Here is a 71,137-nt window from a genome sequence, read left to right as displayed (position 1 = left end):
TTAAGCCAACCCACCACTTTTGAAATGGACCAAACGAAGATTTTTGTTCTCATACAGCATGTGACACCCCTCATCCGTGTGAACCACTACTCTTAATATTTTTCTTCTCCCTCTCATTCTGTCTAGTTTTCTTTCCAAATTCATTAATTATTTGTGTCTCTGCCTAGCTGCTTGATGACAGCTGTGCAGTTGGCTTGCAGACTATTTTTTGGATCAGGTACTGTTAATAATGTATAAACCCTCCACAACAAAAGAACATGTCCTAACAGTGAGCGCTACTGCCTCTGACTGTCCTCCTCTGTCTACCATACCACAGACAGATGGATGTTAGTGTCTCTGTGTGTGTGTGTGTGTGCGTGTGTGTTTGCATGTGCCCCCCCCCCCTTTCAATCTCTCCTCACTCTCATGTTTGAATTCAACTAACTGTTTACCAGATGCTGTCAATTCTCTGCAAAGCTGTTGTGTATATGTATGTGCATGCGTGTTTAGGGGTGGTGTTGCTGTTTATATAGTAATAACAAACTAGTGATGGTTATTACATTACACAATCCTAATATTTAATGCACTTGTTTGTGTATGCTGGTAGCAGAGCGGTTGCATTGTGGAGTTAGGTGCCTTTTGTTCTACTCTTCTAATGGGAACTATCTGAGCTGGTGTCTGTCAGCACAGACCTGGATACGTTTGGCAACCTGCAAGTCTACGAGGTTACAGACTCTGTGACCTTTTTTCTTTCTCTTTGCTCTCTTTGAACTGCCTGTGAGGGAATAGATGGTCTAGAGTGAGAAGAGGATCTGCTTTGTTAAGTATAATCATGGACAACTTGGAAAAAACAAACAAACAAACAAACTAAAAGCTAATCCAAAGATGACTCTTTTATATGAAGGACAGGAACCTCATGTTCTTAGTTGAATAACTGTGTCACCATGATTCCATGACTGATTTCAGTCACCGTTCATTATGTGCACTGCTCTATTTGAATGTCTGATCAAAGGTGTGCTGTCAAGTCTGTGTGTAATGTGTGTGTATGTATTTTGTATCCAATGTGTGTGCGTGCGTGTTAGGGAGAGAAGTGGGGTGGGGGTGGGAGGGGGGGTTCTGCTGACGTAATTGTTCACATCGCGTATATATTTTGTTTTCACCGAACGTGTTTCTTTTGGAGAAAAAGAGAGAACATGAAAAAGAGAGAAAGAGAGAGACAATATGAGTGTGTGTGTGTGCGTGTGTGTGTGTGTGTGTGTGTGTGTATACATGTGTGTGAGTGTGTTTGTGTTTGTGTGTATCTTACCCCAGAATGCAGTGCTCTGATTACTGGCTCACTCAGATTGATCTGGACCTTCCACGACTTCTTCTATTCATATTTGATATGCCTGGGGGCAACGGTATAACAGCCTTAAAAAGCAGAGAGGGAAATCTGGTCAGTCTAATGGTTGAGTACCTGCATCTCTTCCTAACAGTGAACAGTACAGGACAGAGGAGATTGATACCACTGACCTCTTTACAGACAACAGGATCTACACTACCTGCCAGCACTCCCTCTATTTCCAAATAAGACCGCTCCTCATTTCAATTTAACATCAATTAGGAAGTACTTTTCAGGGGTATTTTCTTGGTCGGGTAAAAATCACAACACTTCATAAGCATGAATATATGTCATATTTTAAACCTCTGTTGTTTTGAACTTTTATTGAACTTGTGTTTTTATTTTTCCAAATATTTAATCATATATATTTAAAGCTTTGAGCATACAGTTTTTGTGATATTTTATGTGATAAAATAATACTTTGGTGTATTGCATATATCGAAGCCAAAATCATAGATGAATCTCTAAATGTTTATAACTCCGTTAAGTAAATGAAGATGTTATTTTTACATTCAGCAAGAAATGATTTGACTCTTTGAATTTTGGAAAAAAATGTATTCCTAAGTTTTACTATTTCAGTTATACCTGCGCCATTACCATTGTGTCCATGTTAGTGAACCTAATTACCATTTCAATGAGTCAAGTTCTTGGCCATCTCTGCTCGACAACTGTTGTGATATCTGATCTCGTTTGACATTTGAAACGTATCATGAGATTTGACTTGATTATCGTACAGACTGATTGTGTGAAACGCCTGCATATCAACGAACTCATCTGTGGCTTTCAATGCATTTGTTTTTCCAAGTGCTACTATAATACAACCACAGTTGTAGTCAGAGGTGCTGTACCTTTCCAATAATAATGAGTGATGTTTTCCTGTAGTCTGTCATAAATACTCGAGAAGTGTAAGCCTCAATAAGATTACGATTACTCACCCGTTGTGTAGCCTCCCAGTCAGGTCCGATCCTGATTTCGTTGCTGTGTTCTCGTGCAATTCGGTGTAAACTCCCATCCCTCCGTTCTTGAATAAGTATGCATTTTCCTGTTCTCTTTGCTTCGATCTTCTGGGGTTTAAAATATTCATTATTTTCTCAGGCCTAGATGCGGTAAGATTCTGGTGAATTCAGGCATTAAAAATCCTTGTGAGTCAGTGATTTCAATCAATGTAGAGGAACGACTTCCTGATTGCTCCTGAGCTCTCCTCACAGTCCAACAATTTTTCATAAAGGATCTGTACATAAAAAACGGCTTCAAAACTTAAAAAAAATGAATGAGAGCAATTTGGAGTTAGTTAAAAGCTGTATTAATTTGGATTGCAAACATGTTATTAACACAATTTATTCTTATACTTTTGATAATCGAAAGAAGAGGCACTTGTGAAACTAATGGTTCAGATGTAATTTCTCACAATTTGCAAATACAATGGTTCAAATACAGTTTATTAATTCTTTTGCAATGCTGTGAATTAGTGCTTTTGCCCCGGGGTGTCTAAGCCAATGTTCCTTGGGCGCAAAAGGAGCCTTAAATGCCTGATATATTAGGTTTTTATTTACACTTTGAAAGGGGAAAGACTCGACAGTGTTTAAGTGTAAACAAATGGGTGTGAGTATTTCTACAGAAAAACAGTAGCGCTTTCGTTTGACATATGCTGACTTAAGCCGTTTCAGTAACCATAACCTTAAAGTCTGATGCTGCTGAATAGATGTTTTGCATTTTGAAATGTTTAAACCAATCTGGAAGTGATTCATATTGCGTTCTCTATTTGTACCTGCCAGCGAAGTGCTGTGCTCATGTCTTTTTGAGTACACGTTCTTGTAGTTGCTCAAATATTGTTTATTTAAGCAGGATCAAATCATGTTTCATGTTTACACTTTGATTTAAATAGTGATAATTCAGTAATCTGTACATTGTTATCTGATTTGTTGTGGAAAAACATGGCGAAGGTTCTGTAACTGGAAGGAGTCGTGAGACTTTGAGAAATGGGCGAGCCTACTGGTTCGGTCAATAAATAATAGAGAAGTACATAACCTTGCTCTGATCTTCTTTGGGTTCTTCAAGGCACTTGAAGACAGTCTTTGTGACAACTGACTTATTTTGTGGTCACCTCTCAGATTTCCAGTAAAATTGCCGACGGCAAGAAAGCGCTTTATGGAACTATTACATTCAGTTAAGTCCACACATGACCGCTACTCCTACTCTTGAATGCCTTAGGAGACCTCAAGTCAATCTACGCTCATCTAACTTTTTCATGTTTAATGCTCACTAGTGATGAGGGAACAAGACTGTCACAAGCCAGAAACGACAGAGCTCACTGCAAATTAGGGCTACATCTTAACCTATGTGTGAGTCTGACCTATTCGGAAAGAAGAAGAAGAAGAAGAAGAAGATTACTGGTTTAGTAGAGCCAAAAAGTGCAATCTCTTTTTGTCTGTGTCATATCAAGCCTTACGTAATTAGCCTACGCATAAATTGGGCTGGTGACTGAGGGAGGGGAAAAGTTTGACCTTATTTCTCTATCCAAATTCTCCCCAGATGCTAAATTCTGTAATTTGAGGCTTGGATATTAGACATAATGGATTTGCGGGATTTATCGGTGTTTTCTTCATTTATATCTGATCAAATGGGCTGCATTTCTGTTTTCGTTATTGGAAACTACCACTTGTCTGTGATATATGTACCACGTAATTATAGATATATATATTGTTATGTAGTATTAAATGGTCACGTTTACGTCAAAGATTGCACTTTAATCAAATAGTTATCAAGAATTCGTATTGTAAATTTGAGGCATTGTTCTTTTTCTGTAGGGCGCGGCAGATTTCGTAAGCGTTCGTGATTCGCTTCTTTTGAATTGGCCTCTGTTTTTGACTTTCAACTTCCCAAGCTATATCTTTAGACGAATAAAAGCAGTTCTGTAAATGGCTTGCTTGAGGGATCATTAAATATTAACCGCTTCAAACAATAGTGTCCCATGCATATATGTCTACGTTTTGTCGCCACTAAATAACTCACGTTGTATTAATAAATGAATAATCCTTTATTAATTTAATAACTGGCCATTTTTAAACCATTTTTCAAATTCTATGATGAACTGTGATCTTTGTTTCCAAGGCGGTCCACTCCTGCTAATGATGCTGAATATGCTACTATAGAGAATCTTGAGATTGAGGCAGAATTTCAACATTTTTACAATCACTATTTTGTTCTCACAATTTCAAGAGGCCGTAAAAATTGTCAGATTTCCCAAGGTAACAGGCCCTGTTAACTATCTGATGAAGTGAATGTTGAAGAATAACCGAATCAGCAGTTCCATTTTTGTTGTTCGCTTTAAAGATGGAATTTTCACGTTCCTGCATCACAACAAAATGTTTAAGATGAAAAAGTTTTAAAAACATACACTCTTAACAGCTTATGTGAAAGAGTGGCCGAAAAAAGTAAAAAAGAACATCCCATACAAGGCTCTTTTTATTCAAACGGTATTCTGATCCATAAATAGCATTAAAGTTAAACGAATACTTTAGCTGTAATAGAACATTTAAATATACTGCCGTTAGGTTTCTTTGTAATAAAAACTACTCGTGTGCAAATTTGATATAATAATATATTAATAATAGTAATACAGAGAAAAAGCTCAGATGAAGAAAGCTTAAACCAGGTCGCCAAATCAGTTAAGCATTATATAATACACAAACATTCCTTATATTTATGAAATCACGCAGTCTATTGTAGTGCTTGTTTTGCCAGCATCCACTTGACGGGTTTGAGTTGAAAACAAAATGACATTCTTTTGAGATGCGGTGATTTTTTTGTTCCCCGCAGCTGATATTTAGGGTGATACAGTGTCCTTTTCTCGCGGCGGTTATATTACCTCCTGGACTATTTTGGTGATAATATTTTGGGTTCAGACAAGATCCCCAAGGCTCCCAATATTACTGGTTGGGATCAAGGCGTCCAGAATCATCAGATGAATGCGGTCAGACCTGCTGGGCTGCCTAGTGCCTACACACAAAGTACAAGTTCGTCAAAACGATTCTTGGCGTTGAAGAAAATGTTTTCTGGAAAGTCTGCAATAACAGGATTTTAGTTATCGTTAATTTGTCTGTTTATGGCGACCATTATTACATCGGGCTAGTGGTTTGTTCAAAATAGTGTTTGGTGTAGCACTTTGTCCAGTGTGGTCTTTAAACCAGAATAATTTGTATTGTTCGTCTTATTTCAGTCCATGTTGTGTTTCCTTGTGCCTTCTCAAGTCAACTTTTCGCTGGAATCCTTTTCCACACAGGTCGCATCCGAAAGGTTTGAAACCAGTGTGTTTTCGGCTGTGCGTTATCAGATTGGAGCTCTGACTGAAAGCTTTCCCACACACCTGACATTTATGTGGTTTTTCTCCTATGGGGAAAATACAAATCGTATATTAAGTCAAGTATTAGGACTAAATCTCAAAATTGTTCAGCTGATCAAAATTATTCTATTATTCAGACATCGTGTATGTAGCGATAAATATGCTAAATGTAGGCTCTATGGCCATGTTTTACATTTCATTCTGGGAGATAAAGGACTAACTCAAAATCAAATGAGTCAGTTCTCAGGACACTTCAGCATGGAAAAGTCTAACGCCGGTCATTTTCTAGATGTACCCTCTTCAGAGTTACACATTTTGAAACGAGTCTACTCCGACAACATGAACAAACAATTTAAACCTGATATTTACGTGTGTAGGACGTCACTACGATTAAAAGATTGGCCGAGAGATCACGAGATGTTTAAGCATGATGATTTTACGTGCCTGAATGATTTCTTTTCTTTTCTTTTCTTTTTTTTAATGACTGTCCCTTGGGAATCGGCTAATCACAAGCAATACCTGTGTGAATGAAGGTGTGTTTCTTCATGTCGGATTTCTGATGGAATCTCTTCCCACAATACTGACATGGATAGGGCCGTGTGTCGGAATGGATGAGGAGATGAGTCGAGAGGGTAGAAGATCTTTTAAAGCTTTTCCCACAGATTTTACAATCAAAACTCCTTTCCTGTGACATGAAGCACAAGAGGTTTGTTAAGATTAATGTCAGCCTCCTTTCTTACAACTTTAAAACATAACTGAGGACTATCTAAAAGACAGTGTATTTTGTTTGTTTCCCCCAAACATATTTATGATTTGCATTTGCGCGCGCACTATGCTTACCTGGGAATGAACGGCTTTGTGCTGTTCCAAGCTCACGGCGTGTCCAAATGTTTTACCACAAATATCACAAGCAAAAGGCCTTGTTCCACTGTGTGATCTTCGAACATGGACTTCCAATCCGTGTGGGGTAGAAAATACCTGTAGTACAATGGGAGATAGTTCAAATGAAGGTAAGAAGCAGATCTAATTTTGAGGTTTACGTCGATTTATGTATTTCTAGGTTTATTTAAAAAACAAAAATAAAAAAATGGCAGGTCAGCAGAGTTACGGTTAAGGACTGAAATGTAATATAGACTTTACCTTGCTGCATTTAATGCATTTGTAGGCGCCATTCAGCATGTGACGATTGCAGAGCATGTCAGATTTAATCTCAGAATTTTTCCCGTGCGCGTTACCATCCGTATACAGTCCCGAAGCGGATGCCCTCTCAAACAGATTAGCTGTTGATCCATAGCTGCCGTAAATGCTTGCCCCTGAGCCACGATCGGAGAATATGGGGGGTTCTAACACAGTGTCCGTATAATAGCTAAGCGAAGGGCTTCGCTCCAGATCTAGTGGGTGGTGATGATTATAGGTTTGCTGTGTGAGCTGCCTGATTTCCGAGCCGGAGTAGGTGCTCCATGCGTAAGGCCTGAAGGGTACAGAGAACGGCTGAGTTTCATCCAGAGAGGGAGAGAAGGATTTTTCGGAATCTGCTGAAATAATGGAAACATTTAATATATTTGTCAGTGTATCGATGTATTCTATTTGAACTTTTACGATATATCTCCTTCATGGTTTTAAAAGAGTTATATTTAAAAATTTCACAAGTTCCACACAGGGAATGATACGATTGGGGTTCACCGTCCCGAAAGTCTCTGTTGATATTCCTTCAAATACGATCAATCGCAGTAAGGCAATGTAAACGACAACACGACTTGTAGCTTACAATAGGCTATATAAAAGTTTCAGTTATTGTAGGCCCGCCTGTCAATATTTTGATTTACCAATGTGGGATTTCTGCGGTTGCCAACTCAATTTAACCACGAACCTGGTGACGCAGAGGGGGATGGAGGCCTCCAGTAGTCCTCATAGTCCGATGAGCGACCACACGCACTTCCTCCGCAGCTGAGTGGGGATTTGGAAGACAGATCTCCGGTATCTACAAGGTGAGACTCCGGAGAGAAACCTCCTGTAGTGTCGCCAGTCAAGGCGTCAGCACAGCAGTCAGAATCCTCAGTCTTGCTCTCTGTAATAATTGAATTTTGACACTCTTAGTGTAATTACCATGACTTCTTGGTAAAAGTAAGATAAATTCACGAATAAACATTGTTAAAATGGCAAGGGCTGTGAGTAAACGTATCCTGATTTTGTGCAATTATTTAGACAAAATTCATGATATTTGAAATCAGCACTTAAAATAATGTGTCGTTTGTAGCTTGCTTGGTTTATGCATGTTCGTTTATATGAATAAAACCAACGATTCTGATATTTTCGTTTTAGAAATGCTTTGAATGAGACAGCAGCTTCATCGATCAAAATGATAGTCTACGATTTCCGAAAATATCCTGTCAGTCTCTGAAAAAATGACTACACTGTACGATATCAGTTGAAACACAAGAAAGAGATACTTTCAAAAACGCTTCTTTTTTAGCCAAAATGCAAAACATTATTTCAATGGAATTAAAAATATCGAATGTCCAAGTGGTTATTGCAATTAACGTAAAAGAAATTATAATTGTTACAAACCTGCACATATATGCGCTAAAATAGTATCAAGTCGGCTGTAGTCATCCTCAATTGACCGCGGCTGATGGTAGCTGTGTGCTTTCTTGCTTTTCACCAAAAACGACCGAGGCATGTTCTGTCCACTTTAGTTCACTTTTCTTATATCCAAAATCACTCGTGATCCGGCAATCTGGAGGTTCCTCGGATGCGGGCGGCTCTGTTTTTATCTCTGAAAAGATTTAAAGACCATTGGTTGAGGTCGAACGCTCCAGTATAAGGGATTTTTGGCAGGGATCAGAGCATGCGCTAAGCCACAAGCTCGTCTGCCAGGTGTCATGAAGACAGGTGCTTTAAAGAAACAGTTCCCTAGCCTCCGGCCTGTGATTGGTCCGCCCCCAACTAGAACAAACGCCATGCGGCCCTCCCGGACCAGACATCTCCCGAGGGGATTGAGGACCATGGCAATCAGGATAAGTGATACACAGCTTTATCAATGTGTTACTCAATCCCTAACTCCTAGGGGAGGGAGGAAACGGGGCTCCGGGGTGCCAGCAAGTGGCTGTAGCATCACACTGTACAGAAGTGCCCCTGGTCACACGACTTATGCAGTGTAATGCAGTTGGCTACGAAACCTCATCTTACAGAGAAAGTTTATGGAAATTTTTTCCCTACATGGGCCGCAGGTGCCCATAAAATACACGTACTTTACAAAATAACATCGGTCTTACATTGTAATTTCCTGCTTGATAAAACGTACACGTAAGCTATATGAACAAACTGAAACATGGCAAATTGAACGTGGCAAAAACTAAACGTTTGAAGATTATTTATACTACAATATAAATGCAATCGGTTGTTATAAAACGCACATAAGAGTGCTTACTGAGATACAAAGCATACGAATATGACAATTTATGTTATTTATGCAGCTCGGGAGGCCTTAATCTGAAGAAGCGTCGTTGATATTATTTGAAATTAGTGGATGGGCAGAATAGCAATTGTGCAACGAGTGCAGGCGTAATGGAGGAGAGTGGATGTATGGACAACTCCGCAGCGTCTTACATGAACAGGCCAGTTTAACCAAATGTAAATCACATTCAGATGGTAAATTTTGGATGCTTGTCAATTTTGTGTATTTGAAAAAGGACTCGCAAACTCGTATATACCTTTTGCGTCATTATCATTCCGATTTGATTTTTGTTTAATCAAAATGTTGTCAAATTGTGATTTTTTCTTCTACAAACCAAACTATACATCTCTGGCCATAGGATCAGTGTCCATATCCATAGTCATGGTAGGCTCGAGTTTCTCCCCGTCATTACGTGTTCGCTGGGTAAACAGAGACGCCTTGTTCTCTGTGCGCAAAGACTGGACGCTGATTATCTATCCCGGCCCAATTACGCCCAGAACAACAGAGCCACATATTCAGTTCGCGCAGCAGACAGTCAGTGGAGAGATGAACTGCTAGAGCGTTGCCTTACCCCTTTTTACCTACCGATGGCTCGTGTCATACACCCCATGCAACGGGTCGGCCGCGCGTGTCTTAACTGGAAACTGCAGGGCAATGCAGATCAAATTTGTGGAGTCTACTGCCTTTGGCTTAATTATTTAATTACAATCGATGATTTCCACGCTGCTGAAAATCGCTTGCCCCAGATAAACCAAAATTAGCCGACAGTTTTTATTTGCAAGGCATTATGTACAGTATCAGTATCACTAAAGTACAGCAAATGATTTAAAACGTTTACGTGAGCCATTTATTTTTTAACAGTGCATTATTCCTTTCTGTAATGGTACAATTATCAAAGAATTTTGTTAACAGTCTTTTAAATAACCACATGACAACTGCGTTCGTGAAAGCTGAAGAAATCCACAATTTGATTTGATTACGCCCTGTTTACGCTATATATGACAACAGCGATTCAATAGGATACGTGTTAGATTTTAGAGTGATGACGAGACCTCCTGCAAACTGTCGATACTGCGATAATCAGAAAACTGGCCACTGTAATCTCGAATTCCGGCAGTTTGTGAAAGGCAGATCCGAGACCTTGAGAAAGACTGCATTAACCAACAGCGCGACGTGCAGGAAATCAAAGAGCAGTGTGCCTTTAGTCGATTACACACAGCACCTCTGGGCATCCGGGCCTCGGTTGATAGGGTGCCGATAAAACAGCAGCCACTAACTGTCAAACCCCCTATTTCTCACGTTAACAGAGAAGCAAAACAGGTGATTTGGCATTTTAAAGGAAAGTTAGAGACGAAAATCAAATTCGTTCAACTCGGTCTGGTTTTGTATTGCATTGGAGACATGACGTGTTATGAGCCTATGTACAGCATTTCAAACATCCTTGAAATCAGGTGGAAGGTAGGCGTATGTTGTTACAAGCAACGGCGAAGACATAAGAAAAATAGAATGGTGATTTCGAATAAATAGAAGACTGTTTGCGACAGACTTCTTGTGGGCTCTTCTGAGGAGAGGGCGAAGAAATGTGTTTATTTTACAGCAGACGCAGTCATAGTGATTCCCGAAAGTCGCTTTAGCTTACCAATAACCAGAGGTCACCTTGTGAAGTAGGCTAGTTAGATGTCATAAACTGTTAACTTTATGCAAATTCCCTCCCCCAAACAGAAATAATGGTCTATTCCAATAATAACTTTGTCTTTGTCACACAATTCCTTGCAGTCGTTTGAGAAGCAAGATGAGCTTTGTAGTTTATATTAAACAGAAAGAATTCCCCACATCTGTGGAAAAGTAATGATCTCATTTTTTATTTTATTTTTATTTTTTTTATTAAAACAATTTGTAGTGTCACCACCAAGCGTGTCGGAAGTGCTCTTTTTATGCAAATATCTAAGTACTACTGCTATTTGATCAGTGTTTCAAATCCCACCGAAATCTGTGTTTCCACATACTGTGACAGTTTCAAATCTGCCTTGGATATGCTTATCACAGCGTGTCCGTGTCTGTTCAGCTGTTAATATTTGAACCGATCTGTCCAATTAGTGCAATGAATGCCCTGATTGAGTGTGAATCACGACGAACGATCACTGGAAACATGAGAAGATGCTGTTGCAGCCGACATGTGCTTAATTGACTGCCATACATGCACGGCGGCTTGTTGCATCGCATTTAAAACGGCCTGCGCACATTTTAATGCACACCAGACCGACACTTAACGCTTCAATTTACTCATCAGAGGTCAGCTCCGCATATAGCCTCATTAAAGCAGTAAGTAGGGTGCGTGCGTCGCTTATCGGAACAAATATGGGTTACACTAAAATAACATATCAGTTCCTGAACAAGATTAACATTTTTACTAACATTTTCAACTTTAACTTACAGCACGTTTTCATGTCTACTTGATTCGAAACTGCACGCTGGGGGGAGACGTGATTTACTGATATTCATACTTTGATTGAAGGGGCAGATGCTACGCTCACTAAAATACAAAAACAAACTATTAACTTAAGGGAAAAGCTTACCTGATATGTTGGTAGTTAGAGTCGAGTCAGCTTCCTCCTTAAAAGAAAGATCGAAGGAGAATACTATTATTCTCTGATCCCCCTTTACGAGGCTTCTACGAGTTTGAGTAGACGTAGAAAAAATAACTTCCTGGACGTTATTTTTGCAATACGGTTCCTAAGCAAATCTGGAGGAGGGTGGGTTGAGCTGTCAGCAGGGCTGTCGCTGTTAGGACCGTTTTTCAGCGTAAAGTATCCTATACTACATTTATGTAACGGCTGAGAGTGTTTGCCTCCTCAAATAATAAAGGTTTCATGAACTAAGATGTGAAACAAGCCCTGTTTAAAATTCTGGACTGAATGGTTCTCGAAAACACATAAAAATGTTTATCAAAATAATCAACATATAAATGATGGAGGCGTGTCAAATGGTAGCATTGATTTTTTTTTAAAGGATGTCAAGTCTACAGTGAATGAAAGAAATATATCTCCTTAAAGCACAAGTGACGATGGTTTAATTCTGAGTGATTTTGACAATGAGTTTTGAAAACGGTCTTCAGCTATTTTCATATACCAACGCTGAGCACCAGTGTGACCGTTGAAATTTGTGGTGTAAACGACAATTTCAACTGTGTTATCCTCCTGGAAATTAAAAAAACTGACAACAATCAAGGTAACAAACGAATATAATTTTCGTGTTCACTCAATCCGTAATATAGAATTCACACAGGAGAACAGAAGAAACAGTTTATCAAATAGTTTTTTTTATTTCGAATTAACCCCACATGTTCGTTTCTTGTACATGGTTTAATAATGACAATCCATTTTTAGTGTTAACTGGTAGGGCATAGTATTGTCCTTTTTGTTTTAAATTTGCACTGACAATGACTAGTCAGCAACAACAAACACAAAAATCTTCTAACAAGTCACAATATGACAATTCTCCTTTTTAACATTTTAAAACAGAGTCGGGCTTGAGGCTTGCAGTGCAGGCCTTTCTCCTGTCCACGGGAGATTGGTTTTATTCACAGATGGTTGGAGAATGTACAACAATAGTTCTTAGTGTCTTCATGCTTTGTAAAACTATGACACAAATTGATATTTTTCACACATAAAGGAAGAGCTGACTAATGCTTGACACTATGAGAATACATTGTAACAACCTCTTCCTCAAATCAATAGCCAAACATGGTTGGGAGACCCAGGTACTGGTGTACTGTCTATTACCTTTAACTGTTTAAAGCTCCAATGAGATTGCTTCTCAAAGAAATTCTCCACATACATGTCCATGATTTTTACAAATGCAAGCTTAAACCCCAAATTTGTTGGTCTCTGCTGCTCCATGTCTATACTTAAAAAATTCATTAAAACATTCACTATCTACAAAGCAGAATTTCTGAGCTGCCAGCCCTTGCATCCAGAGATCTGGCTATGCACTAGTGCAGCCCCATGTCAAAGCATGTTTGCCTTGTTTAAATCGTGTACTGCACCACCGATGTGCCAAGCATGGTGCGATTTAGGCAGAGTAAGCACTTTGCTCTGAGGCTGAGGTTTCAGCCGAGGATGCTGGTCTTTAAAAAAAAGTCACGAGTATTACAGGAGTGTACTGTCATAGAGGGAGGTGTGGACTGTCTTTCTTAACACAAGTGCTCCCGAGGTGATGACCTCTAGACCTGAGCGCCATTCTCTGCAAAAAAAAAAAAAAATTCCCTAGACAGTATATGAGCTTTTCTCCCATCCAGCTATAGAAAACTCCCTTGACTGTTACATATTCTGTGCAAATGAAGCACAAAAGGGATCTGTTCATTTGTGGCTTCCAAAAAAAAAACAAAAACAAAAACAAAAAAACAACCAAAAATGAAAATAGAAAAGGTAAACCTCACAATCTGTGATGTTTCACTTACATTTGTAACATGCACTTCTTAATGGATATGTGGAAAAATAACGCTGAGATAAAGCGAGACTGTGTTACTTAAGTCTCAAGAGCAGAATTATTTGCAATCTCTAGACACTGGAGAGCATCTACAGTACATAGAACAAATCTCTGTGAAAACTGTGACTACAAAGATATCCTGTGGGCGATCAGAAAGTATCCCAACTTAAAGTGATAGATCCCTTTTTCATTTCAATTGTACAATACATTATGCACATCTGCAATTCATTACATACATATTTTTTCAAGTCATAATGGAGATGCAAAAAAAAAAAATGTCTGAGAACATGTACATATATACACAGATATAAGGTCCTTTGGGACCGTCTTTACTGTGACGTAAACCCATCAGCATACTGCATGGTGCGGTGAAAGGGACTCTGATGAAGTTGATGTGTGTTTGTATGACACTGAAAAATGTTGATCAAAGGCTCTTTCTGTAAGGTCCATTTAGAAAGGAGAATAGTGTGTCTCAATTGTTAATACACCTCACCTTCTCAGCAGTGAGCTATCGCAAAGGTTCATGAGTTTCCACAGTACATTAAAAAAAAAAAAAAAAGATGATTAAAAAATAAAAAACTGATTGGATGAAGTTCTGTTGTTAAGCATAAAACACAATACTATACAAAGCCTCACCCTCTATGGGTGAATAGCAACTGGGCAGATAGGTGAGTTTTTACTCCAAATTGTAGTCTTTTGCCATGATATGGTGGTCTTTAGTGTTAAACACAGTCAAACAGAGCCTAAAATGGTCTGTATAGGCACATAGACCACTCTTAACCTCTCTCAGGAACCCAAGAAAGTAAGTTCTGAATTTAACATCTGACTAATTTTGGCAAAACTAAACTAATAAGGCAGATGTTTCCCAAAACCTTGTCTGTAAGTGTGATATGACTCCAATGAGCTTCTCTGTGGTATGAGGAGACGACACGGAGCGTTCCGAGTTCTCTCACGGAAACTTTCATCCGTTCTTCGAGCAAATGCTGATGAATGAACATTCTACACATTGAAGGTTCCGGCGATGATCTCACGGGTGTGGTTCCACTCCTGAACTCAGTCAGTTTAGTCTGCCGTAGCAGCAGGGATGGTGGTGGTCAGACAGTGGTGGTCTTATGGCTGGGGTTTGGAGGCACAGAGAGTTGCAGGCCCATGCTGTCACTGTCACCATCGCTGTCTGAGTCTTCCAGGTTGGGGTGGAGAGTGATGCGGTTGCCTCGTGGATGACTCTCCAGGAGGTGAGGGATCTTCACTGCGTCTTCGTCTGAGGACTGGTAAGGTTCGTCATCAGGAACGTAGTGATTGACGATATGGATTCCGTCAAAATTGGGTGGGTCTGGCAAGCCCCTCTGGCCTTTCAAACAGCGAATCTGTGAAGAGATCAGATGCATGGCATTTCAGCTTCAAATTCTTGATACATTTAAGGTCTAACAGGAATAAAGGGTAAATTCATTTGAGAGAGACAAAAAAAACACATGAACTTCAGATGTACACAATGAGCCAACCATGAATTTCTTATTGAATTTGTTTTTCCATAAATTCTAGGGCATCATTTCTTCCAGAATACAAATGTAAGGGTGAGGTGAAGGGTTTAATTGATCACAACTCTTCACAACGACGAGTTAAGACAAACACACCAGACTTCTATAAGGAAAGGATGAGCTTTCAGTGACCACCTTGAGATCAAACAAGCATCTCATGTCAGACCAGTCCAATCACACATTCATGCACAAACAAATATCTACTAAATAAAAGCAGGCTGTTACGCTAAAGGGGTTGGGAGACATGAGTTTAATGAGACAAGGCCTGAGGGGGGGAAGTCACATGGTCAGATGAGACCTCACAGCACATACTTACCTGAAACAGACTGCCTCAACCAGACAGACATGTGGGGAAAGAGGTATTAATGGGTAATATGAAGAAACCACAACACACCAACACATCCCCATAAGCAAATCATCTTCATGTTTTACTGGTACGAGTAGAGTAATTCCTGCCATTTACAACTATGCAAATCTCTTACGATTTACGACAACTAACAATGACATATGTACGTGCACATGCATAGAAATAGAGAAAGAAAGAAAAAGAAAAAGAGACAGGGCCGGAAGCTACAGACGAAACGTTAGAAAAGCCACGAACATGACTTGTTGATCTCTAAAGAGATAAGCTTTGTTTGGTTTTTCTCATCGCAAGTGCGGCCGATTGGAAGCCTTGTGCTCTTTAGCGGCTACGTGATTTAAATAGCAACCTGTCGCAATAGCAGCAGCTCCACCACAGTTTGCTTTTTCACAGCTTTTGAAGTTGACATATCCGTCTTCATGCCTTAAGAGTCACGGAGCAACCACCTGCACGAGAGTTAACTCTTCAGAGGGAGAGCCTGCTCAAATGAAAGGACTCTGGTATATTTAAAACCGGGAACTTGACTCTGGAGGAATCAGCAGTCGAGGGTGAGATTCAAATCTATAGAGCTGTGTGCATCTTACCACTTTACAGCTGGGGTTTTGTATGGACAGCATGAGTTATAAAGAGAGCAAACTTAGAAAAAATAGACTCTTATGCTCATTGACAAAATAAATCAATTACTTGAGGAAATGCAGACATCTTGACTACAGAACCTCAGCTGTCGTAAACAGCATGAACTCCTCGACTGATGTCCATGCAGTGGTTCAAAATGTGAGAGAGAGCAGGTCTGCAACTCAATCAACTGACTACACATGAGAATCTTGGGGATGAGCAGGCTGGTTCAGTGAGAGGGATAGACTGCAGTACAGAAACCCCTTATCTAAAAAAAATACAACTTTACTGGAAGTACACATTTGTGAGTGGTACACAGAACTCAAGCAGGGGGTCTAGTAAAAGGTGGAAAAAGTCACATGGTCAGGTGAGTTACCTACTGTCAATAATCAGGTAGGCAGGGCATGCAGGGGCAGACCATGTCAACATGTGGGGCACGCCAACTACTTGTTACCCATAGTGAAGGATTGTGGAAGCTCTTTATATGATTTATGATATGCACTTTCTAGGCACGGCTACCGTTCAAAGAGCACAGGCGAGGTAAACACCAGTAAATTTAAAGTCAGTCTCACTGTCACCTTCATCCTGTGGTACAACATTTCTTTCCCTCTATACTTTTTTTTCTTCTAGCACCTCACACACACGGCCACCTCAGCTGAAGTGAATAATGCTAGCACACCCTTCCTCTAATACATAAGAAGTTCAGGACAGTGTCATTTTACAGTTAAAGCTACCTAACTTTGTGGGGTGATGCGACGCGCCTGGTTGAAACCACTAATTATGTGACCTTTAACTGTTCAGGCTAACGTGCAAACAGGGACCAATGACAAAAAGTGAGAGGGCAAGGTAACCTGGCTCAAAAACCTGCCCAAGTCACTCCAACCAGCTATTCTGCCCTGCATCCATGATGACAGCTGGCAAATGCTCTAAAGGATTTCTCTGGTGTCTTCCAGAAATACAGGGCCCCCACTGCCAGCCACTGCATGAGTGGTCCCTTGAATATACTGGATTAGCACGAAAACTACGAAAGCCATGTCTCATCAAATAAGCTACACTGACTCAGGAGTGTAACTTATTTGAAGGGGTGGTAAATGGGGTGATATTGGTGGCACAGAAGGCCTCTCTGGGCCTTCTGTTTATAGGGATACAGCCAGAGGGAGTTCCATCTATGATACAGCGTGGCTCTCAGTTTAATCACAAGCCACTGGCCCCTTTCTTCTTTTCAGGAAAAGAAGTTTTTTTCTTTTCTTTCTTTTTTTTTTTTTTTTTAAAAAGAGAAGACCTTCACTCAGTTTCTTTCAGTTTCTTTTCTAAGGGGCTCTTGTGCATGCAAAATTTGACTTCTTTCTTTCTTCTTATGTCAACTGACATTTCACTTGGTTAATTAGATAAGCGACTGTAATACATATGTATAACACTATTACATACTGAGCACTCTAAATGATCTCCCATAACTGATACAGGGTATGTTTGTCCATTTCATATAATAACAACACTTTTAAATTTAAAAAGTTTAAGTAATTGAGGAGTGAGTGAACGATAAAATACTACTGAAGATGCATTATCTGTTTGCATCAATTAATAAAAGGCTAGGCTAATGCAATGATGATTGCTCAAACCTTACCAGAACATTTTCTTCAGAAAAATTGTGTCAAAACACTGGCTTGCACAAGAATGATTAAGGAGAAAAACATCAGATCACCATTTCAGTGTCATGCACTTCCACTTGACATTATTTGTAGCTTGTGTTATGAGTGGCATATAACAAACAATATTTTTCAACAGGCAATTACAAAACTCCACGTAGATATTTATTTTCAACCCTGATTTAACACCTACAGTCACATGAATAACTTGCAGAAATACCCACTGTGCGGCCATATATGTAAATGCAAGCGCTGCAAAATGAAAGTGCGTATCCTAGACCACATCTGAAACGTGTAGTTGGCAGAATCTATTTCCGTTTCTCAGCGAATTAATTAAATTGACCTAAAGCAAAACTAAAAAATAAAGACTGAGATTATTAAAGCTATCCTGCAGGCTTAATTTCCGCTATTCACTCAAATAAAAATACAAAACAAAAACAAACCAAAAAAAAAACCCCTATAAAACCCTAAGGTAATTATCATTGAGTATGTTTGTTGTCTCTTTCTTGTGTGGGTGTAATTGGCTCTACTATTTACTTTACGTATGTTTCATAGACAGAGGCCTATTCAATTGACCAAACATGATTTCAGCACTGCCTTCTCACTGTGCCTTACAATACAGCACTTAGATTATTACAACCAGCTCCAAAGCCAGATGTCTCTCCACAATACCTTATATCCACACACACAAACAAAAGACTCCAAAAATAAAAGCAGACAATTAGTTACATGCACAGTAGGGCTTCAGCTCATAATCCTATGATTCAAACACCAAGCTTAAAGACCTTTGTATGGTTGGAGCACCAATATAATCACAGATGGCTTACTCTCAGCTGAAGTGATTGGGACCAATCCAGCCAATCAATTCAAAGACAAATCTACTTTCTAGGATCAGATATACCATAGAGAAAAATCGCTCTGCTCTCCATTGGGTATGTCAAAGAAGTATAAGTACATTGGGAAGTGGTTATACACTTCCCTATGTACTTATACTTACTGTACTGTACTGTACTTACACAGTCCTTTTTCATAAAGCAATAAACCAGGAGAGTTTCTCACAATTGGCTAATTAGAGGTCGTCCTTACACTTTGATGCACTTGGTAAGTCATACTACAGACCTGTGGTTCAATGGACAGATTTTTGGGATGCACTTACTGACATTAAAGACAGTAAAGAAGTATAGACCTTTTGAGTCATCAACACCTCTAGCACCCAAGGTTTTGGCCAAACTTCCTTCTCTTTAGAGTGTTAGACGGAAGTCTGGTTGTCATAACAAACAGAGCGCTTAGCAGTTTAAAGGTATTGGACACAACAACAAACTCTCCTGTCACAAAAAGCACCAAAGCCCTGAGTCTACAGTGTCTTTTTTTCACATTTCAAACCGTTAAATAACTTCAGTTACATGTTCCTAACAGACTAAAGATGTTACGGTATTGAATCGTTTATGGTATTGAAAGGTCTATGTTACTGAGGTAAACCAGTTGAGATGTATGGGCGTCCAAAAGAATCTATAGTGTACGCACACAGCAAGAGGGGAGAGAGAGGGTGAACTTAGGTACTTCAGAGCAGGAAGTTTTATTCTACAGGGCGTAGCTAACACTTCTAAAGAGACATAAAAGACACATATGTTCAAAGATTGAGAGAGGGAGAAAAATAAAAGCCAAACAGACAACAGCATTGAAAAGATGAAGAAAAAATGTGGCACATATCGGATAGAAAAAACAACAAAAAAAAAACAAAAACAAAAACAAACAAAAAAAAAAAAGCCTGCAACTTCCAAAATGGCGAAAGGGTCACAAACAAACAGGGTATCGTCTCTGAGGAAGCACTGAATACCGTCTTACCCTCACTTTCTTTGATACACCCACACAGTGCCCCCCACTCCAAACAGACACACACACACACACACACACTCAACACACACACACACACACACACATATGTACATACACATTCAACACAGCGTTCACCCTCACCTCATGCTTCAGCTCTGCTATCTGGTCCTTCAGATCACGGATGTACTGGCTAGAGTCCGTGTTGTTTAGCTGGCCTTGGACTTTCCCTTCTTCTTTCTGCAGAGCACAAACGAAGAAACAAACACATTTTTAGATACTGACTTCCCCTCCACGTCTTCCACCAGTACACATAAAGGGGCTGAGAGCTCAATCTGACCAGGTCAGAAAACCTCAGTGGGTTTACATCTGCCTCTTGCTACCAATGACTCCTAAAGACAGAGGACAGACTGCCATCAGCTAAGGTACTGTTGTAAGGACCTTTTACCTATGGAAAGTTAAGACACTGAGACATGCAAACCTCCTGCCTGCTCTATCACAGCTTTCAACTCAAATAACCTTTGACGAAATGAAAGACCACTGCAAAGAATTAACATGAAAACTGACTTGCACTGGGTAAAGGTTTCTTGGGTCCTTTTTAAGTGCAGTTAGTGCTCTAGCAGCTAATAGTTTGCAGCCTCAAAAAAGATTTGGTAGCAGTGTACAGCAGTTTAGTAATGAATGGATCACTTGCACTGTTAAAAAAATCTACATTTAAATCTAATTGGGTTTTTTTGTAGTCAAAGAACACGGATATGTCTCATACACTTTTCTGGAAAGGACATAACCTGTTAAGTGAGTAAATAGTCTTTCCAGTTAAATTACAGGAAACTTATCATCGTGTAAGCCCGCTAAAACGAACAGGTCTCATGTTGTTTTCAACTGATTGATGCACTGATGTTACTGGTGTGTGTGCGTGTGTGTGTTTTTGCTCTCTGGTCCTGATGCCTTAGGGAGTCACCCTGCCACCGTGTTAAACAGACATTCACTGGCCATGTGGTGTTTACCTTCCGGGCTTAAACACATCTGCTGTAGTGGGAGCCACAAACATGCATGTGCGTGCACACACACACACGCGCACTCACACAAACACACACACACACACGCGCGCGCGCATGCGCGCACACACACACACACACACAAAACACAAAAACACACACAAACACACACATGCAGACGCACACACACAGGCCTCACATGACTCTAGAAGCACAAATGAGTTGAGGGGACAGAGTCAGTGGCTACGCAGTAGTAGGACCGTATGTGTCATATGGGAGAGAAGAAAAAGGAAAAAGGAGAAGAGGTACAGGGAAGGGCGGGGTGTTGAGGTGGTGAGGTGAGATCTGCCAAGTAGATAAACATACACACACAGTATATAGGGAAGGGTGTTTTCAATTCCTGTGGTTGACATTAGGGGTTGATTTTGAGGATGCCTGATTGGTTGAGGCAGTTGTCGGAGTCTAAAGTGGAGACGTTTTTACAGGAATCTGTGTTTTTCTTGAGGTTTCCCCCCCCTCCCCAGGGTTGCACTGATAAGGGAGAGGCAGTTAGCAGACTTCCTTACGCTCAGCTGTGAGAGCCAGCAGGTGCCATGTAGCAGTGAGGGACCCCCTAACATCTCTAACTAATGGCTTCCTCACGGCTCCACATCCCTTAATGCGCCCAGAGAGCGAAAATAACCGAAGAAGAGGACAACGTTCAAAGATTCGAAAAGAAGCGCCCCGCTGAACTGGATACCACGGCTTTTAGTCTCAGAGAGTAAAAACAAGAGTATGTGGGGCCAGTGAAATGATCTGAAACTTTGGTTCCTAGATGTACTTCCTCGAGAATCTCAGAATGTCCCCTTTGTAGCAGTCCTTGATCTCAGTAAAACTAAACACAGTGGTGGATCCAATGTAAGGTTTTCTAGTTTTCTAGGTGGCATCACTGTCTGGTCTTCCCTTTAGCTCTCAAAGAATGAAATCCAAGACACTGCTACCCTAAAAGCAAAACTGACATTGAGACTTGGGTTTGTTTTCCAGGAAGAAAATGAAAACAGAAATGCCAATGGTAGCCACATTTGAATGAATGAGTAATTATTTGGAATTGTCATAAAAAAAGGGTTTATTTGCCACCATCTTTAAGACCAAGACCCAGTGAAAATGGGAATTATAATCACTGAAGAGCGACCACTTCTAAAAAAATAACCAACACCACAAACATGCTCACACAAATGCACATGTCATAATATATGAAGACATAACGTATAAAACAGAATTGTTTGTCCGCGCACATAACCTTTCGGTGACCCCTAAAGTGGTGAAGCTTGACTGTTTTCCAGAGAAAGCAGAACAGCGATGCAACTCCAACCAATCTCTTATTGTGATGTAATCAAAGGCCTCCACAATCACTGGTTGTCTGCAGGCATGATTCTAAGGTAAACAGTATAAAGACATTTGAGAAAGATTCATCAGTTGAGGCACACCCCTGTGACGTTACACTCTGGGTCAGAGTTTCAAACGAATCAGTTTCACCTTAACATAAAGTACTCAACACACAAAACAGGAAAGAGGCCTCATTCGCGCCAATGTCAAAGTCCTTAACATAGATGAGATTGGACTAAAACAAAGTCTCAAATCTCAAAAGCAAGAAGAAAATCCAAATATGCTTAACCCATAATTCATTCTTAATTCTTAATTGCTTAATTCCAGGCCTACAGAATTGAGGCCACAAAAGTGTACAGCCTTTCTAGCAAAACTAAAGAGATAGAACATATCAATAAACTAAGACGTCACCTCAACAGACAGCAAAACCAACAAGGACTGACAGGTAATGAGTACGATTAATACCATTAGTTTATGTGGTGACACACCACAACCATGGCAATCGACACATCGCGAGTTATCTTTAAATCTAGAAACGGAAACACTGTGTCATTCCCCTCCATTAACCCCCTACCACTTTTCACGCTTTTTCACGACAGTCATACTGAAATCATTCAGTCATTGTTCAGAATATAGAGGAGGGGTCACTCAGAAACGGTGCATGGTGCAGCAACAGTAAAATGTTACGTTACAAAGCTCTTGCTGCAGATGAGACAAATTCGACTATTTCATATCTATCCTCTTTAGTCTTGCTTTTCTGTAGCCATAAGCAACATAATGTAAATGTTTTCAGCTTGTGTGAGCGCAGAGGAGAATATTGTTTAAGAGCTTGTCAGAAGATTTCTTGATGGATTTTAAAATGCCAGCAAATTTAGCATTTGATAATAGTATTTGCAAATCTGGCTGTGTACATTTTTACTGAACTGTTCTATGCAAATTCTAAATCTCTGTACCAAGATTAAGATTAGGCATGCGAGGCAGTGACACATACCCGTCAGCTCTGATTAGAGCTTCGTGTCTTAGCCCATAGCCTGATAGGAAGTGGTTTCTCATCTGGTAAAGAATATAGTTGAGCTGTGGTCTTAGCAAGTGTTGTGCATGCATCAACTATTCCCAGAGTTGTTTTAAATAGCTTGTTTAAAAAAAAAAAAAAAAAAAAAGAGGTCTCTGGCTAGAAGAGATAGGTACAGAATTGTTATCTTATACAGTCAAAGATGTGGCAGCACTAATTACTAATTATACAAAACCATCAGCATGCCGTGTGCCTCACCGTGCTGCTGCTACAGCTGTCTGATTCTGGGCTGATGGAGGAAAGAAAAAAACCCTTAAACGAGTCAGTGTGTTAAGCGCTTGACAGACGTGTGGGCACACGGACAGGTGTATCTTTCCATGGAGATTAACACCTCATTGGAGGTGACTCATAGTGAATCAGTTACTGAGTCTATCATGGGCAGGAGAGCAACCTCATTGCCTCTTATGAATTTCTTATGACGTCTTTTTTTTCTCTCTCAATGCAGTCACATATACACCAGCCACAAAAAAAAAAAAGTATGATAAAAGTGGTCGATAAATGGACCACAGAGGAGTTTCACAGACTTCACTGTCACTTATCTGGGATTAGAACGTCTGGTTGCGGTTCTGAAGGTGTCAGCTAGACAAAGCCGTCATAGATGGTCAGTGCATTTCTCGGAACCATGAGCCTCACTGAGGGGAGGTCTTAAGTCAAAGAGATGCATTTAGTTAAGACTTCATGAACAGTCTGAAGAACTAGAGAGGTATGGAAGTCAGGAGGTGCCACTGAGCCAAATGAGTTTCAGTGTAATGTTCACCTCTGCGCTATTTTAAACTTTGGCCCTATGGGATCTTCTGTCCATCTTTTGGGACACTAAAATGTCTCCTATTTTTCTGCACTGGTAAGACAAGCTATGTATCTAGTCAGTATTTTTTCTCTTTCTCTTTGACTCTTATGCCAAGGTTCTAAGGGAATTTCCCAGTTATGGTTAGCCAAGAGTCCCACCCACAGCCCTCAGAGAGCTAACCAGGTACCCAAACCACAGACCAGAAGCAGTCGCCACCGCTGATGGGTGGCACAACAAATGAAAAGCAATCGTTGCTGTGGAAACTTCAAAGAGATTGACGTGGTGATGATGAAAAACAGCGATACGATCAAATCTAAAAATGAAACCAATATCGCTTCTTGTGCTCGAGTTTAGATTCAGACAGGAATTGGCATTTCAGAGAAATCTGGTGACGAGAGTGCAATCTCTAACCTTGCTGAGAAATGACGGCTCTGATTTAACCCTCAGATTTTCTTTGTCGAAAAGAATCTGAATTTAAACGCATTTTCGAAGCTCTGTTTGAAGCTACTACTCTGAGAGTACAAATGTACATTTGTTGAAACAAAAACATATAGTAATTACGCAAATCTGTCATCTTGCCAGTTGGCATCACAACTTGGAAAGACAGATATCGTACCATTATTGTCCAGTTATCTGCACCTACGCACACAAAATATTTCCTTTTATGGTTTCAAATGACCAACTTCGATTATCTAAGTTCCTTGCATAAACTGAATCTGCAGTAGCTAATATCTGCAGATCCAGGGGCCTGACAGGAAGATTCATAGACAGAATACATTTATACTGAAATGCGATATGAACCTGCGCTCATTCAGTTCTTACCTGAGATTTTGCTTATCTATATTTACAACTGCAAACACCCTGATCATTATCGATATTACGAGAGCAACAGACCCAACTGAGAGTGACAGGAGATGGGTGTTGACAGGATACTGAGCTAATTTCAATAATGTCATTCTTCCTGCAAAAGAGAAGCCCCGTTTATTTTTGAATACAATAATAGATGCTCACTTCTTTCCACTGTACACAATTCTGTACACAGTGTGTACAATTCCCTTCAACCGAGTCCATCTGAATGACTGGTAAGACAGTCATATTGGGACAGTGTACTTTAAACGTCAAACTAAACATGACCTCTACACACGTCTATGAGTTGAAGAAGGAGAGAGCGAGAGCACCTTTTGGGTGCTGGTGTGAAAGTAGATTTGTATCTTGGTTTTGTCCCTGAAACTTTGATGCATTCGAAGCCCTTTATCACATTTCACACCTCACGTTGCACCTCTTTTTGTAAATGAACAAATGACCAGGTCATATGTACTTCATACTATGTCTCGTCTGCTATCTGCTAAAATGTACAAGCGTGCACGTAGTATGGCAGGGAAAAAGTATGTACAGCATCCAAATGACGGGAAACTTTTGCATATGTGTTTTCTAGACCAGCGCTTCTCAAACTGTGACGCATAGGCCCGCGAAAGGAAACTGCTGGTCTGCAAAACCCTCCGTTGTGCCAGTCGAATTATGCTTGGTGCTTCTGCCACTCGCCAGGTGCAAATAAGAACATTTTAAGCAAGCTGTCGTAGGCGGAAACGCTTGACATTCGAGAATCTTGAATAAACTGCTGCTGTTTTCACCTGCCGTGTGACAGAAGCACCGAGCATAATTTGACTGGCGCGGTGGCAGCGCTCTGCAGACCGGCAGTTAATATTCTTACTGTTTTTAAAGCAAGAAGTTCACCCGAGGGGCCGGGGACCTGGCAGTTTCCTTGCCCCGCCCTGGTCCAGAGTTTGAGAAATGCTGTTCTATGCCTTTGCATAGCTCAGCAATTTATACTGGTCAGGGTTGTTAAACAGCTGTCACTGGGTCATGTGACGCTGACGCTGTCCTATTGGAATGATCCTGTATGCATTAAGATGGACTATGAGTGCAGCAGCTCTTCTATCACACTGTCGCGCATTTTTAGGTCTGTACTATCCAGTACCTTAATCCAGTTACTACTTATTACTTCAGTGGCAGTGGATTTTATACATTAGTCATATAAACTATTTGCTAATACAGTATAAACGTCAAACTACCTGGATGTTGTCTGTCTCTTAGCTCTCTGATGAGGACCGAAACAGTCTTGCTTTCTGGGCTGTGCGCGGGAGGGACAGGACCTGTTTGGGTTGGGCTGGATGGTTTGTGTTGTGCTGTTTGGATATGACTGGGTTCATACCTGAATCTCCAGTTCTGAGATCTGCTGCTGTAGCTCCGCCATGGCGGCCATGTTATCAGCTTCCCTCAACCTCACAGCCATCACCTCTTCTTTATTCTGAGAGAGAGAGAGAGAGAGAGAGAGAGAGAGAGAGAGAATGAACTTTCGTCCATTTACATTTAAACTTTTCCAATGACATCCAAATGGTTTAAGTTTTCCAATGAGCATCCATGAAAATCATTTGCACCCTCTGCTACTTTGAGCCTTTGAATGCCAGATGACTTAATCATGCATAACGGTCAATTACAGATAAACGTCCATGCTCCTGTACCCACAGTGAACCCAGCTGATATCATGACAGTACTGAAGCTGCCTTCTCTCAAAAGCAGCCTCCTCCTCCTCCCTATCCCGAAGTATCTGTCTCCTCAGGGGCCACAGAGAGGACCATAAGGCTTTTACATCACATCCATACAGAGATGAGAAAATATCTCAGGAATTGATAACTTGAATCTGAGGATCCTGTCTCAACCGCTGCTTTACTGGAATGTAATACTCAATGACGGGGTTTAATCATGACGGGCTCGTGTTCTGTGTCGATGATCGTCACCTTGCATTCAATCTCGGCCTGTTTGCGTTTGCGCTCCTGCAGCTCAGCTTGCAGAGCTTTGTTTTGATTGGTCAGCACTTGCAGACACTCCTGCAGTCTCTTGGCCTCCTGCTCTGAGCGTCGCAGCTGATTGCTGTGAATCTGATTCTGGGTAAAGACAGACGACAGGACAAAATCTTAAGTGTCACGATACGGGTCATAAAACAACCATTCACTCTTACAGATACACCTGCCATGGACCCACACTCACCGGCCACCTTATACCTACTTTATATGTTCACTGTACAGACGTACAATTACACGGTGTGGCCCATTTGTTTCCATACACAGTTTGTCAGCCACTCTCTAGCCCATTCATCAGCGGTCAGTTTCTGACCACAGGAGCACTATTGGACAGTTATTATTTGGGTGCTAGACCATTGTCAACGCAGTGGTGACAATAACAAGGAAGTGATATAGTAGGAGGCACCACGCTGACAGGCATGTACCAGGCATGGCAGAATGGTTGACCAGAAACTGAGTAGTGATGAAGGGCTAGAGGCTGGTTGGAGATGGTTAACACAAATTGTGCATGGTGACATGTGAGATGGGCTATGGTGGCCAGCGAGTGCTTATGTAAACGTTAAGGTCTCTTACAGATTAAATTCATTATTTTCATTCACCTATAATCAAAATATTGATGATATCTATCTATTTATTATCAGTATTTTGTAATAGACCAAAAACATGCATGGTTAGCTATCGGTACAAAAGAAGAAGTTCAAAAGGTGAGAGTGAGACATTTAAGGGTTTACACGAGGGTACGACTTTAAGCTCCACCTCAGGCTGCGATTGGGATCTGTCTATCTGCGATTGGGATCTGTCTATCTGACAATCAGATTCTGAACCGTCCATCCCCACAACCCTGACCTCTCACACTCTACAGTTCCTTACGCTGGAATATCACCCGAGGTAGATCAGTCTTCAACGCCTCTCATTCCCCTCAAGTATCTTTATCGCCCCCTGGTGATGATGCATTTGAACAGCAACAACTCGCCAATTTTTAATCATTGTTTTTCATGAGTGAGTCACTGCTGGAAAAGACTTGAGAACCTTCATACGTGCATGCGGCCTGCTAAAGGTCTGTTGTGTGTTTATGAGTGAGACACACACCTGTGTCTCCAGCTCCAGCATCCTCTGTCTGGTCTCTCTGAGCTCTGCCTGTGCTTCAGCCTCCCGCAGACGAACGCTCATCAGCTCGTCCTGAAGTTCGCTCACCGTGTTTTTCCGCGGGCTGTCCTTCCAACGCCCCGCCGTACGCGCCAAGTGCCTCTGAGAAAACACACAAATCACACGGCTCAAAAAACAAACGGACCGGTTTCATTTCAGACCCCTGGACCTGCTCTGAACAACGTCACGGTGGGGTAGGTATGAGTCTGCTTATGGGCGAGCTTCTCTAGCGCGCAACTTCCTGTTTTCTTACCTGCCAGTGTTCTTCCAAGTCTCGGACCTGTTGTCTGAGTTCTTTAAGGCCTGTAAGAGCCTCTGCCTCCCTCAGCTTCACACCAATCAGCTCCTCCTGCAGCCGCACCACGTTGTTCTCATCCGGCAGTGATGTGTTCCTCTGCGTAGCGAACACACAAACATAAACCAGCTAGGCTAAGGCTTGAGGCAGTCATGTATGTGTTTGCATCATGAGCATGTTCCTGGCAGACGGGCAGGTGTGTGCGTGTAAGTATTTGTGCATAATAAACACACCTTCTCCATGTCCAGGATCTTGTCTTGCATCTCTTTAAGTGCACATTGAGATTCAGCCTCTTTGAGTCTAGCCTGTACGAGTTCTCTCTCCAACTGAAGGATAAACTCCTCCGTGTACCGTGGATTACTCTTCTACCAGAGATACAAGGAAAAGGCAAGAGAAGGAGAAGAGAGAGACAGATTGTCAATGATTTAAATAATGGAGAAAATGTTAAAGGGAGGGTAAATGTTTGGCTAACTGTCTTTTTCTGCCATGTAAACAGCCAATTTGTCACAATACATATGTATCAGCTGTAGTTAAGCTTGGTTTTCAGTGTGACATCTGCAACAAAGAGGCCAACACGTTAGCTCCTGTATCAGAAACATATTCAGTGCTCTTGGGTCAAACCACCAGTTGATGCCTCAACTATTCACAGTATGGGCTCACAGTCCCCAGGGGCCTCTGCTTAATTTCAACAAAGTACTAAAACAACTGCCTCCAACAAGCACATTAATACATAACACCATCTCGCCGCGTCACGGATAGTGCCACATTATGTAAAACACCATTTTCCTCATGGCACATAACGCATTACATTATGACGAGGACTGTGTCATGGAAAAAGTGCATTAATATTGAATGAGGCTTTTTATGCCATTCCGGTGTGAAGAATTTGATTCGACTGGACGCCAACAGCTCAAAAACAAGACTGAGTGTCCCTTTAGCACCACTCAACCTTGTTTAAGCATCTCATACATATTCATGAGGTGTTTAGCACAGCTCTGCATGTAAATTGTGCCTGCTTTGCTCCAAAAACACTGTCCCAATCTGCAGTCATGCATGTAAAGAGGATCATTAGGAGAGGTGGGTGGGAGGGGTTTTGTGTGTAAGCTCTGCTGTGGCTGGGACTGTCGTTGCTAGGCAACGCTCCACACAAGTATTGTCACAAGGCATTAGCGTTTTTCACTCGCCTGCATTCCTAACCTACGAGCATGAGAGATTCAGTTTTCAACGTTTTCCTCTGCTTTATTCCTCAGTGTCTTGGCGGGCAGTGTGTAGTATCCCCCCAGTCCACCAGGAGGCGCTGTGACGGGTCCTTACCGCTTGTGACTGTTGCTGTTGGAGTTGTCTGATGGTGCTTTGGGCTTGTTCCAGCTGGACGCTGGCCTCCTCGTTCTGCTGTTTGACTGTAGCCAGCTCCCGTTTGACTAGGTAGTTCTCCTCGGCCTCCTGGGCACGTGTAACCTGTCCCTTTGGGACGCAGCCAATTGAGGACGAGGAGGAATGAGGTGAGCGAGGGAGGGCATGAAACAGACGGATGTCCAGGAAAAACAAAAGTTCGATTGGGAGCCATGACGGTTCAACATGCCATTAGTTTGCTTTCTGGGGGGGGGGGGGGCAGGGTTTGATTGGCCTTTGTTAGAAGAGCTTTGGAGTTGTTAGGAGATTTACCAGTTGCACCCCCCTTTCAACTTACGGTTATTCTTTTGGATTCAAAGCATATTCTTATCAAGTTGAAGTGTCAGTACAAATTTTAGTTTATTCTTGATTTCATATTAAGAGGTTTCTTCCATTTAATGTTTTATCTGTTTCCTGTGATCTGCTTAAACTGGGCTTGTTAGAAACTGAGATAATCATGAGCATGCTTAAGCTTAACTGAGCTAAAGAGCTCAGAGAGAGAAAAGAGGAGTGGCAGGCAGAGAGAGAGAGAAAATATGAAGAGAATACCTGGATCAATCTATCTGCCAAGGAAGCACTTTCCTACAAACAGAGAGAAATTACACAGAAAAAAAGGCATAGAGAGAGAGAGAGAAAAAGAGAAACCAAAGGACATCATAAAAACAGAAATAAACAACAAAACCGATTTCTTTCTAACAGAAAACATAGCGTTCTTTTTCCAACCCCAATACCATTTGGAAACAAAACTTCTTGCAAAAAAAAACGACACAATTTTTTTTTTCTTTTTTTTTTATATGAGATGTTGTTCACTCAGCAGTTAACTGAAGCACTGAGGTGGGGTTGAAAAAAACAAGGCTTGGAGCGTGGATGTGATGATAAGAGATCACAGAGTGACTGAGGTGACGATGCAGAAATTAGATTGTGACATTGTGGTGAACGGCGGTGAAAAGTTTGTGACATTTAAGAGAAGAAGAGAAAAAGCAAAATGAGAAGGTCAGGAGATGAGCAGCCATTTTTACCTTAACCCTGTCATTGCCATGCTGGAGGGGGAAGGGAAGGGGGGGAGGGGGGGGTGTTGCGAAATAACTACATCCTCATAGGTGATTTGGTTATGAAGAGGCAACCGTCTTTCTGGTTAGTGCTTTTGCAAAGTTATAGCATTTCCACGAGAATAGTTGTTGGAGGCTCAAGGAGGAGGCAGTTTCTTTTTTTTCTTTTTTTTTTGTTTAAGCGAAATGCTTTATGTAGCCGAGCGCAAAGGACCCGCTGTCAGTTAACCATGCATGACAACGCCCATGCCTGCTACGACAAGCAGAGGATATCCCAGCATGCAACGCTGCAGTCTCCTGCATGCTGCAATTGCAAACCGTAAGCCCGGTCTTCATACGAGATCAACCGCGTTCTTATGACGGACTCGGGCACTAACGTTCAGTGGAAGCACACGTCATGCTCTAGTGTGTGTACTTACCTGGGTGTATTAAAACATGTTGGATTAAAAAACAATTTATGTTTCCAACATGTAGAGCTTTCCACTGATGAACACACTTATCTGGAAGTACTATTACACACATTCCCAGTAAGTGTGTGTAAGTTTCGAGTGCAAAGCCCAGTTAGTAAAAATGAGAGAGGCATGTCATAACAATGGACGGTTGACTAATGAGTTATGATTGAACGCCAAATGAGCCAATGATAGAGGCAGTAGAGGATGGAATGACCCCAGTACAGCTGCGATTTATTGGTGGACAGTGTGATGGACCAGCTGTGGTTCCACCCTCTCCAGAATTACTCACTTTTTCCAGCGTGTCGATCCTTTGTTTCAGGAGTCGGTTTTCTGTGCGGAGCCTCTGCGTAGGAGAGAGGAAACCTTGTGATGTCAGACTAAAGAATTAGGAAAACTTGTAAAACAAATCTGAAGCTACAGCTTAGTCACACAACACATAAACAGGAAATGGAAACAGACACATTTCAGTTAAATGAATCCGTCAAGATTCTGATAAATCGTTTAGACGTGCTTGTGTCTTATAAACAGCTATGACTAATAAATTGTAGGGAAGTAAACAAATGACCTCTGGTTTAAGTTACCTCTAAAATCACAATTCAAGTTCACGTCCCTGAGGTATGAGCACAGTAAATGCTGTGTATTATGGGACAAATTTAACTAAATTACCTGAGCAGAATATTTTTATATTGGTAACTGTAATGTACCCCCGCATATCTCTTAAGCTGTTGTTAGCTGTGCGTAGAAGTGAAATTACCTTCACATCACTATATCCTCAATTACGCCCGATTTCATTCTTTTCTTCTTATTGGCCACTCAAGTATCTCTCAAATTTTATGTTACAGATATAAAACAAACCATTATTAATGAAGCTACCTATCGGTATCCCTCCTCCCTGTCCTTAGTAACACAATTAAACATGCTGTTTTTCACCAAATAACTTTACATCTCTCTGATAACAACCTAACAGACCACGGTTTCAAGAACGGCTACACTAAGGACACAGTCCTCTTGACGGTCACTGATGCCCTCCAGTCTGCTAAAGAGGGTCACGACGTCACCTGTCCTTGTTTGACTTGACCTGTCTGCTGCCTCTGACACGGTGAACCGCCAGATCTTCTGGAGACCCTACGCTTGACTGATCTGGCTTCTACTTAAAAGGATGACTGTACCAGGTTTCAGGGACAGCTCAGGTATCTGAACCACAGCAAACCTCAGACGACCGCAGCAAGGTCTAAGCAGATTCAAAGTGAAGCTGTTCTCTTTGATTTTAACTTGGAAAAATGTTCAAAAGTCACTCTTCTCTGTCTCCCTCCACTGGCTGCCTGTTGCCATCTGCATTAGGGTAAAACCTTGACACTAGCCTTCAGAACTTCCAATAGAGCCACATCTGTCTACATCCGATCTGCAATCAAACCATATACCCCAGGATGCCTACTCATGTCTGCTTCAGAAAGCCACTGAGCCTTGCCATCTGGGCATGGGTTAAGGTCTCAATCTCGATTTATCATTTCATACGCAGCTCAAAAATGGTGCAACGAGTAGCTTCTCTCAATCGCGCTCAGACACATTCAAAAAACACCTCAAACCTCACCTCTTTCAAATCTGTCTGACCTCTCAACCGCTAAATTCAGTTTGCTTGTGTGTATTCTAAGCCTGAGGAGTCTATTTAAAAAAAGAACCTGACTCAATAAAGAGCTAAAACCATACAAGGTTCCTGGAGGTACTCTTGGCACTTGTTTTGTGTACTGAGGCATTTTGATTTAAGACTATTTGCTCTGCTCTTCGGTAAGTTGCTTTGGTCAAGCATCAGCCAAATGACTAGATGTGAGCGTAACTGTAAATACTGGAGCAAACCTATTAAAACAAGAAGAAGAAGAAGCGCTGTCGCCTTCAGTATGTAGAACTCAGTCATCTGATCTTAAAAATCCTAACTATTTGGTGTAGCTCACACAGGAAACGGAAATGAAACACTCCTCTTGAAATGAACGCAGAATCTGACTCACCTTGATCTCGACCTGTTCCTCCATCTCCTTGGTTTTGATTGTAGTGTATTCCTTTTCCAACCTAAGAGCACATTGTTTATTCCCATTAATGTTCATCACTGTTTCTGACACAAAGCTTTGCAAAGAGGAGTCTCCCTGCACAAATACTTTGGCATCTTCATGTCACCCTGCTTTATCAAGCTCTCGAAGGGTCTGATGAACCTCCACACTGCAAAGTAAGAGCTAAATCCTCCTACACTCTATTCTTGAGTTAAGAAATCAACATAGTGAATAATGGAGGGGGAAAAGAGAGACTCACTTCTTCATCTTCTTGGCGTTGTATTTGACTTGATAGGCAGCCTGGATGACTTTGTCTGGTCCGCTGTCCAGCTGATGTGGGATGACCTTCTGAAAGTGCTGGAAGAAAAAGATGAAGCTCTTGTTTGAGAGTTCTGATTGGCTGGTTCATGGGGAATGTGTCTGTGTGTTAAACAGCGGGGCATCGGTTGACCACCGAGAAGTCTTGCGTAAAACGTTTTCAAAATGTATGATAGACATTTTATGAATGAAGTTGTCATTTTTGTAAAATAACCTGTAACATTCCCTCCATGTCCAGTTGGATTAGTTCTGCTTGGTTCATCTGGAGGATAGCCATGCCAACACGAAACACAATCTCCAAACCCTGCAGATGGATGCAAACACATTCAGCACCATTTTTGCAATGTCACTTTTCAAACAACAGAGGGCGATCATCTACCACATTTCCACACAAACACCTGCAGAGGCAGCTGACAACACAGCATAGCAAACAACACAGCATAGCAAACAGCTAAATTGAAATGAGATTTGGAATGTGTCCGATTTTTCACACCAAGACTCTCAAGTTCACTTACATCGATTTGCGACTAAATGTGTCTCAGTCAGTGCGTGGTATTAATTTAAACATATAAATATATATTGCAAAGAGGATAAATAAAGCGTGGAAGTGAAATATATATTAAGACCTATAAACAAAAGCTGGAGTGTTTAAAAAACATTTTGACCTACATTATACACTGTATACAGCCTACAGTTAAAGTGTTGGGTCAGGAGCACAGTTTCATACTGACCTCACACATGAAGATGTCAAAGATCCTGGTGGCAACAGGCAAAGGGAAGGAGGTGAGGAAGATGGTGAGGAACCAGGAGGAGGCATACATGGAGGTGTGAAAACTCTGAGCCTGGAAATGCACATGGAGCTCTGGAAGCTGCTCCTGGTGGGGGTGGGGAGGACATATGCTGAGTATTAAACAACGATGTGAATACTGGAGGAGAACTGTTCTGATTTACACAGCATGTCAGTACGTTCTTCAGGAGAAGGACAGCAGGAGTAGATGGGCGTTTTTTCAGACACATCTGTAATTGTTGGCAAACGCAGCTGAGAAACAGTGTGGGGGTCATGGTTTGGGTGTAAAAACAACCCTGTTAAAAGGTTCAGGTCTTACCTGGATCATACATTCAAACTGGTACATACAGAGACCCAATTCAGCCATGCTGGGTTTAAACAGCTCTCTCAGTCTGTAATCCTGCATGAGCTTCACAAACACACAGAACGCCTCCTCCTCTGGCATCTGAACAGAGAGAGAGGGAGAGAGAGAGAGAGAGAGAGAGATGGAGAGAGAGAGAGACGGAGAGATACAGAGACAGAGAGAGAGAGGAGAGATATCCAAGTATAGTATTACCAACACAAAGAATTTGGAAAAAAGAGAAGTCTAACAAAACAGCGCTCCTCATCATCTGTACTGTCACTGTCTGCACTGTCAATCAGCCCAGAAGTACATTCCATTGTCTTCATTAGAATATAACAGCTAAAGTAGGCTGCACTGAGAGAACAGACTTCAATGTGATATATTCTTTATTATTCATGTATCATATTCATTTCATATTCACAGAACATTTTCACTCTGTTTTACTTGTGAGTATTTGGCTGGTTGCGTTTTTTTTTTTCTTTTTCTTTTTTAAATCAAGAACAGAGAGAAGAAAAACCACCAAGTGCAGAGCCTATGATGGTTATTATGTTCCACCGGAGGAGAATGTGTCCGTTTACAGTTTAAGATATGCTCAAAAATCAAAGTGGTTCTGCAACCACGGCATGTCCACCCAAGGATTTTACAGAACACAAGGCAAAAAACAGAGTGATTAAAACACAAATGACACGACAAACACATAATAAACGATGGGAAAAAACATTGCGTTTGCATTACAATCACAATTCTAATTATTATATTACCTGCATGAGAAGAAGGCCTACGATGAAAGCACTTCCTTGACAGTAACCAACTTCGCGGTCCACTAGAGAGTAGGCCTTTGAGAGAACAGGAAGTCAGCTCATGTAAATATCAAAGCCATGGGTGGATATGGAATACGGCTTTATGGGAGATAAAGCATAAGGCTTAGGGATGTGGGGGTTGAGGTCTAACTGCTGAGTCAACTGCACTACAATTCAGCCTCACTCTCTGAACAAAACACCAGGTACTCTACCTGGAAATTCTCAACCTCAAGCCACACTTCTTACACCACGCTGTCTTATACAAACAACGCCGCCATATACAAGTTCAGACTTTTTTTCCTAAGTCAGTAAGATTTGAAAGAGGATGTGTGTACTGTTCTGTCAGCAAGCATGAAGTTGATTTTGTGGTTAACCAATCACACATCCAATTCTGAGTATAAAAACGCAGTTCTTTTCAACGCTCAACCAAAAAAAGAGGTAAACACTGATAAAACGTAGCAAACGAACATCGTGATCGTTTACGTACCTCGACACGGCGAGGCAGTTTGACTCTACACTCACCTCAGCACATTTGAACTACTACGCGCCAACATCGGCGGAGGGAAAGGTTTTTCCTCGGTGCGTTTTAGCTTTGTAACCTTAGGCAGACTAACGTTAAACCTGTCTTACCTTCATGACGTTAAAGAGCACCTCCTGTCCCAGGCTGTCTTTCTCTTTGAAGAACTCGTGTTCCGGGTAGGTGCGGGCGATGTCCCTGCGGATGAGTTTCTCGCAGGGCGAGGTCATCTTCAGGAGCTCGGAATACTGGTCCTTTATAGGCATGTTCTGAGCGTTGCAGAGCAGCTGCCATACTATGGCTCGGAAATGATGTGGAATCCCTTTCCTTACCAGCTCCTACAACACCACAGGCTTCATTTAGTGGTACTGGTGACAAACCAGCTATGGATGTAAACACAGTGTAAATTTGGTGTACATTTGCATGGTTATGCCATAGTCTCGCATCATGTACAATAACAAACTGATGAGTAGATTTAAGTCTTAAATATTCAAACACGATTAAATATGTAAACCCAACAATGCGACAATGTACAGTAGCTACACCAAGCTACTACAGCAGAATCTGTTAATACAGTGATTAGGGACGTCAAATGAGTTCTACAGTGGGATGAAAAATGTTCCTCAAAAGGAATATCATCTTTGAAAAAAAAAAAAAAAAAAATCACGATATGCATATATATACTTAATAACATGAGGAGCAGGAGGAGGAGGATCCTCACTGAACGATATCTAATCCATAACTCCCTATTTCTGTTTGTTTGTGTTGAAATGCTGGTGTTTTCCTAAGGCACAGTGAGTGTGTCTTAATGCTATTTTACACTGCTAAATTTAACCTTGTCAGCAACGTGTCTTTGGCAAAGCCGACTGATTTTCTGCTGCGTTAAGGTTGACACTTTTTGATCAAGCCGTTTCCTATGGAGAGGGAAGAGAATGTTAGCTCAGCCTTACATCTGCTCCTCATATGAGATTAGAGAGGAGTTCCACCCACACGGACTCTCACTGAGGAGGTCCCTCAGTCCGAGGTCAGAAAGGCAGTGGCGTTTGGCACAAACAATGTGGCCATTATAATGCTCCGCGTTTTCCGTTTGTGCACAACTAGGAGTAACCCTGCCTTGAGACTCCATTGTGCGTCGTGTAAAAACACGCACAACACTGCCACTGTTATGTTTCAGATCTACACAGCAAAGATCATCCCTTTTTTCAGAGATGGCCGGGCTCTCTCTCTCTCTCTCTCTAACACACACACGCACACACACACACACAGGGTTTGAATTGATGGTATGTAATGAATTGATAGTCTTTATCCTGAAGCCAGCAGTGAAAATAATGACCCAGTGCACAGAGAGTTGTTGCAGTGGGAACTGGAGTGTCTCAGTATGCAGTGTGAATGGGCCTCTCACATAGGAATGGAGGAAGAAGGATGCTGCTGATGCAGCAGAAAGACACGACGCTTTCTCTCCTTCCCTCCTTCTCAGGGGCCTTGTTATATGTATGGTAGCATGTACAGAACAGCGAGGAATCTCAGAATATATCAAAGAGGAAAAAGCAGATGTACTGAGCCGGGCTGAATGGTTGGCAAACCTTTGACAAACACAGTCAAGCTGAGGATCTTTAGAAACAAGTCCATTTTCTGAAATTTCACTGAATACTCCAATACAAAACTTTTCAGTAATGATGGCAAAAACCACATCGTCTGTATTACTGGACCACTGATCCGACAAATCATAAACACAACAGCTATTCATACATAACGCTTCAACAAGAATCGTTAAAAAACACAACCATTACACTTTACAAGATTATACAAACTGACCTGAAAAGATTTATGATCCAACTAGAAACAATTTTAACTCCCTGACCACATCACATAATAAACTGATTAAACTGACAAACTGAGACATCTGACACATTAAATCCTGGTTCAGCTGGCAGCCCTTGTGAAAAAAACAGATAGTTGGAATGAATTCTTGACAGTCCTAAAAAATATCAAGACAAATCTGTTATGATATGGCGGACGGCTTCCCCCTGGCTTGTTTTACTCGAGTGATACTGATGAAGTAAAGCTTTAGTTGGGTCTCACGGTAGGGTCAGTGCTAAGTCTGGACATGAAAGTTGATTTTAAGTTCAAGACTAGTCATGTAAGGCCAAATACAGATTTAGCTGGTATTTTCTTTTTTTTTATCATGGTTTCACTTCCCACAATCTATTACTGTATCATGAAAATATCTGTGTAATCTAGGATCTGAAATGTTTAAAATGTCTCTGTGCAGGATTTTAATGAGCACTGAAACAACAAACAAAATATCATACACAGAAACACATGGTCAAACGCACACCGAACATTCTAAAGCAGATGTTAAGTTCAAAAATGAAACACAGACGAGACACATAAACTAAAAAAGACTAGTGCGGTATTGCTTAGCTCCAGCAGTAGGGGAGTAATGGCTGCAGTTCTGTAGTTCTTGGTTTGGTTCTTGGTGCTTGTGTAGAGAACTACGTTTTTGGTTTTTTTCTTCTCAGCTGATAAGTGATTTTTTTTCTTCTCTGGACATGATGCAGAATCAGAGGGAGGACATATTTTTAGCATTAGCGAACGTTCCACACTGTGATCCTTTGATCATTAAGTATAATGTTAATCATGATTTGAAGCCAACGTGCTTTTTCTCTTTCTTTTCTCTTCTTGCTGTGAGAAAATAGATGCATGGTGCTTACCATGTGGCACACGCATGTGTCAGCTGAGCAGGCGATGACAACAGCTTTAATGACAGGTCATCCGTGTAACCATTTCAAATCGTAACAACGCATGTGGTGTCAGTGCTCGGACCATAAATAAAATAAGTTATACGAGAATACATGAATCCGCTTAAACAAATAAAGCAGATTCAGTCTCTAGGCTTCTCTGAATGGAAACTCGTTTTTCTCAGACTGAAGTAGCTGCGTATTGATCTGAAAAGGTCAGAGCGGTCTTTCATCATCTTACTGTCGGCGTGTGTTTAACTTTCTGCTGAAGGGGCAGGCTGAAGCCACAGCCCCGCAGGTCAAGTTTATGTTCTTTCTACTGATTTTCTAGAACAAAAACTTTAAAACAACCAGTGCTCAAGTTTAGTTTTCTTGCAATGATTTTCGTGAAGAAGAACCTTAAAGCAAAATGTCCTAATCTTTAGATTTATTTCGCTTCAGGGTTCAAGTTCCGAGTTGGTTCGGTTTTCTTTCAAGCCGTACCGGGACACAGACCGTGACGTGTGCAGGGTGAATCTGTTAACGTCTGTCTCATGTAACACTTCATAAACTGTATAAATTCAACTTCAGTATAATCCATGCAGTTAGATGTTTGAGTGGGGATTTTTACAGAACACGGCATCTTGTATGACAGTCCTGTAGTTATGCCACCATTGGTTAGTTATTCATAGTCACTGCACTTACCTTCAGCTGTTTCTCCTTCTTCTTGCGCACCTCCTCCCACTCGTTTACGATGCGCCCCCATAAGATCCACGAGTCCTCCTCCAGGTGGGACAGGTTGGAGGACGCTGAAGAACTGGACACCAGTGAGGAGCCACTGTTCCGTCGAGAGCCATTCACTGACCGCAGGGACTTACTGTCTGTCTCCAGCAGCCTGGACAACACGCACACATTTGACACACAGACAACACACTCAGTAACACGGCCACCGCCTGGGGTATTGTAGATCAGTGTCTCTGAGTCGCGCTCCTGGGGGGACCCCAGCTCTGCATAGGTTCTGTATATCCTTGCTCCAAACACACCTCAACTTATCAAAAGTGCCACTGATGAGTTCAGCCATGTGGGTAGAGCAAGGAAAGATGGAAAACGTGCAGAGCAGGGGTGCCCCAGGAACAGGATTGAGAAACAAATAAATTCATCCTATCAGTCAGAGTACATAGAAGGTGTTGTTCAGTTGGTACCCCTCTGCAATAAATAATAGACCCACATTGAAATAAAAAACACAGAACTTTCCAACTCCACTTAAACATACCAGCGCATTAATTTATGTTAAAACAGCGTTAAACAGGTTTTGACCATGAAAAATCAAACAGCAGCAAAAAGGCTCTTCCTTTTTTTTTTTTTTTGCTTAAAGGAAACCTGCTGTGATTAAGTGGCAGAGACTCCGGTCTTCTCTGTTGGCAATAAAAATCTATGTAACACACACACGTGCTTCTGGACTCAGCACTTGTGCCCAGCCACATGGCACTCAATATATACACAAACACAAACTGTCAATCACATTCAAATGAAAATGCCAGAGGAGAAAACTTGGTGGGAGAGGTGGAAGGAGGGGGAGGGAGAGAGAGAGAGAGAGAGAGAGAGAGAGAGAGAGAGGACTCTAGTGTACGTAGAGGGGATTTTCCTAACTCCAGTGCTGAGGTATCCCTTGGCGTTACAAACCTCCCACTCAAACATCAGAATCAGCTCTTCCTCCAGGCTGGACAATGAGCTGATAAACTGAAGCAGGTGTTTGTGCTGAGCTGGAGGGAAAAATGTGCACTTCTGTGACTCCCCAGGGGAAAAGACTCATGAATTCCACAGCATTCAAACAAACCATGGTCCCATTCCAACTAAAACTAAAATAGACCCATGTCCATTTCTCTTCTTCTTCATGAGCACTGCTTTAAACATAAACTTGAGGATTGGGAACAGAATGGTAGCAGCTCTGTGGAGACCGCTAACTCTCTTCTTGGACTCGTGACAATCGGCATAAACAAAGGCGAAGAGAGAGAAGTAGCTTCCCCGGAGGACTTGATCTGGTTTTATTCCAGTAAGAGTGAGAGGAATATGCTGGCACAGACGACCGTAGTCTGTCGGGATCAGCTGTCCCCTGATAGCCGAAGTGTATACGACTGTGCATGTGTGTCCAGGAGGCAGAGGAGGCATTTCCACTTATGGAATCTCCTTGAGCCATTGACTGGACTGCCGATGCAGCCACGGTGTGATTTCACTGCATGATGGAAACAACGAAATCAAAGTTTCGCGTGCGGCAGCGAAATTACAATGGAGTCAAGGCGGAGTGTCTACTCAAAGGCAAAAGCTGAGCTTTCAAATGTGAAAAGATACTGGATGTTTTAGAAAACAGGCATGGCCTCTAACTACACTTAGGACTGTGAAGCGTAACTAAAAAATGTTACAGAATATAAAAAACATTTAGGCCTATTAGTCCTCTAAAGCAGTATGCAGGGAACCATACTTTGAGTCTAATTCATTCAAAATAGAAAAATCAACTCAATTTCAGACCAAAGTACATCTGGAAATTTTTCTACAGCAGAATCACAATAAAACTTCACTGCCAATACCTCTGCATCAATCCCCCATTTAGTCCAAATGAAAGCAGCCGATCCACTGAGATGGTAATAAATGACCTTTAAAGTGGGTTAGGAGTTTACACGGCTGGACTAAATTCACATTAAGCTGGTTAGACACCATAGTAACCCCATTACGATTATTCCAAGTACAATAGTCAGAAATAGTTTTCGTTCAAGTGCATGGAAAGTGCCAAAACATTTAAAGAGAACCGTAACTAAAAAAAAAACGGTCAGTAAAAATAGTTTGACTGCGCGTGCTCAGTAACGTGTCGTTAGGAAAGAGCTCCAGTGCCCTTTTCTCCTGGTGAAGGCAGAGTGCCAGACATGTCATTGGCACTGCAGTGGTTCACTGACAGCTTGACAAAGTGTGTGTCAGTCTAACTGGCCTGTGATAAGCTGAATGAGAAAGAAAGGAAAAAAAAAAAAAAAAAAAGGTCGACCACGTAACCACGGCCGAGGATTCGACTGTGCGAAAACCGACGAAACCCGATCTCGGAAAGAAGAACAAGAGCTGGGCCTCTCGGGCCGTGATCTGTTCCGTCAGCGCTGCAGTCGGACCCTGCACGCCTCCGGTTACCGCCAAATTTGGGTTAGTCGAGAGGAGGGAGAGGGGGAATGCAGGGTGGAAGTAAAAGAGAAGAGAGAAGAGGGAGGGAGGAAGTGAGAGTCCGTGTGTGTGTGTGTGTCTTACAGCTGAGGTACTATTATGATGTCTGTCTAAACACAGTCCATTGTTGACAGATAAGAGATGACTAAAACGGGATGACATAAACGGGCTATATCTGGATTTTTTCTTAACAGTCCCTCAAAAGAAAAAAAAAAACATTTATCATTAAAACCCCTTCTCTCTCAAAGCACCCCATGGGAATTTTCTGACGAAACGTGGTACACAGTTATAGCCAACCACTCAGGGGAATGCCCGTCGACAAGCACCACATCACTCTTCCTCTACTAAAATTACTGTACGTCTGATCATTAAAACCACCACTGTACCATAAGCCTGATACAAATCTAAGAGGTCAGTTAGCAAGTACTTCATTTAAATGGCTCTTATCAATATTGGGTAATTCAAGCACTAGTCATATATGCTATGATTCAGCTTCAAACACCACAGAGAGTTTGAGTAAGTGTTTCAGGTGAACTATCATTGTCTTAACTATAAAACTTTATCAAAGAGGTCAGTAAATGTCAAAATTAATACAAAGTAACAACTTCCCTTAGGGAGACTACGAGAGGGGAGGAAACGTCGCCGGGGCATTCAAACGAGCTTTCTTGGCCTCGTTTAGTATAACGGCATTCACATAGAAAGAGAACCGAGAAATGAACCTCGAGCCCAAAACCAACACTAACAACAACTCTGTCCCTCCTAGAGAGCAATGAACCGTACTACTCTAGTTCTGAATTGTCGAAACCCGTGAATTTGGAGGTTGTTTTGACTCAGTCTCTGTCGATACTGCTCTCCGCATCCTCATTAACACATGTTCTGTGTATGAATAAAACGAAAGGAGAGAGTGAAGTGAAGTTTGAGGGTATTCCAGATAACCTGGTTTTGAACTGTACTTGCTCCCTCTCTGTAAATGATTGACTACAGGTTAAACAAAGTACAACGTGGTGCCCTTGGCAAAAAAAATAAAGAAATAAATAAAACGCTGCCGCTCCGGAGTGGAACATTTTCCCCTAAGACCAGTCCTTTTAAGGCTGTTCACATCAAACTTAAAACCTTTAAAATATACAACCGACAGCGACAGAGAAAGGCGACGTAGCGATGATGAAACCGACTGTTCTGTGAACAGAGTTTGTTAGCATTTAGCATTGCAAGGGCATGACCCCGTTAACACCACCGTGTCTCGTGTTGTTTTATCCGTCGCGTTCAGAGGAGCCGAATCTTTATAAAGTACATGCGAGAGAAGCGTTCAGAAGCGGGTGAAGGAAAGTGCTCACCAAGAGAAACTCATGGTGCTGTCCTCATGCCCTCGTTACGGTGCTAATGGGGTGAGAGGTGAAGCAGTAACTCCATACAGTTCCGGAAGGCGAGAGAGGGTCCGGTGAGAGACTGGATCCACAGAGCAAAGTGTCCTCTCGCTATCTCGGTCTTTCTCTCTTCAGCTTTCTCTCACTCGCTCGCTCGCTCACTCACTCACTGTCTGTCTCACATACAGCTTATCTGTAAGGTGCAAAGGCCTTCACTCAGTGCACTACAGGAGTAAAATCAATGCACTCTCATAAGCAGGTGTGTGTGTGTGCGTGCGTATGTGTGTCACACGGACAGTATTTTGTTTGTATTCACTCTGTGTGTGTGTGTGTGTGTGTGTGTGGAAGCATGTGAGACAAAGAAACGTGCTTATTCACTGTGCCTAAATACAGATAACAAAATGTCTGCTTTCTGCTGCACCTGAATTTGGGTGTGCGCATGCATGTCAGAGGAGATCCTCAGCTCCACCTGCTCTCTAAAGCACTTTAGAGCTGCCCTGTTTTCTTTACCAATCTGTAAGGGAGTCATTTTTGTGCGTGGGTGTTTGCAAAGTTACAATACTAATAGCAAATTCTCCGTATTGTAGAAATTAGTTCCTTTGTGAGCACTTCACGAGCTGGAGTTAGAAAAGGCTTGAAAAAAAGAGCTCCACTTTGATGAGCCTTAATTCCACTCGCAATTAATTATTCGTGAAGGCAGGGGGTGGGGCTTTGAACTCTCATCACTAATTTAAATCATCCAAATGACCAACTACTTGAAAAATGATCAAGCCCATGCAAGATTTTATTTCAGCTTAAGACGATCCATTGAGGTGATCACAACATACTTTTAACAAAGGCACTAACAGCTAATGTTGATTCTCTGGAATTGTTTATTCCTACTGACCTTCAAGGTCAGAGTACAAAAGAACAGACACGCTTCCTGCGCCTTGAGAAGGTGCTTTGCTAACCACCCTGGTTTTTTTCTTTTATGGGAAGACGTGATCTGCCGCCTTAGCAGTTGGGTTCAGGTTGCTAAGCAGTATCAGCTGTGACTAATTCATAACAGATAAGAGTGGTGTTAAAGTACTGACAGTGATGTTATAAAATAGTCATCAGTAAAGTATAATACTGTAATCAGTGTTTCCCCAGCCCAGTACGACATGAAGCCTCCTCACATTTAATTAGCGTAAGTGCCATCTCAGAAATAAACACTCGTTAAGAGGATGACTCACAAAACAGTCCCCCAAATGCCCACTGCAATTACATGTGCATTATAAAACACGCCGGGGGCTAACCGTGGGCTTCACATCGTTGTAGATGAAATTCTTTTTTTGTTTCCCTCTGTGAACTGAAAAGAAAAGTATCACTAGAGCTGCCAAATAGAAGAGTGAAAAAAATGAATGGCTCTTCCTTGCATTTTACTGGGGAATTTAACAGATTCAGTGCTTGGGCGGTGGATCTGTGCACCAGGTGAGGGAGTATATTGGGTATTGATAATGACATGATGACAGGTGGCAGAAGCATGCGCCATGTCAGAGGTCACAGCTGTGACTCCACAGACTGGGGGGGGGGGGGGGGGGGGCAGGGGTCAAAGGTCACGGTATCCTGACTATGTATGTTGAACCGGCTCTGAGAAGGTGGGTTCACCCAGACACACAGTCAAAAGTGACACGAAGATACCCAGGAAAAACCATCCCCCGAACGCTGCTATTTTGCCATGGTACGTTTGCTTAAATTAAGAAACACTTACATTTCTTTCACTAAGAAAATACAATTTTTTGAATCTCACTCTAGATATTGTCTTGGCCAGACATACAGACGACTGGAAACCAGTGCGTGGTCTGTTTTTCAAGGTACAGGGCATGGTGAAGCTGAAGAAAACTGTAAATACTTACATTCTCTTCTCAGTATTAACAATCACATACCAATCTGAGGACATAAGACAGACCACCAAGACACCAAAATACGGCCATTTATACCAGGTCTCTCTGTGAGCCTTATTCAGAAGAGTCAGTGAGGCCCAGGCCAAGTGCGGGCTCCAGTGCTCATTTAAAGGACACAGTACCCAGACACCTGCAGGAAGGCATTAGCATTGAGGTTTTATCCCCTGCTGGCTTCAGTGAGTGGAGTAGGCCAGTGTTTCCCCTCAGGAGAGGACACATTCCAGAAACGCTCACTCAGAAGGCCAACACGAGACAACCAGTCCAGTCTCTCTTCCAGCGACGCTCTCACGATTCCGATAGAGCCCTCTCTCTATCTTCACATATTGACACACCACGCAGACTCCTGCCATGCACACACACACACACACTCTAGATAATGTTCTCCCTCTATCTTTCAGACAAATGTGTAAACACACAGACCATTCCTGCTGCGCTTCTCAGGCCGTTACCATGTCAACATGTGAACAGACCGGGGAAGATGAACGGGGCCGGAGCCAGGAAGAGCGAGAGCGAGAGAAGGAGAACCTTTCTCCCAAAAAGCTTTTAATATGCTCAATCAGGACAGACATCCCTCTTCCTGCCTGACAGAACATCACCCACTCACGCTGGCAGCAGCAGCAGCAACACCCCTGTGTTATCAGCGTGTCACAGCCTCTTGTGTTACACCGCTCCGACAAAGACAACCTACAGATTAGATTCCAAATTTACATCAGCCGCACCACCGGGAACGCTGCTGTCTGTGTCTAGTCATTAAAACTCTCAACACAAGAGAAAAGCGCAGACATAAAACAAAAGCAACAGGAAATCTCAGAGTACGGTGACTGTACACAGCGATAACGAACGAAACTAAACGAGGATGCACAGGACCTGTGAAACTACCTTTTTAAGAATGTGACATTGCTTTAGAAAAGCCGTGAGGCTTGACTCCACTTGACTAAGATACAGTCAACATTTGATGGATGTGGAGAAGTCAACTGGATGACTAGGCAGTGACTAACACAAATGACTAATCAATGAACTGGGGTGTGAGGCAAAAAAACACAAAAGCTTCGTGAATCGGTGCAGAATGACGTCTTTCCATGAAATCACTTGTCAGCCTTTTAGAAATACATTTCTCTTTAAATCGGTTTTCTTTTAAGCCAAAAAAACACCAGATATTTTAATATCAATCAGATCAAGTGATTCGGCCCTGAATCCTCCTGTTGGCACATTAGAAAAAAAACGGAGCAGCAGGTGGTGTTTACAGATGACACCATCTCTTTGCATACACCGCCGTCGGTGAAACAATTCAGCGGTAGTTCATTCTTTTTTGCGTCGGTGAAATTCAGCGTGGAATTTAACAAGGTCGACAGACAATTACAAATGCCTTAGACTCTCAAGTACAATGTATCAATTCCTCAATAACGTGGTTTAGTAAACGTGTTTCAGTCTTAGCATAGCCTGCTTAAGCGTGGGCAGGGTGCGAGATAAGGATGTGTGTGGATGAGAATGTGAACTGGGTCCAGAGGCCCATACTCGGGCGTGTGACTCTTACCTGTTTTGTTCCTCCAGTTTGGCCAGCAGTTCCACTTCGTCCGGACTGAGCTGGGCTGGCGAAGAGGGCGACAGGCCGGCCGAGGAGAGGGACGTGGACGAGGAGGCGGCCGTGGTGTTTAGCGAAGAGGGCGTGGCCACCTGGCTAGCCATCTGACTGACTGTGAGCGACACCGAGTTCTTTACCCATGAGAGAGTAGAACTCAGCTTGCCTGCTACCTTATCTGTCGCCACCTGAAAATAAAGTAACAAGCAAAGGAGAGTTGGGGGGGTGAATATTTAAAAGAAAGGATTTAAATGGAGAAATCATGTAAGTCGGTACACATTGAAAATGCCATGACGCAATCCTTGACTGCAGAATACATTGGTCATGCACCAGTGACTGGTTTTTTATTTTTTTTCCGTATGCTAACTTCTTTTGAACAGGTGCTAAAAGCTTTGGCATGTCTGACTCCTTCCCCACTGGGCTCACTATACAAGTCTGGAACTCGAGCGATTGCAAAATGAGGTGCCAGGCATGAAGGGTACCCGCCGCATTAAGAACAAGCCAAAGGAAAGAAATAAGAGTGTCATTCACCATGGTATCACAGTTCAAACCACAGATTTTCAGTTCAGAAAGTCACTGAAACACCCAGCTGCACAGGAATTCAAATTCAGGAGGAAAAAAAAGAAACCCTCTATAATAATGTTTCAACTGCATGAGAAGAAGGTAAAACGAAACTTCTAAAATAAGCATGTGATGCATCCTTGATGCAAATACGCAAAGCAGTCCAAAGCCAGCACTGGAAAAATTAGTACCGCGAGCGCCAAGAAATACAGTGGACGTCATCGGATTCCATGCCTCTCTGGGTTATCACAGGCTGCCGTTAGTTAGAGGAGCATTTTGGTCTTGGCTGCCCCGCTCTCCGCTCTTATTTTTGGACTCTCATGATGGTTCACAGGGAGTTTCTGTAAAGACTCATCTAACCAGGGATTTTAAAATGTTTTGAAACTAAGAGGAACTGAAGAGCAGGAAAGTACATAACAAAAGGCTATAGCTAATGAGTGGGAGATGCCTGAATACTAATAGTTATTCTGAAGCATGCAATTTCATTTAGATTTCATTTCAAATGGCTCACATGTTCGTCTGAATCCCGTGTGTGCGTATACAAATGTGGAGGTCAACTGTTTTCCAGTTCAGCTTTACAGGAGTACAAGAGCACTTTTGTGGACTGTTAAACAGTTTCTAAACCGTATCTAAACCAAGAGCACTTTTGTGGAGTGCTAAACAGTTTTTAAACCGTATTTAAACATTCAAAATCCATTTATGAAAGAGTTGAAACAAAAGCGGTTTAAGTAACAGATAAAACCCGAGCAAACGTACACAAACAGGCTGCAGATTAAACATCTCTATCTGGCGATTTAAGCCTGTGTTTAGACAACCCTGCTTTTGGAAAGAAACCATACGGCAGGATTTTGTGCCGGTTTTTTTGAAATACCTCTGGCTTCATTCTAATATTACGAAGATCGAGTTACCTTATTGTTCCTTGCATGCGAAAGAAGCCGGAATACTTCATAACAGCGGACTTAACTAAGTCAACACCATGTTTTTTTTTTATCATATATGTATAGTCAAATGACAGAGTGATACCAAATCTGAGGAGAGGATGAGGGGTCTTCAACAGGGGGAAAAAAAAAAGGGAAAAAAAAAAAAAAGAGGAGGTCTTGTCTGGAGAACGTCTGAATCATCACATGCTATCCTGTAGCCTGTTTCCTCTTTGAGAGAATGCCTTTGAGTATCGCTGAATCAGGATAATGAGACGCTTGCTACTCCGCTACTGACGCAGATGCCTCCAAGGCAATTATCTGGAGATGGAGACAAATTGGATCCGTGGGTCGTTTGCGAGTGTACGCTTACACGTTCAACAGAGTCACCTAACGCCACCTCGTCAAATTAGACGGCCGTCTCTTCTGTGAGGCTGAGAGAGGAACACTGTCTCAACACTGTGCACTTTCAAAAGGAGAAAGACGTGTTGTTACCTCCAAAAGAGCAGACGGAGACACTCGCCCTAAAGATTAAATGTTACCTCGCGTGAAAAGAGTAAATGTTACCTCGCGTGAAAAGAGTAAATGTTACCTCGCACGAAAAGTCTGTTGGCTCCATTACCAGGAGGACAGGAAGGAATTATGGGTAAAATATAAAGACTCCATATAGGAAAGCACTCTAGAAGGCTGTGTCATCAGTGAGGTCCTTCTCAAAATGTTGCGTGTACCATTTAGAATAGCTGGACAGCCAAACAGGATAGATCAGATGCAGGACACGAATAGATGTAAATTGTAAAAATTCATAAAAGGGTTAAAAAAGTAAAACGTATGTCACATAACACAGCACAGGCTAATCCCTCTCAGTCCACGCCGATGGTATACGACATGCGCAATTATGCAGGAACCTGTGATTATGTAGATGGCTTCGGACTTTTCTCAAGTGTGCTTACCTGACCGAAAGGATTCCTGTCCGCGGAGTTCTGTCAGAACATGCTCTTGAACCACAGAGGTAGAAAGTAACAAATCTTCAAAGAATGAAACCTCGACAGCAGGTTACCGTCCGGTCAAACAACAGATAATCTTTAGTGAGAGGAAAACTTCCCTGTGCTATTCAAGGTTTTCGACGTTCATCCCGTAACATTTCAGCTGTGCATTGCATGAAAAAACAAAAAAAAAAAACACCCTGAGGTAGTCTGCGGAGTCACACGGTTGTCACAGAGTCAATCAGGTTCAAAGGGCATCTCCAGCGACCATTACAAGGAGCGGGTTTAATGACAGAATGAAGGCTAGGCGCTCTCTGACTCTCCTTAAGCGTGGCAGTCAGAGAGAAAACTCCGGAATTCACCTGACAGCCTCAGCGCTGTGTGTGAGAGAGAGAGAGAGTGAAAAAAAAAAAAAGCCTGTCCTCGTTGCCACGGTGACGTCAGTACCGTCCAACGTTTGTAGAGTAAGCGAGAAGGAGCTCACTGCGCAACGTTACGCTGTTAAACGAGAACCTCTAGGGGGAAGTCTGTGGTTCTCTGCCCAAGAAGAGCTTTTCTATTTGCATGTGACACTTCTCTGAATCCGCTGTAAGGCAGCGCGTGTTTCCCCTCTCTCTCTCTCTTTCACTGTCGAGAATACCACAGTGCCACAAAGCAACCACAGTGGCTGTGTTCCTGTATTCCACATGCCTGATTCCTGAGAAGGCGGGTCTTTCGGGGCAAGACCAGAATGAAAGGGAGCGAGAGCAAGAGGAGGGGCAAGGAGAGTGAGGAAAGGGAAAGGTCGAAGAGCAGAGGGATGAAAAGAGCCCGGGGAGGGTTCCTCTGTAAAGAACGACAGAACCGACAGAGAACCTAGATCAGCATACGGTGATCTCTGGTGGCGTCGAGGGTTTGAGGTCAGGTACATGAGACAACAACAGGCTGAAACGAAGAACCTCTACCATATTCAAAATGTGAAGACGTTCTGCTTCTTCTTCTTTTTTAACAGACAATAACATGCCGTCAGATCACAATCAGAGAATCTTTCACAGAAAGATAAACAAAACAATACAGACAGAAAAGAAAAACCCTTTCAGAAAACAATGGCATTGGCAAACTCAAATCTTTTCCTGGATCAAAAGAGAGGTAGTGTTTTCACTATACCAATCAAATAAGGTCACAGAGTTTTGCATGACACTGAGTGCTGAATAATGCTCTGAAGTGGAATACCTTCATCCAGGTTGTGTTGGTCTGACCGTATCAGTTACAATAATAAACTCCTCTCAAACTCTGATCCCAGACCAGTGATTCAGTTTTCTCTCTGTTTGCTCCATAGGAAATCTTAAGGGGGGGGGGGGGTGTTTAAGTCCCTACCCAGCCCTTTTTCTTAGCCCCTTTTTCAGGCCTCCAAACTCACAGCTGTTCCTTAGCTTATCCACCGATTTCCACAGCTGTTTCACGGCAAAGACGTCTCCAACACCACCATCACAATCACGCACACAGAGAGAAAGAGCAGCGGAAAGGCAGTCAGAAATAGACAGAGCGGGAGACGGGCAGAAAGTAAGCAGCTACTCAAACTGCCTTCTGCCTTTCAGACTTAACCCCGAGAGAGAATCCAGCCCTGTGTTCTCCCTGTCACTTTCATGAAATTACATTTGCAAAAAGCTACGTGCAGTCTGAAATGAGTTTTGCTGAACTCATACATTCTAAATGACTTGTTTTCCTGTCCGTGCTCAGATCCCTGATTACAGCCCAAAAAAAAAAAAAAAAGGTTGATAGAAAGGTTCACTTCCTCTTTTAACGAAACTGTGTTGTCAGTTTTGTTTTTTTTTGCGGGCGAGCGGTACAAACACAATCACATGTCTAGTTTCTCAAACGTAGACCTTGAAGGAACTGCACCCCCTACTCCCTCACCCCAAAACCCACTGATCCATCTGCCCTATAGCTTTGTGCTTTCACAGGCAACAGATGTTTTTGGTGTGTACAGCGGAGCAGAGAGCCTGTTCCGTAATGTAACAGCATCGTTTCCTGCAGCCTGTCCATCTCAATTATTCATACAGCGCTGATCCGTCGTCTTCTTAGACGGCCGCAAAAGAGAACCGACCCCAAACCATCCTTCGTGTACTCGTCGCCCAGGGGGTTCGATGAAGAGCGATATGGACAGCTTTGTTTAAAGCAGAGTCTCTGATTCTCTTAACTCAATGCAGCACAGTCAGTCGGTACATGCATCTAGAACGGTACCGACTAATAGCTCAGAGGCAGGCGATGGGGACCAAACTGTGTGTGTCATTGTTTTCCATATAAAACTAATCATTAAGGCGACAGCCCACGCGGTAAATGGCAAGGTCTTGATTTGACATTGGATAACACTAAATCTGACGTATGGACTAAAAGTCCCTCTCCAGCCTGAAACTCTATTAAACATTTCCATACGTGCAAAAAGAAAAGAAAAACTGCTGATGTAACGAGACCTTGACGTTTCACACAGCCCAGACAGTTCTGACGGGATAGATCTCTAACAGATGGCGCTCCAGCTGAGGGTAAAAACATTCTCTCTATGCTTGATGATTCTCTGTCCACTCCACTAATGGAAAGACAGCATTGAAGTCATGTTTTCCATTTTCCACGGTAAACATAAGAGGTTTCTGAAAGGTAATGACCACACTGTGTGGAACATTTGAAAGGTAGGGCTGGTTAGGTCTGGAAACACCAGGATAGGCCAGAGGCAAAGAAGTCGTCAACACAGGAAAAACAAAAACAAGGCAGTCGGTTCAGGAATGGCTGTTTATAATGACACAAATCCTTTTTGACATGACAGTGCTATCTAAACCTTAAAAATGCTAATGAACGCTGTGAATGGATCAGAAAGGATGAGCGGTAAGGGCCACTGGACCAGTCCAGCATACAAATGATAGGACTAACTGGGCTGACCACATGTAGAACCTATAAAGTAATGATACAAACTTAGCCTGCTATTTTTTACTCAGTCTGTGAAAACACTGCAGGCAATTACAAACGCACACACACCGATGGAAAAACAGGAAACAGTGCCTACAGATGACGACTGTTTTTAGTGTTACGCCCCGTCTTTGACCCTGTCTCTACGGGGGGGGGGGGGGTTGGGGCACAGGTACTCCCCTGGCCCTGCTGAAACCCATGATACTGCTCAGTGACTTTTAAAAGAAAACCTTGGACAAGTCAGGTCCATGTTGAGAAGTGAAAGCAAGGAAGCAGGGAGAGTGTTCTGTAACCTGTAGTGGAGTCAGACACGCTGTCTAGACAGGTATGCCCCCAGCTAACAGGCTGACGTGACATACAAGGACGTGACGTCTTATGGCTGACATGTAACCCTCAGGGGGAAAAAAAAACATCAAAAACATAAAACAGTCCAACAAAAATATTACGCTATACAAAAAATCAGAGAAAATAGGAAATTCACTTGAACTGTTGTTTGATGCACAAAGATATCAGGATAACAGACACAAACAAAATAATAAAACAATAATAGTAAAATACCGGCATGAAATAGGTTTTACTGAATTACAGCATGAAAAACAGAACGAACATATCGTCTACATAATGCTTTGCTGTATGGAGCGAGTGCTGATTAAGTATTATTATTTCTATGAACAGGGTCTGAGAGAGAGAGAGAGAGAGAGAGATGCTGTGTAGGGTCGGTAAAATCTCTCTTGGCCCATACACCGACACAGAAAAGCTCCAACTGTTAGCTAGTCCAGCTGTCCAAATAGTGTAGAATCAGAGAGCCAAGCTTCTACCCTAGGACCCTCAGAAAGAACAAGAGAGAAAGAGATAAAGTGATAGAGAGAGAGAGAGAGAGAGAGAGAGAGAGACTGTGAGCTCTGTGTTTTTCACGCCAGAGGGAGCTTTATCTGGCATCTTTCTGAACAGCAAGCTGTTTCACGGTGAAGCAATTTTCATCATTAAAGTCAAACCTGGAAAAAAAAAAAAATCCACACTTGACTGCGACCATTTATATTCTAGCAAGAAAGCCTAACATAAATATAAATATAAAGTGGTGTATTCATGGGCAAAACTGACCATTTGACAGTTATCCTGAATGAACTAATCAGATGCTTGGCTTACACTAACACGTCCTCGGGTGGCATCCACAAACCTCTGTATTCAAATACCTTGCAAATTTCAAGTTGAAACCATAACTTTTATAGGCTTAATCCCGTAACATAACCCTATTCACACCTCTATGGCATGTCCTAGTTTTTAGGCCCAGCTCTGCCAAACTGTGCTGGGATCAGGTTTCAGTAGAGTGACTCAGGTGAACATGTCACGAGCTAAGGGACGATTCTTATGGTGACGTGTCCACAGTGTACCGTGCCAAGCCCACTGAATTAGCAAGACAAGGGACGAGCAGACTACCTGCGCTTAGCGCTGACAGAGAAGCAGCAGCTCAATGCTTTGCAGAGGTAACTGCTGAGAAGTCTGGTGGTGAATGAGCTCGCCGCAGGGTAGAGGCAGACAGGGCCCGTTTCGCTAAGGAATCGGCTGAATTACGATTCAGAATTCACGACAAGAGTCTTAATCAGTTCTGTCACCCAGCCTCCCAGTCCAATTATACATCGCCAAACAAGATTGGTTTGTGTGCGCTTCTTCTGTTACAACCCTTGTAAATCAAACACACTCTAAGACCCATAGAGTGAGAAAACTGTAGGAAAATGGTTTTTTTGGTACAGGAGACTTCACACTGGGCCCAGATGCTCTGCTGATTACGTAAGACCGAGCCATTGATTTACTACTGTCTGGTTGTATGGGACTTTGAGTCCAGGCGATGGAATACAGTCCCACTGTGTTCCATTGTGGCAGTCTCAGTATGGAACCTTTGTTTGATTTCACAGGTGGCATCTTGACTAAGGGTTTGCATTAGCATAAATCCAGTGTGTGGGGATAGGATCCCCCTTTTTTTGGTTGGCCTGGAGAAGGACAGTGACTGTGGAAGGAGTAACACATCCAGAATGCGTAATGAGGAGGCCCACACTGCATGAAACACTATCACAGGGGAACCAGCCAACAGAAACTAGCTAGAGCATTTCCTCTGTGGGCAAGGGCCAAGGCTAGTCACACACTCTCAAAACCAATTGCCTTAAGAAAGTAGCAGTCTCAACTGTTTTATCCATTTATCCCTGTTCAAAACTATCTATTTGGTCAATTTGTTTTTGAAGGATGGTGAATTGAGAGCAAATTTGCTGAGTATCATCCATTTCTGACCCACTGCACATAGATATTTGTATAAACCTCTCAAAGCAGCTTTTTTTTTTTGCTGAAAGAACACCATGTCTCTCATGCATGACCATGTAAGTGAAAAGATCTGGCACGCATAGCTCCAATTCCTCCCGCTTCAAAGTCATGTATACTCCCCATGTCACACTGACATTACAACCAGCTACAACGATTCAGAGTGGGGGTTCAGGACCAAATGTAAACACACGTAAAGTTTGCTAAGGGTAACATGGTAAAGGAGTGACAAACCCTGCTGGCACATATGAGAAGGAAAGACTCCTGGTTAACAAAGTGTTTCTGATTTGGAGAGGGGTGCTGTCAACAGGTTTCAGTGAAATAGGGTGGGGGGGGGCTCTTTCTATAGTGGAAAATAATGGATTCAAAAAGTACATTAGTGCACAAACCAGACAATAGAACGATTAACTGAATTCAAGGGCATGTTATGTTTAATTCAATGTCTTCTCCTCTCTAAATAACCTTTGTAGAACCACATTATCCACACACTAGTGGATCTTTTATTTAAGATCAAGGATTAAGAACAAGGGAAGAGCATTTTAACTTAGGTGACAGTGATTTGACTGTATGCAAAGCCGTCATTATTGACATACCATATATGGCTTTACTCATGCTCTCACTAACAAGACCACAGAGATTGTGGGTTCTCTTTTGAAGAACAAAGCCAAAATGCGGTTTTTAGTGGGCGAGTCCAGGCAAGCAAGTAGTCGCATCTCTCTCTCCTTAGTGTCTCTCTCTCCTTTGTCTGACTGCAATCTCCAAGCACCTCCTCCAGCTTCTAACACAACAGCCACAAACATCAAAGCAGTTCATATGCTGGGGATGTTTTTCCTCGACTAATACAGCAGATTGTGATTTCATTATGAGGAAGCCTACTTTTGAACATTCATAATAAACATATCCATGTAACACTGTGCCAGACATCACTATGCAGTAGCGGGTCTTGTTTAAGTTTGCACTGGGCTGAGCATTATCTTGCCGGCACTGTTATTTACAACAAGACAGCAAACCTAGGCTACATGAGACCTGAAGTCACCTTGATACTAGACCAACAACCCACGCTACAGTCAAGTTATCGAGAGGAGCACCTGGGATGGGATGAGTGCTTAAGTGGATCACCAAAGATCAACATGGATCAGGTGGCCTGCAATCACACCTAAGCTAGGATGCGGCATCCAGTGGTGCACGTTGCACTCACAATCTCACACACACACACACACATACATACATACAATCTCTGCGCTCTCTCTCTCAATCTCTATGGGTCAAAAGGTCACAGAAGAGTCAACATGAAAAGTGTAGGAAACACAGACCACTTGGGTTGGAAGTGTCATGTCGGGTCACAAATCATCACAAAGAATGTAAACAGAAGCTCTCAGAAGTTCTCAGAGCTGAGGTGAGATTCAGTGGTAAAATATGCAGTTAAACATCCAGTTGATTTCCATATTTAAACACTGAAGAAGTGACACAGTCACTGTGCATTCCAATTACAGTGAGGAGGTTGACCTCCTGAGTTGGCTGGGTCGCTCCGCATTTCAATTACAAACTCAGTGTCGAGCTTTAGGTACATAATCCTTGATGCTCTGAATCAACATCACATAAAAGCTTGGCATGATACAAATGCCATTATGTTTCCCATATAGTCTCACTTGGAGATGTAAGAAATACCCCAGAGCTTTAAAAATCTGATGTAAAATTCACCAGAGAGTCTGCCCTGAACAGCAAATCTGAACTATTGTTAGAAATCACTGGGGATCTGGAAACCAAACGGTGAAGCACCTAAAATACGTAATCTTTGAAATCCGCCGGCCAAACACGTCCAACTTTCAGCTCAGTTTAATTGTGGGGCTACGACGTATCTTAGAGACAAAAAGTGGGTTTAAACTCTTGTATATTTAGGAGTTGTAGCACTCGACATTTTCAAGAAGGTTACTTGTGATGGGAATAGCCACATGAGTGATGTTTTATTACACTTACAACATTTCTCAAAAAGGGAAAACAGACACGGCTCGAGAGGACTGATTTTGAGTTATACAGTTATCTCATCAGTCAAGCTGGCCATCTGGCACAGTCTTCATCAGTAGATAGCTATCTGGACGCCAATGTAACACAATTGGGCAGGCGAATACTAAGTAAACAAACAAAAAAGAACAGAATTCAGTCAAGACGAAGCCAAACATATGTTTAATGTGTCTGTATTAAACCATATTCATACTTGGGGCGAGCCAAATTAATGCTGACAATTGTATTTAAGTTGACATTCGCTTAATGTAGGACTCCAAATGTAGTACACTCTGCAGAGCTATATAACCTTCTACTTGACCAACCAGCGGACGACAGCTATACGGGTTGTGATTTTTCTCTGCAAAGTAGTAATGCAGCTTGCGGTCTTAATAATTGCAGCTGCTGACTTTTTCATTAAGAGAATTAAGGTAACTGTCGTTCACCAGCAAATATTAGCTACCAGAGTTACCAGAGCTAGCTAGCAAGCTAGCCAAGTTAGCAATTCTCATGGCAAGATCAGAGAGAAGTCATTTTGGCAAAATGTTTAAATACTTAAAACATGTTAAACGAAGGGTAATAACTTCGTGGTAATTACCTATCCTATCACCAAAACAAACAACATTAGCCTGTGCTGGCAAGAGACTGGACTGGCGAGTTTCCAAAAAGACACAGCAAGCAATAGACAAGCAGCCTTCATAACTCACTCTCCCTGCAACAAGCACAAGCAAGAAAGAAAAAACCCAATTCGAATAGTTTTACCTTGGAAACGTTTTAAATCCCAGGAGTTAGCTAAACATTAACCTCCCACGGAGCGAAGTACAGATACATTATCTTGCATTAACGAGCTTTGAGAGATACAAAGTTCAAACAACGTCAGAGGCTAATTTTCACACTGGACAGCTGAATCCACTGACTAGGAGCTAGCTGGTTAGCCAGTAACATTATGCGTGGATGTACACAGCAGGATACCACTGGCGCTCCAGCTACTCATGCCAACAAACGGCCCAGTCAGACGTCAATCCATTAGACTGAACTGAGCATGCGTACCATTTTCTACCAGATAAAGTTAATATATAAATACTGCCATCTGCTGTACACGCCCTGGACGTGCAGTATACCTGTTGCCAACAAAATTTACTGATGTGAAAATCACTGCTTAAACTGTGCTGTCAAACTTCGAATTTTGCTTCCTTACTCTGACCAGTTACCGCCACAGTTTACGAAGGTGGGTGACATCTTTTTTTTGCAATGGATGTTGAAGTCAAACATATTTTAAAACACATGAGTATATGCTGTGTACATGTACATTATAAGAGCCATTGTAAACTAATTTTCAGTATCTCTCTCAGTGCCTTTCTGGATATGAAATAGAGGTGTAAAGTCAGATATTTAAAAATATATATCTAAAACAAAAACAATCACACTTCTTACATGGCCAACAATAGTAGACTTATTTGTCATGGTATGTGGCCACCAAGGGTATCACAAAAGTATAATATCCATCAAAAAAAATTTGAAATTACATCCACAAAATCCAAAAGTGAGAGAGATATTCTGTACTATTTATGCACGAGCTAGTCTTTATCAGCTGGTGGCATCAAGGCCAGACTATTCATTACAGCAAAATAAGAACAAATACTTGTATAAGAGCTTTATATCCTATCATATATTTTTAAGAAATGCTGTTTCTTTTAGTGAAGACAGCAAAAATTTTGACAGAACACTTGAACTCTCTCTGAACTTGGATAGCTGACATAGCATAAAAGCATAGCTCCTGTTACCTCAGCCATAACTTTAATCCACATCAATGCCAAACTGGTTTAGTAATAAATCTCAGTAATATATCTCTAAAAATAATAACTTACAATCAGCTGGTCGGCTTGTTCCTTCATTTGTCATAACATAAGATATGAAACCAAACATAAGGTTGTGGAATAAGGCCGGCGATACCTAGACAAATGAGATAACCAACTTTTCAGGTTTGACATGGAAGTGCTGACGTAGATTCCACATTTCCCCAGTCAGACACACCTTCCCTTCAATGTCAGAGAGTCAGTGACGTAGCACTCTGATGTGCGTAAAGAACTGATTATTCATTTTGGATGCTATTTCTAGACACAAACAGAAAAAAAGACTTTCTCTGATTGTCCTTTCTGTGCATTCTGAGGCATGTCTTTTGTGCTGAGGCATGTCTTTTGTGTGTGTGTGTGTGTGTGTGTGTGTGTGAGAGAGAGAGAGAGAGAGAGAGAGTGTGAGTGTGCTTTCAGTTTATTTGTTAGAATGTGCAGCGTTATTATGTATCTGTATCCAAGCAAAGAAAACTGGCCTACAGTAGAGTTACACACCTGAGATGTGACCTGGAGGCAAACACTACAATGCAAAGCATCTGCCTTAGGCTCTAGATGTTACTAGACTGAATATGTGTGTAATGCAGATACAATTCATAATTCTACAACGTACCAAGAAAAGGCTATGAGTGACCAGCTTGAACCACACATTTTAAATGCAACTTTCGTTAAGGGAAATGCGAGGTTAACATGCTGTATAAACTTGTACTTATTCATCCTCCCCAGCAGAGGGCAATTGTTGTTTTTTCTTGCACTCGCCGGCTGCCTGATGCGTTGCCCTGTTGTCAGACCAGCGTGACGTTTCTTACCGAGCATGCGCAAATCATTCTTTCTTTTTCCAGTGCAGCGGAGTCAAAACCCCAGTCTTTGACTCCAGGCTCCGGCTAAGGAGACTGAAAAGTCTGCAAAATGGTCAGTAATCACCCACGATACTCATATGCTTCGATTCGATATGTATCAGTTGTTAGGTCGATGCCCTTAATAAAGTGTTTGCTGTCAAATATGCACGGATGATGATAGATTCTCAGCGATATACGTTCTCTGGTAGTTTTTCAAACGTGGCCTAATGGCTTAGTATATTTCTCCCATGCATTACTAGATAAAAGTAAGACAGGATCTAAAAGGTTGTCCGAAGCTTGCGCAGTCGTTTTCGGAATGTCAAAGTAATCTGTATGACTGTATTCTGACCTAAACTGTTTAATAAACACCCAGTCTGCCTGAGGACTCTACATAGAAAGCTGACATGCTAAGTCCGTTAGCTTTTTCCATTGGCGACTGGAACCTGTTAGGTCCTGTGCATATAGTCTTAAGAATATCGTTCGTTGTCATGCAACAGAATCTCCATATATGTTTTACTCATGAAATATGAGATTGTGATTTTAAGCTATGAAGGTTTTCATTGGAACGTCTGAATATTTTTCAGGGATTTGTAAAAGTGGTGAAGAATAAGGCCTACTTCAAGAGGTACCAGGTGAAGTTCAGGAGAAGGAGAGGTAACTGAGCAACTAGTTATTCTCCAGTGAACTGCTGACATTTTACATGCTCTGTCAAATAAATGAATATTCTTCATATTTACATTACAGAGGGGAAAACTGACTATTTTGCCCGCAAGCGCCTGGTTATCCAAGACAAGAATAAGTACAACACACCCAAGTATAGGATGATCGTCCGTTTCTCCAACCGGGACATCATCTGTCAGGTTAGTTTTGGTCAACTGACTCTCTGCTGATGGTGACCACTATGGCTTTTCTTTTTTGTTTATTTAAATGCAAGCAGCTTATTTTTAAAAGTTATTGTCAACAGTCGTCATTCTCTTACAACTGATGTTCGTCAAAATCTGCTTTAAACAGTGGTTTATTTGCAGCATGTTACTCAGTACTGGTCTGTACAAATAGGCTGTTATGGAAAGTTGTTTGTGTTTGAATGGTTCTTGAGACACTTAATCCCCTTCTTGTCCTTGGTTATCCTTTACGGTGCGGTATGAAATAAGATCTTTCGTGATCTTGTGTTGCAGATCGCCTATGCCAAGATTGAGGGTGATATGATTGTGTGTGCAGCTTATTCCCACGAGCTGCCCAAGTACGGAGTGACTGTGGGCCTCACGAACTATGCAGCTGCTTACTGCACTGGCCTGCTGCTTGCCCGCAGGGTAATCCATCCTTTCTTAAATTACATTTATATTCCTCTATGGTGTTTACAGCTTTAAAGAGACTGTTATACAGAAATAGGACCCTATAGAAATAGGACCCATACAGCTTTATAGAGATTGTTTTTATAGAAATAGGACCCATACTACTTTTGTTTTTTGCTGAAGGATAGAGGTCAGTCTTAATTGTATACACCGTTTCTGTTTGAGTCAAAACTTTGTGTCACCATGAACGTATTCTAAGTAAATATTAAAATCACGCTATTCAGCTATATTCACTGGCATAGTTGTAAATGTTTGATTTTTTTTTTTCCGGCCTGGTGTGATGCAATACCTGACTGTTATTCGTTTTTGGTCAGCTTCTCTCTGCTCCCCTCTTTTCAGCTGTTGAACAAATTCGGTCTGGATAAGGTGTATGACGGTCAGGTTGAGGTCACTGGAGATGAGTTTAATGTGGAGAGCATTGATGGACAGCCCAGTGCCTTCACCTGCTACCTGGATGCTGGCCTGGCCAGAACAACCACTGGCAACAAAGTTTTTGGTGCTCTCAAGGGGGCTGTCGACGGGGGTCTGTCCATCCCTCACAGGTAAAACCCTCTTTCTACGTCGAAATACACGCCATCTGTTTGGGTAGCGATCGACTGAATGACTGAAGGTTTATCGTTTGTGATTTGTGTGAAGACTGTTAGCTTTGAGGTTTGGCTTTTGACATTTGAAATATGTGCTGCTTAATGATGACACACTTCAAGACTGAGCAAATTGTGGTTGGTCCTTCATTTGCCCAGCTGATGTGAGCTTGTTTCAAGACGGGACTGAGAGCAGTTGTGTGTGTGTGGTGTTAAATATTCTACAATATAATTTTTTTTTGTTGTTGTAACATAGCATTCTTATTTTGCTGTTTTGCTTTCCTTACCTTATTGTGCCGTTTGCCTTACTACCTGCGATAATTGTCATAGATTTCCTACAAACTATGTCAGTCATCCATCATTACGTCCGTGTGTTTCTGTCCACATTTATTCATTCACTTATTTATTTTTAAGACATAGATTGGCATCTAGTTGTGATTGTTAGCAAGCCTCCCTCTCAGATTGTCAGTGAGATTCTGGGATTTCAACATTATCTCTACCCTGATTCTGTCACACATTTCTATCATCTGAAAGGAATATCTCTCCTTGCCTCTTAGCACAAAGCGCTTCCCTGGCTACGACTCTGAGAGTAAAGAGTTTAACGCTGAGGTCCACCGGAAGCACATTTTCGGTCTGAACGTGTCTGAGTACATGAGCTACCTGATGGAGGAGGATGAGGAGGCCTACAAGAAACAGTTCTCCCGCTTCATCAAGAACGGAGTCACACCCGAATCGGTAAAACATGAAGGCTCAGATTTCAGTGCAGTTTGCAAGCGAGAGTGAAGTGCTTATCTTACCAGAGCATTCCGAAAGCATTTGTTTTGGATGTGTGCATGCAGCGCACTGGGAGGCGATTGTTTACTTGTTCTGGCTGTTGATTCAGACTGCTTGATGTTGGGGGTGGTTTTTTGTTTTTGTTTTGGTTTTTTTGGGGGGGGGGGGCTTAAAAATATAATTTTACTGACATGGTGATGTAAAAAAAAATTTTTTGTCGTATCCAACATGTTATCTGTAAAAGTTTTGCTACAGCGTTTCTGTCTAAAACCCTAGCCTTCACACTCCATTTGTATTCCATTTTTGTTTTGTATCGAATATGACCATGTGAGAAATGTGCTCAAAACGGCGGTAGTGTTTTTTTCATGGTTTTATAAGGTAGCATGTTCTCTCCTATATGTGGCATCCGTGTTAAAGGCAATACACTTTCTCCACAGATGGAGGAAATGTACAAGAAGGCACATGCAGCCATCCGTGAGAACCCAGTACATGAAAAGAAGCCCAAGAGGGAGGTGAAGAAAAAGAGGTGCGTGATTGTCATGTTGTCGTTTTTATTTTGTGAAGGTGTATTTTGTGTTCTGCCCACTCTGTTTTCAGGTGTGTTTAAGAAGTCTAAGCAATCAGTGACCTTCATAAGGATTTGGTCTCTGAAACTAGATTTGTGGTCCAGAAGTATTCAGAGGCTTACAAAGTTTTTAGTTGTTGAGCCTCTTCAGAGCTACTTTTTCCGGCAATGAGTGTGTTCTGTCTTTGATGTGGACGCTGAAGCTATAATCATAATTTATCTGCACTCTTATTTATTTATTTATTTATTTATTTTTTAGAAATATGGATTTTGTCCCTTATTACATGACCTGTAGATTTTGGACCTGAAAAATTAAAGTCCTCACACAGCGAATTGCATCAGTCGAAGAGAGTCGTTCAGTATTAACACGTTCAAAGCAGATGTGATGAAAGTGACTGCTGTGTCATTAACGATGTGGGCGTGCACTTTTTGCAGATGGAACCGCGCCAAGCTCACTCTGGGCCAGAGGAAAGACCGCGTGGCCCAGAAGAAAGCCAGCTTCCTTCGGGCTCAGGAACAGGAGGCAGAGTAAACCTGTGCCCAACATTGTTCAAAATGATTGCAGAAAATTACTTTGTTCTAATAAATCTATTGGAAAAGACACTAGTGCGTGTGAGAGTGTGTGTGTGTGTGTGTGTGTACGCGTTTGCACTATTGATTTGTACTGCATTAAATTTTCATTATACAAGTTGTGGATAACTGCCCGTCTCTTCATGTCTTGCTCTGATATATTTGGGACTGAAAATTGTTTCTGGAGTATTTTAAGCATTTCAGCTTCGCTCCTTGTAAACTGGTCTGAAGACCTTAGTGCAGCACGACTGGGTAAAATCTTCAGAGCACATGGAACATGAGTCTTAACAATAAGAAAAATTGAACGGCATCTTATGGGCATGGTAAAATCAAGTCAGATTTGACGGTGTTACCTTTTGACTTAGAATAAGAAATGCAGTCATTCATGTTTATTTTATGTTCAGATACTTAATGCCATTTTGGGTGTACACCAAATGCTATCTTTTAACGATAAAAGTCATTCTGCTTTTTTGTCAAGCAGACATACCAGGATTGCTGGCAGGTTCTATTTAAAGCATTTACCATGAGGTTAAGCAAAGAAACTAACAGCTAAGTGCAATGAATTCAAATGAAGACAAATGTTAAACATTGCATTACCAGCTGAGTTCTTATCAAGACGATAGCAGCTGCTGTGTGCCTTAAAGCACATGAAGAATCCTATGTTTATCAGGACCATATAGATGAGGGAAAAAAATCAAACATACACACTGAGAGAATGTCAGTGTAGACGCATCCTCATCAAATAACTTATGGTTTGACTTGTCCAATAGTCTTTTCAGGCCAGGAACAGAGGCTTTGTACTTGCAGCTTGTTCTCAGAGACTATGGAGGACACATAAGAGGTATAGAAATTTCACTACAACTCAGTCCATTAAACATCATTCATTCCTTACTAAAGGATCTTGTCAGCACACGAAACCATTCAGCAAACTGACATTCTGTTTGTGAACATAATTTGCCTGGAGCAAAAGGAGATTGCAATGGAAACAACTTCTATGGGATCCATAGAGACATGAGGACAAGACAATACATATAATGATTTACTCAAGGAACATAACAGACACCTATATGGTCTAGGCTGTTTGTCCCAAATGATGGGACTCTAACAGGGGTGTGCAACCCTCTTCCTGTGAAGCCTTAGAGAATACAGGCCTTTGCTGCAACCGTATTTAAGCACACCTTTGTCAGTTACTTCAAGTCCAAATGAATCTCTGAATAGCACATTTAGTTGTGTTTGATAAGGACTGGAATTGATACTTTGACCAGGTCTAGACTGAGTGTAAAGTAAACTTATAGATACTGTAGCTGTAATGATTTTGAGAAACTGAAGAATGTTCATCGTGCTATGCTTCCCCTTAGACAACACACGCACTGCTTTGGATCATGACCTCTAAGCTGTTTGGAAGAGGTCCAGAGGCCCCTGCTCTCCTTCACTTAGAGTCCTTAGTATGGGAGATTTTCTTCCACAGCAGGGTCTTCAGGTTGTTGAGTATGAGTGAGTGTTCCATCTCCATGTGCTCTGTGGAGCCCTTGAGGGCAATGCAGGCATAAAGCTGCTTCTCCAGCTCCTCCTGTACATCTGAGGGAGCCCCCCGCAGGAGATAGTCCTTGAGCGCCCCGCAGGCTTTGGCCAAGTTTGGTCGGGTCACCTCTGTGGTGCATCGGTGTTTGGTGAGGTCACAGGAAGTGTGGCAGTCTGCTCCATAGACACAATCAGCGTCTACCTCGCAACGACGCTCCCGCATCACCTCCTGAAATGCAGCTTCGGGCACAATGCGGCGGGCATCCACCACCTTCAGGTCGTGACGTTCGGTGTAGCCAAACCCGGAGGCACTCATATCACACATGAGGAAGCTGCCAAAAGTCCCATGAAAGACATCCTCCACAAGCTCCAGCAGTCCGATTGATATTTTAGCCTTTCGAGGCCAGGAAGGAGCAACCCATTGGTCCATGCTGCGACGCAGGCTTGCTGGGATCCATAGCTCCACAACCCAAGGTAGGCTAATGCCATACAATGGCGCATAGGGCACCTTTTCCATCACATAAAGGTCTCCGCAGAAGCCCAAAAGCTTGGGAGTGTGTTCACGGTCCTGAAGAACCACAGCCAGAAGAAATTCGTTCAGCTGCAGCAGAGCCCATGTTGAACGAGCCTCTGGTAATGAAATCTGGCCATCTTTGTTTGCATCAGCCACTCCAAGGACAAGAGCTACCAAGTCCTGCAGGTTGGCCTGGTCTCCAACTTTAGCCTATCAGAGAGAAGAAAAACAAACTCTAATCAAACTGACACATTAGCTCCGGAATTTGTTCACAATATCCTTGGAGCATTACATTTAAGAAATATTCTATTATTCTTAAGGAATCATCACTACAGTGAGAGCACTGGAAACTATGTCCTCCATTGATTTCAGTAACCTCTAAGTCTCTGTATTGCTCCCCTGTAGGGAACGATTGATTATTTTATGCTATACTCAACCTTTAAGTGGCTCAGGACCATCTCCTTGAACTTCTCCACTGAGGTACCCTTTGTTGGCCGGTTAAAGGATGCAGCCTCTTTCCTGGGCTCCAGCTCTGCCCCAAGGTCATAGTGAGGAACTTCTTCCATCTGACACTTAATTATTCCTTCAATGTCACCCCAACTCCCAGAATACACCTAGAGCACACAGCAACACAAATACACAGAGACTTTAGCTCCAGATCCACTGGTGTCAGGTAAACAGTGATAAAGGAGGAAAGATTGAGTGAATGCTGACAGCAGGAAGTGTTCAGTCATGGTACTATAGGGCGAGTAGGTGTAGTGTGGTGAGCTCCACTGGGGAGGAGAGCGAGAAAGAGAAAAGGTGAACAGTTATAGTGAACATGTATGCTATATGCAGTGCTCATTAAAGCATTTTTTGAAAACTCTGGCCCTGAGTGTGCATGAAATACTACATCTGGTGACAACAATTAGGAACAGCAAACCTTCTGAAACCACCTCTTCCCCCATTTGACATCCAGACAGCTCCTGCAAGTGTTCGATGAAATGTGTGAACAGTTTCAAACTTTATCTTACCACTTTGGGGGTTAAAGATGATGCCTAAAAATGCACATAACCGCTTCATTTAGGTGGTTCAGATGTGCAAGAAATATTTGCCACACTGGATGAAAAGGAGGAAGATAAAGATTTCACAACAGCTTTGGACAAACTGAATGAATACTTCATTCTGTAAAAGGCCCCTACCACAGGCATGTTTTTCATCAAGCTATGCTCTGATTCTGTAGATTTACTCAGGAGCAGACTGAAAGAAGTGACTTGTGATTTTGGCGACCATAAAGTGGATTTTATTCATGATCAAGTAATTGTTAAGCCCACCCCAAATGCCCTGCACAGACAGCTGTTGCATGAGAAAGATCTCAACCCCTCTAGTCTACAGGACATGACAAGGAAGATTGAAGCTTCTGATCCGTAAGCTGTAAAGATGGAGAGGTTCACCATTCATGCAGCTGAAAAGCATTCACCTGGACAAGTGAAGAAGCGTTGTGACAACACCGACAACTCAAAACAGAAATCCAGACCACCAAGTGCACCAAGTGCTGCAGTAACTGCAGGAGAAGCAGCTGATACTGAATTGTATTGACAAATACAACTTCAGACTGTCAGAGGTAGAATTCATGGGACACATTCCAAAATCAGCATTGGGGAAGCACAGTCCAAAGCAAAGGTGGTGCAGAACATAATGACTTACAAAGGCCACTGAAGTAACGAGTTTTCTGGTCCTGGTCAATTACTGTGCTTAATTCACCCCCAACTTGGCCACTGTGACAGAGCCGCTGTGACGACTCACAAAATTTACTTGCACCTGGGCATGGAGTGAGGAGCAGGAGACTGTTTTTAATGCATTCAAGTCCACACCAGTGAGTTCCCAAACAGTGACATACTTCAACCAAAAGGCAGAGACACATGTCACTGTGGATGCCAGTCTAGTAGTGCTTGGTGCAATTATGAGCAAAAAATAGAAAAATTGGCTCATTCAGACAAGTCCCTGCAAGCCACACATTGACAGATGTGGAAAGATGATACTATCAGACAGAGAGGGAACATTTTGCTGCCAAGCATGAAGTCCCAAAAGCCTTCACACTGGGTGAACTGGAGATGTCAGCAGCTAAGAGTTTAAGGACACTGAGGATATGTGTCGCTGTGCAGTGCAGACTAGAGGCAGATCAAAGGTGAGCTGTCCTGCGTTAGTCGTATGATATTGAGAGGTAGTCTCATTGGCATGCTCTAAGAAGCAAGGATGAGAACTCTGCTGTTAACTCACAAAGGGCATGAGGGTATCGTCAAAACAAAAGAGTGCCTTTGTACTAAGGTATGCTGGCCAGGCATACATTGGGTTGTGGAGCATCTGGTTAGAACTTGCCCTGCATGCCAACTGAATAGTGTATCTTCCAGACTAGTTCTAACAATATATACAGAACTGCCAGACAGGCCCTGGTGAATTGTTGCAATAGATGTATGCAGAACATTCCCATCAGGCGAACATCTGCTTGTCACAACCAGCTATTTCTCAGGATGGCTCTAAGGTGAATCCTCCTCACTGCATCACTGCCAGCAACATTGTGAAGTGTTTGACACAAAGGCTCCCTAATAATGGACTTCCTGAGACAGCCTTATCTGAAAATGTAACACGATTCACATTTCGCAAATTTAAAGAGTTCCTTGAAAACAACGCAACTACATTGACGCTGTCACACCATAACAGTCTCAAGCAAGTGGAAAGACTGAAAAGCAGAGAAGGACTCTCTGTCAGTCCATCTGTGTGGCTCATTTAGAAGGTAAAGATTGGCTTAAAGAATTGTACATTTTTCTGCTGGCCTATAGAAGAAGATCACACTTTGTCATTGGCTGTAGTCCAGTTGAATTATTATTCAGCCATCAGCTCCACACCAAGGCACCAGAGGTGTCGCCCATTTTGCCACCTGCAGCAGGTAATGACACAGTGAGAGACTGCAACACTGTCAGGAAGGAAAAGGTGAGACAGGCTGCTGAGAAAAGTAGGAGGGCTTTGGACAGTAAAATTCAGCACAGTGATCAAGTTCTGCTCCGACAGCCAAAACAGAGCTGGCTGGTCACCTCATTTGAGCCGAAACCCTACCGTGTGGTCATGTCAGCAAATGGATTTTACCAGAAAATGGATGTGCAAAGCATAGAAGAGGCAGATGTTTGGGCTGGACCAAACAGCCTGCCTGAATGTTTTTTGGAACAGGGCCCTGGACCAGAACAGCACAGACCACAGCGAGTCAGAAGACAACCTGTTAAACTAAATGACTACGTGACTAAGGTGCAGAATAATCTCTGAGACAGTCTAGATGGCAGGACAGTCTAACCCCTGCCATCAAGAGCACTAAACTGTAACATTCCTTTGCAATGTTATGTTGTTTGAGTGTATTGTGGAATGTCAAACAGTAACACTGAATTTAGAAGTTGGGTTGGTTCCTAATTTTCTCGGTCAGGATAATACAAGTGAACGGTAATCTTAAGGATTCCACTGGAAGATTGTGATAATGTACCAGAATATTAAGGAAATCACTGGACTTAAGATGGAAGATGTAGACCACAGGTGTTAATTTTGTTATATGGAGTGTCCATCGGTTCAAGAGGAGGAAGGATGTAGTGACCCCTTGTGGGGAGGCAAGAGAAAGAGAAAAAGGGTGAACAGTGATGACGGACGTGAATGCTATGTGCAGTGTTCATTAAAGCAGTTTTCCAAAAGACTGACCCTGAGAGTGCATGAAATGTTACAGGAGGGATCTGACCTGGTTATTGGGTTTGGCTGAGAGGCACTTCCCAAGATACAGAGTGTCCTTCTCACATAAGCTGCTGCATGCTGAACCATCTATCACTCCTCTCCTGAACTTGTCACACTGAAACAAAGTCACAAACACACACACATTCAAATTCAGATCACAGATCCCCAAATTGTTCCTTCCCATACTAACACCCCAAGAACTTCACTATCTTGGTAAGAGTAAACTTGAACTAACAAATAAAACAAAATAAGAACTTTGCTGGACACATTTCTCTGTTTCAATACTGAACAGACTGTGCCTATAACCTTCCAGCAGGTGGCTCCCTTATTACAGCTATCACTCAGCTGAGAAGCTGGAACACACACACATGCAGAGATCAACAGCACCAGAACTCTACTCACAATAGCATTCTTGCATTCATGTCCACGACACAACTCTGTGTAAGAGGAGTACTCCACATATACAATCCAGCTCCCCACAAACACTGCCAGCCATGAGAAAAACAAGTACTTCATGTGAAGATAGGAGAATCTGGCCTGTATACGGAATGAGAAAAAGAAGAGAAAGAGGGGAGGGCAGGAGAGAAAAACAAGAGAATAATTCATTACATTAAGTGTATTGATCCACATGATGTTTTCTTTCTAAGAAGGAATCAACCTTTCGATTATACATAAACACAGTTGTAGTCAACAAAATGATAACCTGAAACATATGTGAAGATTAGTTTCTCAAATAGACTCTCAAATATGGAAGATTTTAATAAATAAAACAAAGGTACCATTCATTTTTACAAAAATATTTTGGCTACATTTTGGCTAAGACTGGAGTTGTAAAATGCTGTATTTGGCATTGTACATTTCTACCTCAGTGCTCATCTATTTGGCAAAGTGCTCCAAAACTCTTCTCATGTTACCCAGAGATAGTTTTAAAATCTAGTGGAAACATTCTGTTTCTGCCACAGACCTTGGTTACCTATCTTAGAAGCTGCATGCACTTGGCCACGATAATGGAACTTTTCAGCAGTAAGAGGAGGTTATGAAATCACAGTTGCGAGCCACTCTCAGTTAGAAGCGCATTTGGTGCCAAGTCCTAGTACGCTGACTGTGCATCCAGTTGACACAAAGAGCAAGAGGTAAACTCACGATGGACGAAAGCAAACACTGTGTTAGCACAAGGCATTTACAAAACCCTCTCTTCTCTCATGTGTTGCAGAGGCAACGCCAGCACATTCACCCTCTACAGCCTCATTCTTTTAGCCAATTTTAAGTCAAAATTTGTACTAAGTTAATACCCTGAATCAGTAACCACTCATTGTATTGCAGTACTGTGATTATATAAATCTGCTTCTTGGAGGTGTATTAGTTCTGTTATAGTACTGTATTCCTGTATACTCATGTGAAATAAGAGGAAAAGAATTGGGAACCTGAATAACATTGTGAGCTGTTTTTATGTTGCAATGCAAAGTTCCCTCTTAGATAATAGTCAATTAAAGCATTAATTAAGGTCACGGCCGATTCTCGGAACAGAATTATTTGACACACACTGGCAGTTAAATTCTGAGGACCTTATGCAATGACAGTCGGTTTAAAAGAGGTGCAGAAATTTTCCCTGTGAACAATTTCATAAATATAGGCTAACCACATTTAAGAGAAGCACAAATAGTAGAGGGTGCTCACGGACATTCAAAACAAAAAGAAAGCACAGCATTTTCCAGTGGCTGTGTGGATATACAGTATGATCCCTACAGAGCAAAGCAAAGGAGGGTAGCTATCACGTCGACAGCCAGACAGGTTGTGCGTACCCCTAAAAATAGTCCATCGTTGCAGCAAACTGCCGATGCTTCATGAAATATGTAATTTTCACCTAGATTTAATCCACAGGCCACTGTGAAATATGAATGAGGTGAGAAAACATCACGTTTATTATGCACCACGGAAATGCTGTAGACCTACATGAGTCTGTTCAAATGCTTAAAAACCTTTCAATGTATACGTCACCTCACCACTGAGAGTTTGACAAGTTCTGCTTATGCAAGCGTATTAACCTTCTCTATCTAATTGATCCTTATCATGTAGGCTAGCCTGACCATCCATGTCGCAGTGTTGTCAAGTAAGGCAAAGACCTCCATCTTCCTGCCAACTATCATATAGGACGTTTCTCCGTAATTGTGACATTTATAGTGTGTGAATTCCTCACTGTCCTGCTTCTGCTCCTATATCCACACAATTTAACATAAGCACTGAATTCCACTGTATTATAAGCAGGTTTCCTTCAAAAACACTTGAGACCAGGGTACCACGTAGGGAATTTCACCAACATTAAGGCCCTTTTCTGTTTGACATTTCCGTATCTGGACAATCAGCATATCAGTTTAGCGCACATGGGAGTCAATACGCTTTCATAACGGTGCACGATAGCCGCTAGGGGTAATTTGAGAACTGGCTAGTGGAGTCGTTGG

The 71,137-nt window shown here is 42.0% G+C and overlaps 4 protein-coding genes across 8 annotated transcripts; 1 reads left to right on the top strand and 3 right to left on the bottom strand.

The window, feature by feature from the left end:
• Positions 1–5,570: 5,570 nt before the first annotated feature.
• gfi1ab (growth factor independent 1A transcription repressor b) lies at positions 5,571–8,382 on the bottom strand. Its single transcript, XM_030791246.1, has 6 exons — positions 8,271–8,382; positions 7,573–7,770; positions 6,843–7,234; positions 6,543–6,680; positions 6,222–6,387; positions 5,571–5,749 (listed from the first exon to the last, which is right to left on the bottom strand). Exons 1-6 carry the CDS (start codon positions 8,380–8,382, stop codon positions 5,571–5,573), a joined length of 1,185 nt encoding a protein of 394 aa, XP_030647106.1.
• Positions 8,383–12,456: 4,074 nt separating this feature from the next.
• On the bottom strand, positions 12,457–57,167 carry evi5b (ecotropic viral integration site 5b). 5 transcript variants are annotated; one of them, XM_030791240.1, is made up of 20 exons: positions 57,128–57,167; positions 46,609–46,841; positions 39,290–39,479; positions 35,978–36,202; positions 35,309–35,383; positions 34,524–34,649; positions 34,149–34,292; positions 33,632–33,721; positions 33,359–33,456; positions 33,061–33,121; positions 31,347–31,400; positions 30,106–30,138; positions 29,479–29,628; positions 28,398–28,529; positions 28,123–28,263; positions 27,813–27,971; positions 26,661–26,807; positions 26,075–26,170; positions 19,785–19,880; positions 12,457–15,014 (listed from the first exon to the last, which is right to left on the bottom strand). In XM_030791240.1, the coding sequence occupies exons 2-20, from the start codon at positions 46,758–46,760 to the stop codon at positions 14,742–14,744; spliced, it is 2,442 nt and encodes an 813-aa protein (XP_030647100.1). In that variant the 5' UTR covers positions 46,761–46,841; positions 57,128–57,167; the 3' UTR covers positions 12,457–14,741. The 5 variants fall into 5 exon arrangements, with proteins under 5 accessions (XP_030647100.1, XP_030647102.1, XP_030647104.1 ...); XM_030791242.1 differs by having other exon boundaries at positions 28,398–28,526; XM_030791244.1 differs by lacking the exon at positions 57,128–57,167 and adding an exon at positions 56,342–56,392.
• Positions 57,168–59,038: 1,871 nt separating this feature from the next.
• Positions 59,039–62,929, top strand: rpl5b (ribosomal protein L5b). Its single transcript, XM_030791247.1, has 8 exons — positions 59,039–59,127; positions 59,639–59,708; positions 59,799–59,914; positions 60,230–60,364; positions 60,746–60,948; positions 61,545–61,722; positions 62,199–62,287; positions 62,762–62,929. Exons 1-8 carry the CDS (start codon positions 59,125–59,127, stop codon positions 62,856–62,858), a joined length of 891 nt encoding a protein of 296 aa, XP_030647107.1. The 5' UTR covers positions 59,039–59,124; the 3' UTR covers positions 62,859–62,929.
• Positions 62,930–64,325: 1,396 nt separating this feature from the next.
• On the bottom strand, positions 64,326–69,209 carry dipk1ab (divergent protein kinase domain 1Ab). Its single transcript, XM_030791249.1, has 4 exons — positions 69,081–69,209; positions 68,686–68,793; positions 65,369–65,545; positions 64,326–65,141 (listed from the first exon to the last, which is right to left on the bottom strand). The coding sequence occupies exons 1-4, from the start codon at positions 69,192–69,194 to the stop codon at positions 64,326–64,328; spliced, it is 1,215 nt and encodes a 404-aa protein (XP_030647109.1). The 5' UTR covers positions 69,195–69,209.
• Between the last annotated feature and the right edge of the window lie 1,928 nt (positions 69,210–71,137).

The sequence above is a fragment of the Chanos chanos genome, chromosome 14 (genome assembly GCF_902362185.1).
Source record: "Chanos chanos chromosome 14, fChaCha1.1, whole genome shotgun sequence".
NCBI classification, from domain to species: Eukaryota; Metazoa; Chordata; class Actinopteri; order Gonorynchiformes; family Chanidae; genus Chanos; species Chanos chanos.
The sequence above is the reverse complement of the archived record's forward strand: the minus strand, read 5'-3'. Positions and strand labels throughout refer to the sequence as shown.

Excerpts from the sequence above, each read along its gene's own strand:
- gfi1ab (XM_030791246.1), bottom strand. The coding sequence starts at position 8,382 with ATGCCTCGGTCGTTTTTGGTGAAAAGCAAGAAAGCACACAGCTACCAT. Across the intron at positions 7,771-8,270 it reads TTTAGCGCATATATGTGCAG|AGAGCAAGACTGAGGATTCT; the intron begins GTTTGTAACAAT and ends CAATTATTACAG. Across the intron at positions 6,388-6,542 it reads ACAAAGCCGTTCATTCCCAG|GAAAGGAGTTTTGATTGTAA; the intron begins GTAAGCATAGTG and ends TTCATGTCACAG.
- evi5b (XM_030791240.1), bottom strand. The coding sequence starts at position 46,760 with ATGGCTAGCCAGGTGGCCACGCCCTCTTCGCTAAACACCACGGCCGCC. Across the intron at positions 39,480-46,608 it reads AAACTGGAGGAACAAAACAG|GCTGCTGGAGACAGACAGTA; the intron begins GTAAGAGTCACA and ends CGTGTTGTCCAG. Across the intron at positions 28,530-29,478 it reads AACAGCAACAGTCACAAGCG|AAGAGTAATCCACGGTACAC; the intron begins GTAAGGACCCGT and ends TATCTCTGGTAG.
- rpl5b (XM_030791247.1), top strand. Across the intron at positions 60,949-61,544 it reads GGTCTGTCCATCCCTCACAG|CACAAAGCGCTTCCCTGGCT; the intron begins GTAAAACCCTCT and ends CTTGCCTCTTAG. Across the intron at positions 61,723-62,198 it reads ACGGAGTCACACCCGAATCG|ATGGAGGAAATGTACAAGAA; the intron begins GTAAAACATGAA and ends CTTTCTCCACAG.
- dipk1ab (XM_030791249.1), bottom strand. The coding sequence starts at position 69,194 with ATGAAGTACTTGTTTTTCTCATGGCTGGCAGTGTTTGTGGGGAGCTGG. Across the intron at positions 68,794-69,080 it reads ATGAATGCAAGAATGCTATT|TGTGACAAGTTCAGGAGAGG; the intron begins GTGAGTAGAGTT and ends ACTTTGTTTCAG. Across the intron at positions 65,546-68,685 it reads CAGCCAAACCCAATAACCAG|GTGTATTCTGGGAGTTGGGG; the intron begins GTCAGATCCCTC and ends TGTGTGCTCTAG.